Source organism: Dipteris shenzhenensis, chromosome 18, assembly GCF_047967505.1.
Source record: "Dipteris shenzhenensis isolate YYH24624 ecotype China chromosome 18, Dip_SZ_1.0, whole genome shotgun sequence".
NCBI classification, from domain to species: Eukaryota; Viridiplantae; Streptophyta; class Polypodiopsida; order Gleicheniales; family Dipteridaceae; genus Dipteris; species Dipteris shenzhenensis.
In genome coordinates, this window is record NC_141613.1 from 30,202,200 (window position 1) to 30,274,288 (window position 72,089).

General features: G+C 43.2%; 3 protein-coding genes and 2 pseudogenes across 3 annotated transcripts; 1 reads left to right on the forward strand and 4 right to left on the reverse strand.

The window, feature by feature from the left end:
- Window positions 1-7,042: 7,042 nt before the first annotated feature.
- LOC147891084 (G patch domain protein) lies at window positions 7,043-33,356 on the reverse strand. Its single transcript, XM_087389522.1, has 3 exons — window positions 33,100-33,356; window positions 32,506-32,857; window positions 7,043-7,600 (listed from the first exon to the last, which is right to left on the reverse strand). Exons 1-3 carry the CDS (start codon window positions 33,326-33,328, stop codon window positions 7,270-7,272), a joined length of 912 nt encoding a protein of 303 aa, XP_087245648.1. The 5' UTR covers window positions 33,329-33,356; the 3' UTR covers window positions 7,043-7,269.
- LOC147891085 (uncharacterized) lies at window positions 22,054-30,753 on the reverse strand (annotated as a pseudogene).
- A 9,813-nt stretch (window positions 33,357-43,169) lies between the features above and the next one.
- LOC147891086 (zinc finger AN1 and C2H2 domain-containing stress-associated protein 16-like) lies at window positions 43,170-44,586 on the reverse strand (annotated as a pseudogene).
- Window positions 44,587-45,979: 1,393 nt separating this feature from the next.
- LOC147891087 (putative F-box protein At4g22030) lies at window positions 45,980-47,128 on the reverse strand. Its single transcript, XM_087389146.1, has one exon. The coding sequence runs from the start codon at window positions 47,069-47,071 to the stop codon at window positions 45,980-45,982; it is 1,092 nt and encodes a 363-aa protein (XP_087245272.1). The 5' UTR covers window positions 47,072-47,128.
- Window positions 47,129-67,192: 20,064 nt separating this feature from the next.
- On the forward strand, window positions 67,193-68,560 carry LOC147891088 (putative F-box protein At4g22030). Its single transcript, XM_087389147.1, has one exon. It carries the CDS (start codon window positions 67,193-67,195, stop codon window positions 68,558-68,560), a length of 1,368 nt encoding a protein of 455 aa, XP_087245273.1.
- Window positions 68,561-72,089: the final 3,529 nt, after the last annotated feature.

A 72,089-nucleotide genomic window follows, 5' to 3' on the forward strand; every position in this document is an offset into this window, starting at 1 on the left:
GTAGCCATTCACCTTGAAAAGGCCCACCAAACAAGTTTGTCCTCTCTCCCCTCTTCTATGTGTAGTGGAAGAAGATGCACAGGGTGGCTTATCCAAGGTATACATTTAGGTTAATGAGACCCAAGTGTTCTACCAGTAGTGATGACACTAACCTTACTTCCCACATCGGTGGATCCATTCTTAACCATTAAGACAAGATTTAATCTAAACACTATATTGGAGAATTTGGGAATCTGCCAAGTCCCACTTTCAAGTAAGGGGTCAAGATTTGACCATGTGGCCAAAACATGAAAGTTGGACCTTAGAAGAATTCTCTAATATGGTGTTTAGGATGGATTCCACTTTCAAGTAATGGGTTTAGATTTGACCATATGGCCAAATCTTGACCATATTAGGAATTCCCAAACTATTTGAAAATTCCCAGACTCCCTAATATAGTGTTTCTAGCAAAATCATATGGTTCCAAAGACCTGGTTCCCAAGAGGATGAGGGAGCATGGGTGCAAGGAGATCATAGAATGGGTTTCCTTTTGACTCCTTAGAACCAGTCCTATAGGTTTCCATTGTTGTATGAAAGATAAATGCCAAAATGGGCACTTCAAATTCCGAAATGCTACTTAATTAATAGGAATCTTATACCAAAAAATTTGGCTTTTGTATGACGCTCATGTGAGAGTGTCACAAGTAGAGACATTATTATTATCTCTATCACTTTATTGAGCAAATTGCATGAAATTATTTGGAAAAGCACACTAAATGCATAACCCCAAATGATATCCTTTGGAAAAACACACTTGAGAGAAATAAAAGTTGTGCATTGCCTTGCAGTTGCATGATGAGATGAAGACTAGGGATCCACTGGCTTGCTGGCCTTTCATATGAAGACTAGGGATCCGTTGGCTTGCTACAAAATAGCAAGAATCACTAGACTGAGTTTCCAAGGTACATTTTCTAAATGTATTTTACTAGAAACTAATAGATTGTTTTATGGTGGACGTCTGTATAAGAGTTCTTGTTGGCGAAACAAGATATGCACCAATACCAAGCAGACTCCCCCGAACAAAATGCCATGAAAACTTACTATCACTTCAAGGGACAACTCACAAGACAAAGTTTCTCGAATCAATGAGCTCCAAGACTTCAATGTTTGAGTGAGTGCTTGAACTTCTGAGTTTTAACTTACGATGCACTATGTGAGTGACTCCCTAAGTTCTCTCCACGACCAATCCTTGACGAGGTTCTCTCTCGGTTTTCTAGTGCTCAAGTGTGTGCAAGACTCTCATTGCACGTGTCTCGTGCTACTCAACTTGTATTGATATACATAGAACGAGCTCTCTTCCTCACTGAACTCGAAGCAGTGCAACGGCTTTGCCATTCTTTGGTGTCACAATTCCCATAGAGGTCAAGAATATTTGCCCCTAGCTCACAATGAAAATTTATGAGCCTTCAAGGGCTCCTAACTCATCGCCATGCGCACCTATAGATTAACCTATCTCATGCATCCAATTTAGGACTCTTGCCTTCCAAAACGGCTTCTAGGATCCTATGTATCTACTCGAACTCTAATCAATAAATGCTTGATGGATGCATGGTTCATTCAAACCCTATTCGTCAAACACATTGAATCGATTATGTGGCAATTGTTGCCGATCAAAATTGATTCACATGTTCATTCTTTGTAATTCATCTTCCCTTGTACTTTGGCCGGCTTCCTCTAAAGACCGAATATGCTTGCCTCTTCATCCTTCTAATTTGGGGACTCACATGTGAGGCCATGATCTCTAACACCAACACTCTCTCTCCATGACTCAATGTAGGTCTACACGTGATACCCCCTCACAATGACTCAATGTAGGCCTACACCCAATCATCACATGAGATGCTAAACAGAGCCTTGGTGAGGATGTTCAAGGCATTTTTCTTTGTAGTAGATCAATTCTACAAGCCCGTTCCTGATCAGCTCCCTAATGTAGCAGTAACGCACCTCGATGTGTTTCACCCTGGCATAGAAAATTGGGTTCTCCGCAATCACTAATCTAATGTTGCGGGTCAAACGCAATTCGTGTTCATCCTTCGTAATGCACCTTCCCTCGAACTAGATCCGAACAGGTAGCTGTATTGATAGAGAATAAGTTTCATTTAAATTTTGTAATTTTAGCATATAACCACATGTTTTGTTTTTAGAGAATTAATTAGCACATATAGCAATTTGAATTTGGCACATAGCACTTTGCATTCAACACATAGGACTTTACGCTCTGCACATAGTACTTTGCATTTAGTACATGACCACACATTTATGTGGGGGGAGAGTTACCACACTTCCTCTCCAAAATTATAACACCAAGGAATGTCCTCTTCTTTGGGTTCATTTCACTTTGCGTTTGCCATAAAGCACTTTTAATTTTGCACACAGCATTTTGAATCTGCATATAGCACTTGCATTTGGCTAATAGTACTTTGAATTTAGCACATAACCACACATTTGTGTGGGGGGAGAGTTGGCACACTTCTTCTCCAAAAATTATAAGACTAAGAAACGTGCCCTTCCTTGGGTTCATATCGATTTAAATCTACCACATAGCAATTTGCATATAGCACATAGCAATTTGAGTTTAGCACATAGCGCTTTGCATTTGGTACATGGCACTTTGCACTTGTCAGATACTTTTCCAAAATTCATCTTCTTATTCGTTTCAATTTGCATTTGCCATAAAGCACTTTTAATTTTGCACATTGCATTTTGAATCTATCACATAGCACTTTGAATTTGGCTTATAGCACTTTGCATTTAGCCACACATTTGTGTGGGGGGAGAGTTGGCACACTTCCTCTCCAAAAATTATAAGACCAAGGAACATGGCCTTCCTTGGGTTCATATCAATTTGTATCTAGCACATAGCAATTTGCATATAGCACATAGCAATTTGAGTTTCGCACATAGCACTTTGCATTTGGTACATAACACTTTGCACTTGTCAGATACTTTTGTAGAATTTGTCTTCTTATTCATTTCAATTTTCATTTTCCACAAAGCACTTTTAATTAGATGCACATAGCACTTTGAATCTGGGATATAGCACTTTGTATTTGCACATAGCATTTGCATTTAGTGCATAGCACCTTGAATTCAATGCATCTTTGCAGTTGTCCTTTGCATTTGGCACATAACCACAAGTTTGCATGGGGGGAGAGATGGCACACTTCCTCTCTAAAAGGTATAATACCAAGGAAGGTGCCCTTCCTTGAGTTCGTTTCAATTTGCATAGAGAAATCTGAAATTTTCCCATTGTAATTTCAATTTAGCACACACCACTTTGCATTTTGTTTATAGTACCTTGCATTTAGCACATAACCACACATTTGTGTGGGGGGAGAGTTGGCACACTTCCTCTCCAAAAATTATAAGACCAAAGAACGTGCCCTTCCTTGGGTTTATATCAATTTGTATTTAGCACATAGCATTTGCATATAGCACATAGCACTTCCAATTTAGAACATAGCACTTTGCATTTGTCATATAACACTTTGGATTTAGCACATAGCAATGTAAAATTTCAAGATCAAGTAATTTGCTCTACATTGGATTCTTAGAGCCTTTGCATTTAGCACAAAGCGTTTTGGATTTTTCATATAGCAATTTGAATTCGGCACACATGACTTTGCATTTGGCTTATAGTACATTGCATTTAGCACATAACCACACATTTGTGTGGGGGGGAGAGTTGGCACACTTCCTCTCCAAAAATTATTTGACCAAGGAATGTGCCCTTCCTTGGGTTTATATTGATTTGCATTTAGCACATAGCAATTTGCATACAAGGATGTCCTTAATTAATGATTTCAATATTTTTTAACTTGGTTGTAGCAATGGAATCGATCTACGAAACTATATAGCACATAGCATTTTGAATTTGGCACATAGCATGTCCTAACCAACGGACCAAAAGGCCACCTCAATGTTGATAGGAGAGCGTTGATATTGCACCATTGCTTGTGGCTATTGAACCTTGAAGTGGAGTTGGTTTCTGTGTAAGCAATGAGGTAAATAAGGCTAGTTGAAATGATATGCAATGCAATGCTACTGAAAATCTTCACGTGTATATGTATGAGGCTCCAAATGCCTAAAGGATGGCGTTTCTCAGCAAGGGTGTCTTCTCCAATTGCACGATTCCTTTCCTTTACATAACCGTCTTCTCCAATTTGTTTTGAGCCTCGGTATCTCATCATTTCTGACCTTGTGGGGACAAGGACACATGTCATCCTTCCATGTTTTTGAATCCCTAAAAAAGGGAAACTCATTCTGGCTGCCAGGGTCTAGAGGCCATGGTCCAGGATGGGAAAAAAAGTGGCTACTCCCTTTCTAAATCCATCCTAGACCACTTGGTGTAGGATGGGAGTAATGATGACAAAGATATTCCCATCCTAAACCCATGCTAGCCCCATCCATGTGCTAAGGCCCTAAGAGGGTTGCTAGAAAAGTGTCTTTCTTGAGCACACTTCTAATGGGCAAAGCATGCACCTCTCGGCCTTGTGGCAACTTGACGAATTCCTGCAGAAAAGTGGCAATGGTCTGTCCATCCATCAAGTCCACGGCATCCTAGGAACGGTCCTGCCAGAACTGGGAGACCTGGATATGGAAGAAACATCTTTGGGTGGGTAGTTGAAGTCTTCTTCTTATACGATTCAATAGGGGTCTCTGAATGTGGCCATTCTCTTAGATCTCCATGCTTTGCCCACAACATTGCAATTGTCGTACATCAAGACTAAGAGGGTTGCTAGAAAAGTGTCTTTCTTGAGCACACTTCTAATGGGCAAAGCATGCACCTCTCAGCCTTGTGGCAACTTGACGAATTCCTACAGGAAAGTGGCAATGGTCCGTCCATCCATCAAGTCCATGACGTCCTGGGAACAGTCTCGCCAAAATTGGGAGACCTGGATCTGGAAGAAACAGCTTTGGGTGGGTAGTTGAAGTCTTCTTATACGATTCAATAGGGGTCTTTGAATGTGGCCATTCTCTGAGATCTTGAGAGAGATGTTTGTGCCGTTTCTGTGAACAAAGCTATGGGATTGTGAGAGCCCATCATCCAATGAAGCGAAGAGCGGGCTAGAGAGCAGCAAGCAAGTCGTTCAGGTGGCGTGAGTAGATTTCCCAGCATGCAAGTTTAGTGTAAACGAAGATGGTAGGACTTAATGCCCTAATCTCTTGATGTAGGGGGAGATAGAGAGGAAGGAGATATGGGTGGAGGCCAACATAGGGAGAGAGGGGGGGGAGGCGACTGGTTTGAAGGTAGAACAAGGAGAAGGAGAGGAAGAGGGAGACGAAACAAAGGGGAGGGCGGTTAAATAACCATGATGGTGGAAGGAGGTCAGACGCATTTGCTAAGGAGAGTGGCATATTAAAATATTAGGGTGGAGTATTCCATGTGGCTCAACGAGAGGCCATATTTTCATTTGATTCCACAATGCTACCTGCCTAAAGAGAGAATTGCCCCTTGTCTTTGCTCTTAAGACCAAATACAAATCATTGCTTGCCTCTTCATCCTCATTTGGGAACTCACATATGAGGCAGAGATCTTTTACATTTTTCAGTTGTTCAAACAATGAATAGTGGAAGCAATCTCATAACAAAGGCTTTCAACACCTACTTCAAGATTTTCTTGAAGGTTGGTAACGGGGACTTCGATAACTTCCAAGTTCTTAATCATTGAAGGTGATCAAGAGCCTAATCCAGATTGACCCAGTTGCATGATGCTAGGTCATGATATCCTGTCGAAGCATGTCAAGTGGAGGCTTGGGATCAGAAGGATCAGAGGAGGATGATCGTGCTCATGAAAGTCTGCAGTCGTTATGGCTGCAGGTCAGCAGTACAACAGACTTCCAGGTGGGCAACCTATGGGATCAGGTCAACTACACCTGATCAGCCAGGATCTAGAACATGCAGCCCTATAAGGCGCAAACTCGGGAGTACCACCTATCCAGGATTTTCAGTCTGCAGATCACCTTCTAGGGGGTGAAGAGCAGAGGCAGTTCCAGTGCAGCATTAGTCCTTCCAGGTGCGCATACCAGATCTATGGCAAAGTATAAAAGCCATAGAAGGTGCACAGACAGGAGCAAATTGTCTCATCCTTGAAGCCTACACGAAAGCGTGTAGCAGAGACCAGTCGTCTACAGCAGGAACAACATAATCAATACCTTACCACAGTGACAGTGTGCTGAAGGTGATGGTAAAGATATTTGTAGATTTTGTACTTGGTTCTTAGTAACAATACATATCGTCTTGGCTGTATTTCTGAGTGCTCTCTCTAGATCTGAAGTGTCTTTTCATACATGTTCCTGGAGTGGTGTGTGTGATCTCAATCTCTCTCTCCACTATGGGAGTTGGCTACAGCATGACAAATAGTATATGGCCTGATAACCCTGCAGCAATCCTTAAAGCATGCTTCCAAACTGTGGCCCAACTGCAGAGGAGTGCCAGACGGCTGGTCTGATGAGGACTCTTTACTGCTGTTTGAGTTACTCTTTACTATTCAAGTACAGCACTTCCAAGCAAGGAGCTTCTTAACAAGCATATCATATGGTGTGTGTGTGAGTCTCAGAATCTACCCAATGCATAGCACTTACTCCCATGTATAACAAGGATAGACCACTAAGTTTAGTAGATCTTGCAAGAACTTTATGGAATGTGCTTTGAGGAAGAATTCCAGACCCAGCAGTACTGTCTTGTTAATTCTCTCCAGTTTGTAGTAGCTTTGGTAAACAGACATGCAATCAACAATCTCGATCATGAACAAGATAGGAGGCTTCGTGTTTTCTTTTTCAGCTCTCCATAAATTTATTCATCCAATCACATAAGATGTGGCACTTGAAGATAAGATTGCCTTGTTCCTTGGTGAAACAATAACATGTGCTTACCCAGGAGGCTTAAAAAGCAGTTTTTCACTTTTACATATTGCAAAACAAGGAAAAAATCTCCCATAGAGCATTGCTCCAAGGATAACAGAAGATGACATATAAGATACCGTAATTCACTGGCAAAGGAATGCTCCATTCTCCTTTGAGAGTACGTGAATGAAAGTGAGAGCCATTTCAAAGGGTTACCATATATATGCATCGTATATACATATTTCAATTTCAAACTGCACACTTGATGGACGTCCTCTACAGATTGATTTCCAGCTCCAACCAATGCGGGAATGGCCTTGATACAAAGCACTTTTAAGGTACTTACGCCACAATTCCTTGGAAACCCCCATGACCAATCCCTAAACTATGTCGTCTTTCTGCTGTTCTTTCTGGAGAACTTGTGTGAGCTCCTGTGTTTCTTGCCTGTTTTCTTTTTATTCTGCTTCCTGTCCGACCCTGACCTCTCTTCCTTGTCCATGTCTTCAGTCTTGTGTCTTTTCTTCTTGTGCTTTTTAGACTCCAATAACTGCCCTTTTTCAATTGCTACTGAAGGCCCAGAAGCAGGACCCATCACACGATCCTCCCAGTCCTCTTTTAGGCGAATGTCTGGAAGATGCGGGCTAGCAGGCTGAGGTAGGGGGTATGGCCCAGGGTCATCCATCCGTGAGCCAATTGCCCCCCTTCCACGTTTTACTCTGCAAGTGAAAAAGAATACTCCAGTTATAACAGGCATTTATATAGCACCAGAATACCATTAAAGAAAATGACAGCGATGGAGTGAGAAAGACACAATAGCAAATCCCAAATCCATACTAAAACCAGAGAAACACATTCAAGCATACGGTTTAGGGAAAGAAAACATGCTCAAACATGCGTTTTTTATTTTCTTTTCCTATTTCCAGTTAGTTCAACTTGATCCCCTGATACATGAGGAAGAGCGGGCCACAGATAAAGACAGAAAAGAGAAAATGATTTGCTGCTTATTATGAACAAAAGAAAAACCTCCTGGAAGTGGCTAACTTGGCTTATATAGAAAGGGGTGAATCCATAAAGACAGCAGGATAATCTGTTAACTGCCCCAATACAAAGATCACCTGTGGCCAAAGACGCTGGCAAGGCCTCCCATGGCTGGGTCTTCATAGCCTCCCATGTGGCAGCCAGGTCCTTCCAGAGCTGCTGCCCTTTTGGCAGCCATTATTGCTGCGCACATGCAGCCAAACAATGCCTACACCCAGTAAGTCAAATAAACGCTCCATTCGCTCCTGCAGGAGAGCTCTCAGCAAGAGCTTGAAGGAATCCTTGGATGCCAGTCCCCGCACCTGCATCTCCTACTTCTCTAGGTACCGATCTGTGAAGTCCTCAAACCCATAGGGCCAAAATACATCACAAGCATCACAGTATAATGCCCATTGGATGTGGCATTGCCAAACAAAGTCAAGAAGAGCACAAGGGAACAAATCGTATTCCCAAGAGTGTGTGTTACAGTGGGAGACCGAAATGAGGATATATATCCTCTATGTGGTACCCTAACCATATGGGAGAAACCAGGTTCACACCATACTGCTCATAATCTAACAGTTACTTCCCCCTCTTAAGTTGTAGTTGGTTTTACAGGGTACCAAGTTGGGAGTAGCTAAGGAATTGGATCAATCTCATCACTAAGAACTTTCTCAATGATGAAGTGACAATGCACTTCAATATGCTTTGTTCTAGCATGAAAAGTCCTTTGCAATTGAATAATGCTCATGTGTTGGATAGAGAGTAGTAGAATCAACTAATAAAATCCCAAGTTCAAAGAGTAACATTCTGAGCCAAACTACTTCAGAAGCACCACTGGTAGATCCTTGTACTTCGCTTCAATAGATGTTAAGGCTACTTTTAACAAGCTTTTGCCATGACAAGGCTTGAGCTAAAACTGAAGACAAAGTACTTGCACACCTTTGTCATCCACACCACTTGCTACATCAGTAAAACCATAGAGTTCTAAGTCTATGGATCTATTAAATCGGAGTCCATACTACGCTCATAGTTCCCACAAGTTTCGGAGTTTCAGTCACTAGAAGAAACGATGGAAACGGAGTTTCGGTTTTTAAGGTTAATAAAATATATATTATATATATAATTATTATTAATACATATGTCATATAACAAGACTTGAGAGGACAACAAGGAGGAGAGGAGAGGGCAAGGGCTGAGGCGAGCAAGGAGAAGAGGGCAAGGGCTGAGGAGAGCAATGAGGAGAGAAGAGGGCAAGGGCTGAGGAGAGCAAGAGGAGAGGCTAGAGAGGGAGAGCAAAAACTGCCCTACCCACCAATGGGGTTCTTACTCGGTGGTTGAGGCTGGTGTGTGTGTGTGTGTGTTGGTATTTTTGCTTCTATAACTGAGCATTGGTATCTACAAGCTCTTACATTGCTGCTCTATATACATTTCCCTGGCTAGGCTCGAGAGGCACTGCCAAAAAAAAAAAACCCTGCCTGAAACGCCGTTTCTGGTTTCGGAAATGGCTCCGAAACGGCAAACCGTTTCTGGGCACTATGATTACGATGGACCACAGAGAACCTGAGAGCTCTTCTAGAGTTGGAAATATTAAGGCAATAGGTATGTAACAACGTTAGGGGAACCTTTTCCCTCATAGAGGTTTTTTTCCCCTAACCACAATCAGTGATTGAGTTAGCTCATTGAATCAATTGTTTGTAAGGGTCTTAATCCTAGTTACAGTTACATGATACATCCTAGAGCTTTTAGGGTTTTAAACCTCTATTCTCAATACAGCAGCAGTTCAATGAGTTATTTCTCCTCTACTATTGTGCACTTCGCTTCTATTTCTCACAAATTGGTATCAAAAGAAGCTGCCCCTCACTCCATCACAGCTCCCTGCCCTCGGGAAGCACTTTTGTCGCAAAAAAATGTACTTTTGTCATGAAGAACCTCGCTCTCAGGCCTTGTTTCAGTCAGCCATCAACAGATCTACATTGCTCTTTTTGAATACTATTGGAGCTCCTACAATGCTGGACCACCGATTTTCGAGGGAGTTTTCTCACATTTTGAGATTGTTGTACCTGTTTTTTAACAGGCTGCACCTGTTTTTGGTTTTTCAAGCTTCTGGAGCTGCTCTAGATCTGTGATTTCAAGCTGTTGCAGCTGATTTAATCAAAATGACCTGCTCTGGAGTGATCAACTTGCTTGCTCAACCTTGCATCATTTTATTGCACTTGGTGTATTGTTTGCCCTTAAAATTCTCAAGCTATTAGTCTCCATCGGTTGCGTTTGTTGGCCCTCGTGCAGGTACAAGTTAGATTTCAGCCAGATTTGTACAAGTTAGCATTGGCTTGTAAAGCAGTGAATTTTGTTTGTGCAGTTTAATTCACAGCAAGTAAATTTTTCAAAGGTCGTACTTTTGTGCATTTATCTGAGATGGCACAAAATCTCAATGATGCATGGGGAGTCCTCGCTCAAGAGGATAAGTTGATGTAGCATGCAACGATTATCTGATCGTGTAATTCACAGCAAGACCTTCTTTAAACCTTTAGCGAGGAATGAGCGTTGTTTACCATAGAGAGAGAAAAGAGATGAGGGTAGAGAGAGAGTAGAGTCGACAACCGATTGGGTCCCTGTACCCACTGAGGGCCCCCTCCCCCAATCAGGGGAGAATTTGCTTTATACTTGGAGAACTGAGAAATACAAAGAACACTCTTCGAGAGAGCACGGAACGCGCTTCTGAAGAGCTCACTATGCACACATATAGCAGACCCAAGGACCTGAGAGGCAACGCCAACCAATACCGAGACCTTGATGCTGTCCACACTGCCGATGTAGGACGCTTCTGCAAGGCAAGGAAGAGGCTTGTGCTGTCTACCAGAATGCAGGGTTACTGCGTGAGTGAGAGAGTGAAACTAGAAGTGATAGATCCTATGAGAGAACTGAGAGATGACTGAAATATAGAGCTGAGAGTGAGCTGTGTAAAGTTTAAACTGTAAAAGAGAGCTGAGAAAGCTGAGGAAACAGTGTCCCAAACCTCTCTCCGTTTGTTGGTCCAAACCTCCTACTGTTGTGCTGCGTGGTCACCTTCAGATCAGGCTGAACTGATGGCCAAGGGACTGAAGCTAGAGCAGGGCCAGATCTGAGGATCTCAGGGGCTGCACAAGAGGCTGAAGTGGAGCTGTAGGAGAACTGAAGGCAGGAGCAAACTGAATGAGAAAACAGGGCAGCCAAGGGGCCCTTTTATAGGGCTGGACTGAGCCAACCCAGTCTGTAAACAGACCGACTCAGTCTGTTTTACAGACTGGTTGGCCTACAACCAGCCTATAAAAAGCCCTCCCTGGCTCATTTGCCAGGGGAGTTTTTGGGCAGCCTGCAACCTGTCCAACCTTTGGGGACGACCCTAAAGGGACTCCTTACCTAGGCTAAGACCTAAACTATAAGATGGAAACACTTAACCTACTGTTCTCCAGTGGGTACTAGTGAACAAGAACTGACTACTGACTTGACCTAAGGCCGAGAGACTGACCTACGTAGCTTGTGCCTGACTGTCCCTGGAAAAGGGCTCACAAAGGGGTCACAGCATACGACAAAATCTCCTATCTGGGAACTATAATGCACTTGTCGATATAGCCTTATGATTAAAAATATTTCAGTTTCAAAACGACTATGGGACTTTGTTGACAGGTGATGATGCCCATCCTGGAACTATAGCTCTTGACACTCTCCGCAACAGGGAGCTGGTTGAGTTGCTGGTCGTGGAGGGCAGCAAGCCTAGGGCCAAGCATCTGCTCAAGCAACACGCAATCAAAGAACATGGGATGCCCAAGATGCACAAGATTTGGTGGATTTCCCTATTGGTAAAAGGGGAATAGGCACAAAGAGGGTATACAAGTTAAAAGACAAACTTGGTGGTACAATTGATAGTGCGTGATTGCAATGGTTGCACATTTTGGTTGGCAAGCGCATCATTTGGACATAAAAGCAGCCTTTGTGAATGGCAACCTCCTAGAAGAAGTGTATGTGAAGCAGCCCTTAAGGCTTTGTGATGCTTGGTCAAGAGCACATCCAGAAGGATGGCAGGGATTTACTGAGCATTACTTTGTATGTGAATTATATGCTGCTCGCGGGTACCAATGCAGGTTTCAAAACTAAAATGCAGTTGGCATTTGAACTGTCAGATTTGGGGATTTTGCATTACTACTTGGGGATTCACTTTATGCAAAATGTTTTTGGATTGTTATGACACATGAAGGTACGAAACGAAGAGAGAGAGAGAGTGCAAGTACAAGACGAGTCGATAGAGCAATCACGTCAAATCTAAGATAAAATGAAGAAACACAAGTACAAAGTACTTGTACCTAGACCTAGGACTAAGTGTCCTAGGTGTCACATAGAACTAAGTGTCCTATGTGGCCTAAAAGGCACTAACACTATAAGTGCCTACACTTATGCCTACAAGACACATACCATGGCCTATAGGGCATCACTAGAACCACCAGAAGATGGCCTACAAACCCCCCTCCATGGGATGGGCTGAAGTACTCTGGAAACGTCTCAGAATACCTGGTAGTTTCTAGTCATGGTGGCACATGTTCATCCAAAAGGATATAGCCACCTATGAATGTACAAGGAATGTCAGATCATGTAACAAAGGGAACCAAGTGTAAAGCCTGTCGGAAGACTTCGAACTTGGGACGAGGAAGTGCCTTTGTAAACATATCTGCGATGTTGTCCTCTGTGGGAAGATAGGACAACTCTATGTCTCCTGTTGACAACCGCTCCCGAACATAATGATAGTGAACTTCAATATGCTTGGTACACGCATGAAACACTAGGTTACGCGCAATGGCGAAAGCACTCTGGCTGTCAGTGTAGACAATAATGGAGGATGTCTGGCAAATACCAAGATCTGTAAGTAACTGTCGAAGCCAAACACACTCTACTGTAGCGGTGAAAGCTGCCCTATACTCAGCCTCACAGCTAGACGTGGCAACTGTCGGTTGCTTCTTGCTGAGCCAAGAAAGACATGAATTGCCAAGCAAAAAACAATTGCCAGTATGTGACACTCTGGTGTCGGAACATCCTGCCCAGTCACTATCCGTGTAAGCATGCATGGTAAGTGAACCCTGATCACCGTAGAAGAGGGCTAAATACTGAGTGCCTCTGAGATATCTGAAGACTCTCTTCACTCCCTGCCAATGCTGTGAACTGGGCATGTGCATGAATCTGCTGAGCTGAGATACTGCATACTGCAAGTCAGGTCTGGTATGACAAATATAAATAAGGCATCCAACAGCCTGCTGATAAAGAGTGATATCACATGGTGGGCTCCCATCATGAGCTGAGAATTTGAAGCCAGGGTCCACTGGAGTAGAGATTGGCTTGCAATCCTCAAACTGAAAACGATCAAGGAGCTGTCCAATATACTTGGACTGAGACATCATGATACCCCCCTCAACATGAGCAAACTGAATGCCCAAATAATAATGGAGCCATCCCATGTCTGACATGTCAAAAATCTGCTGCAAATCAGCCTTGAAGGCTGCAATTTGCTGAGTATCTGGGCCCGTGATAAGCATATCATCCACATATAAAATCAGCACTAAAAAATCAGATCCACTCCCACGGAAATAAAGAGTGGGTTCTGTGGGACTATTCTGAAAACCAAGGGATAGTAAGTGTGCATGAATTTTGGCATACCATGCCCTGGGTGCCTGCTTCAAACCATAAAGGGCTTTTCTAAGCCGGCATACCTTATTTTCAGAATTAACAACCTCAAAGCCAGGAGGTTGTGTGACATAAACTTCTTCCTGCAGATCGCCATGAAGAAAGGCGGTCTTGATGTCAAGTTGGTGCACTTGCCAATGATGATGGGCTGCAATGGCAATGACACATCGAATGGTAGTAATCCTGGATGTGGGAGCAAATGTCTCCTCAAAGTCAATGCCTTGTTGTTGGGCATACCCTTTTGCAACAAGACGGGCTTTGTATCGATCTATGCTGCCATCAGATTTCCTTTTTAATTTGTAGACCCACCGCGTTCCAATGGCATGCTTGCCAGGTGGGAGATCTACTAATTCCCATGTGTCATTTTTGGCAATAGATTGTAACTCAGATTTCATTGCATCCATCCACTCTTTGCTGTCAAAAGCATCTTTATGGCACAAAGGCTCTTCATTGCAAGCTGTAGCAAGGAGTGCAAACTCAAGAAAGTGACCATGTTGTCTATTCCCTGATCTTGTCCGGGCAGCAAAAGGCTGATCTTGTTTGCTGTCCCTCAATGTATCCGGAAGCCATCTGGGAACTTGCCTTTGCTGTCTATTGACAGCTCTTTCTTCAATGACTGCATCATGAGTAATGGAATCATTCTGTGCCGAAAGAGTAACCTGCAAATCAGCATGAGGTTGTGGCTGATTATTGCTTAGTGGAGGGCCTACAGGAGGCTCATGTTGCTGCTAAAAATCCTCTTCTGTTGATGGCAGAGGTAACCAAGATTCAAAGGCATCAAACATGTCAATATCTAGCTTTGCTTTGCAGTCCACAAGAGGAGAAGCTAAATGTTCAGCAAAGATCACATCTCTACTGGCAATAATCTTCTCAGTATTGCTTATGTCTCAGCTGAGATGGTACATGAACATATGCAAGAGACCCAAAAACTTTCATGTGTGAAAGTGAAGGCTTCCTGCCTTTCCATGCTTCATAAGGTGTGTGAGTCTTTAATGCCCATGTAGGTGATCTATTCAGCACATAGTTGGCACACATTACAGCATCAAGCCAAAATTTATTGGGCAAAGACTTGGCCTTAAGCATGCATCTCGCCATCTCCATTGTGGACCTGTTTTTTCTTTCAGAAACAGGATTCTGCTGAGGAGTGTAAGTAGTGCATGAGTGAATAATGCCCCGTGAGGATAGAAATGCATCAAACTCCTTTGACATATACTCACCCCCCCTATCTGTGTTGAGGGTGACAAGCTTGCATCCTGATTCATTCTCAACCATATTCAGCCATCTCTGAAAGCATAAGAAAACTTCAGATTTGGCCTTTAAAGGATATACCCAGCAATACCTTGTGAAATCATCAATGAGAGTCATGAAATACTTGTATCCTCCAATGGCATTTGTCCTCATTGGGCCACAGACATCACTGTGTACTAGCTGCAATTTCCTTTGTGAGAGTTTTGGATAATTCTTTTGAAAAGGAAATCGATGCATCTTACCCAAAAGACAAACCTTACACACATGTTTGGAAACTGTGTGAGTCTAAGGTACATCATTTGCCATCTGCTGTGAATGTAGCTTTGCAAGAGCTCTATAGTTGAGATGGCCCATTCTCTCATGCCAAAGATGAGTTAGAGCAAGATGTGAATCTGAAATAGCCAATGCTTCAATAGAAAGTGCAGCTGAATGATGATCAAGGTGATAAAGCCCTTTTTGCAAAGTGCCAGTGAGAACTATGGCATTGTCATCACGAAGATCATATACTAGGCATCTGTAGCCATCAAAAATTACTCTGAAACCTGAAGTAGCAATTGCTGAAATTGAAATCAAGTTGACTTCAATGCCAGGCACAAAAAGAACATTTGTCAGAGTGACAGGATGGCTGGGAATGGATGTGAGCTGCACATCTCCAATTCCTTTTACAGCATATGAAGCATTATTAGCACATGTAACAATCCCCCCTCAAGGTGCATCAGCTAGAGAACGAAACAACTGTCTGCAAGATGTGACATGCTTGGAAGCACCACTATCAAAGTACCAGGACTGAGCATCATTAGCAGTAAAGAGTGCATCAGCTTTGGAGGGATCAAATGAGCAATGGACAGCCCATGACCAATCATCCTGAAGAGCATGTGCATGTGAAGCATCTGCTGGCTCATGGGATTCAATGGCATGTGAGGCATTAACTGTCAATCCTGCTTTCTTTTTCTCCGAAGCAAAGCGCTTCCTGCATTCTGAAATGACATGTCCAGGCTTGCGACAATAGTTGCATCTTTTCTTCTTTCCCTTATCTGCTGTATTTTTAGATGCATGGGAGGAATTGCAGCTGCTATGCGTAGAGGAATTGCAGCTGCTATGCGCAGATTTGGGCTTGCCCAGGCTTGGAAGCCTTGCCTCTTCCTGTCTGCTGTGAAGCAAATGCATGATCAGGAATAATGGCTTGTCTGTTAGCTCTACTTTGCTCTTCCTGCAAAAGCAAAGTAACTAGCTGGTCAAAAGAATAGTGCTCTGGATTACCCATGGCCACTAATCAAAGGGTTGTAGCAAACCCTTGATATGTATCTGGCAGTCCATTCAATGTGGTACTGACAAGCTGTGAATTTGGCACCACCTCATCAATGTTGGCAAGCTGTTCCATGAGGTCTTTGTGTTGGAGATAAGTGCACACTAAGTGTACTATTTCCTAGTCTACATTTGTCTAAGTCTAGTCTAGTCTTTGTGTCTTGAGTGTGTGCCATGTGGCACCTCTACAATTATCCCATAAGCACTCTTGCTTTATGTCTTGTACTTTGGCCCATATATTCATGGGTCACATCATTGCAATCTATCAGTCTAGCTTGTGTCTTGTCTACACTCTTCTCAAGGTATTTCTTGTCTTTCAATCTTGTTATTTCATTTCTAGTTTCTAGTTCTTGCTTCCATATTCCAACATGGTATCAGAGCTAGGTTGATCCCTCTTCTCTCCCCTCAGTCTGCCTCTTCTCAGATTTCTCCCCCACTGTAGATCTGCCCCTCTTTTCAGATTTCTCCGCTGCAGATCTGCCCCTCTTCTCAGATTTCTCCCCCGCTGCAGATCTGCCCGCCTTTTTCTGCCCCGCCATCACAGCACGCCATTGCACGCCAGATCTGTGCATTTCCGCGCCAGATCTGCGCAGTTCAGCTACAGATCTGCGCCCATCAGCTCCCGCTCCTGCTGTCGCTCCTGCACCTGCATCAACGTACGAGAGTGTCCATACAGTCCGTACAACTGTACGGAATCTGTACACAGGCCGCACTTCTCCAGCTGCTGTTCGAGATCTGCGCTATCTTCACGGAGATCTGCGCCATCTGTTCAACCTCCTGGACTGCGCCCCCTTTTTGCACCTCTGCCTCTGCCTGGGATTAAGGTACTGTGCTTTGCCTCTTTCAGCTTGCTGAGCATTCTCTCCTTTTTGCTGGTTCCTCCCGCTTCGATGGGCTGTCATATGCTATGGCCTTGACAAAGTGGTGAGAGAACCGGCTTCTTGGATCTCTCCTTTCATTTATTTCTGCAATATTGTAAGGGAATAGACACTGCCCTTGCATCCTAGCAAGAGGAAAGACCTTCCCACATGGCATCTTCCTCTCATTCTCTCATATCTATCGATAAATTCAATGGGTCCAACTTTCATACTTGGCAAATCAAAATCAAGTGCCATCTTATGAAAGAAGGTCTTTGGGACATTGTTCACCGTGCTGCTCCCGAAGGTCCCGACACTGAGCAAGTTGTCACTGCCAAGAACGACAAAGCCTATGCTATCATCTTGCTCGGCCTTGGAGATGATTACATTCATCACATCTCCGACATACAGTCTGCTCCTCAAGCATGGATCACTTTGGATACCCTTTTTGGACCCCGATCTAAAAACTCTAAGATTGCACTTATGATCTCATTCTTTGATCTACATATGCAGGAAGGAGCTACTATAGCCTCTCATGTCAATTATCTTCGCAGTCTTATGGTTCAGCTTGCGTCAATCAAGTCTCCCATCTCCGAAGATATTGCTATTGCTGTGCTTCTCAAAAGCTTACCTGACACCTATGCTACTCTTGTCACTACCTTCAAGTATCACAATAATCCTTCTCTTGAGGGTATCATCAATGCTCTCCAAGAGGAAGAAAGAACTCAACAACGAAAGGTAACTGACACTGCATTTTTAGCAAAGAAAGGAAGTTCTAAGGTAAGAAAGCCTTGCACCCATTGTGGCAAAACTAATCATATGGAGAAGGATTGTTTCAAGGCTCATCCATGCACCATTTGTGGCCATGATAATCACCGGGAGAGGGACTGCTACTCCAAACCCTCTACATCAGCCCCTACATCTACCTTAGCCCATGTTGCTGCAGCATCTCCATCAACAGATCCTGCTGTTCCTTCCTCATATGATGAGAAGTGGGCTTTCTGATTACTTCTATTTCTTGTCTACCACCTTGACCACCGATGATGTAGGTCAAGGGGTTCTAGTGTCTTGGTTTTTCTGTTTGACTACAGTCAGTCTTCTGTCTATCTAGTCTTGTCTGTCTGTCTATTTGTCTATCAATCTGACTATGTTTTGTTTTAGATCCATCTTGTCCCTACCCTTGTGGACCCATATGAGGATATCACTTGAGGAGGGGTGTCTCACGATCTTTGTCTGTCATGTCTTCTATCTTGTCTCTAAGTCTATCGGTCTTTATGTTTGTCTTCTAGTCTTGTCTTTCTGTCTTACTCTTAGTGTCCACTTAAGGAGGGTGTTGGAGATAAGTGCACACTAAGTGTACTATTTCCTAGTCTACATTTGTCTAAGTCTAGTCTAGTCTTTGTGTCTTGAGTGTGTGCCATGTGGCACCTCTACAATTATCCCATAAGCACTCTTGCTTTATGTCTTGTACTTTGGCCCATATATTCATGGGTCACATCATTGCAATCTATCAATCTAGCTTGTGTCTTGTCTACACTCTTCTCAAGGTATTTCTTGTCTTTCAATCTTGTTATTTCATTTCTAGTTTCTAGTTCTTGCTTCCATATTCCAACACTTTGACCTTTGTCAAATATGCATCCATTGACTCACCTTCATTCATATTCACTTCCTGTAATTGCCTTCTCAAATATGCAACACGAGCTTCCTTGCGTATCTGATAGAGAGAAGCCAATTTATCCCAAGCATCCTTTGCTGTCCTACAAGACCGGATGTGTGGAATAATGATTCTCTTGCATGATAAAGCAATGCATGAATGTACATTTGCATCTCTTGCATCCCATCTTGACTGTTCTTGAGTTGGAAGAGCAGCAGCAAGAGTGCTAGAGGAAGAGGCATCAGGAGGAGTACCACCTGCAGAAGGACCAGCAGTAGAAACAACCACTATAGCATTGGCTGGCCTCAGATCAGCCCCAGAAACAATATTCCACAAATGCTTTGCAACAAGAATATGTTTCATGAGATAAGACCACATCGAATAGTTGGTGCCATCCAACTTATCATCTTCACGAAGAACTCCGAATAAATCTTGATTGTTCCCAGCCATAGCAACTGTGATAACCTGTAAAAGACCTGAAAAACCAAGTACGGAGCAGAGCCGTACGGTTGTACGGAGCAGAGTACGTACGGTTGTACGACGTAGGTACAAGTGACGACGTACAGTACGGAGCAAAGCCGTACGGTTGTACGGCGTAGGTGCGACGAGCAAAAAGGTACGGATGTACGGAGCAGGTGCGGCAGAATTCAAAATCTGTACGAAAGTCCGTACAATCGTACGGATTGTACGGATGGAGCGCAGATTGTTGAAATCTGTGCGTGATGCAGAGGCAGGGGAACAGATCCAATAGCGCTTTGATACCACTGAAGGTACGAAACGAAGAGAGAGAGAGAGTGCAGGTACAAGACGAGTCGATAGAGCAGTCACGTCAAATCTTAGATAAAATGAAGAAACACAAGTACAAAGTACTTGTACCTAGACCTAGGACTAAGTGTCCTAGGTGTCACATAAGACTAAGTGTCCTATGTGGCCTAGAAGGCACTAACACTATAAGTGCCTACACTTATGCCTACAAGGCACATACCATGGCCTATAGGGCATCACTAGAACCACCAAAAGATGGCCTACAACAGTCAATTCTATACGGAGACAATAGTGGTTCAGCTTTCAGGACTGCAAGCCCATTTCTACTCCCATGGAACCGGGGATGAGGTTATCCATGCATGATGGCTTGATGACATTATCTACAGTCAAGCTGTTGGATGCCTCATCTACTTATACAATCACAGACCAGATACTCAGTTTGCAATGTAACAATAAGCATTTATGCAGAGCCGAAGGACACTACATCAGCAGGCTGTCAAGTGTGTTTTCCGCTATTTGCAAGATACACGTCATTTGATTGTTTCCTAGGGATGTGACTTGCAATTGCATGCTTACAGCGACTAAAATTGGGCTAGTGATTATGACACTACGCAGTTAACCAGCGAAAACTGTTCCTTTTTTACATTCATGTATTTCCTGGTTGATTAAGACACAATAAACGGTTGACTACCTCTTGTCAAGCTGAGTACAAGGCAGCTTTCACAACAATGATTAATGTGTTTAGTTGTGACGATTTGAAACCTCAACCGGACTTCAAACTCAGCTTTTACATACAACTCGCAGCCTTCTGATCAATTCACACTTTGGAAAACACACCCACAAGCAGCTGGAAATCAATTCGCAGCTTCTTCGAATGAATCGCCCTTTCAGGAATACTTCGTCTGGTGGCTGGAAATCGCCAACAGCAAAGAGAAACTTAACGACACGATTCGGTGTAGATAGAGAGTGTGGAAGTGACACGACCCGAGCACTCCTGACACTCTCACCTGCAAGCAAACACAACACACCAAACGTGAGGAATCTGAGCAGGCTGCTCACCACCCAACCATGACACCTACGGGATACGATCCCGAATCAAGAGATGTCCCCTCCAAGCCACAAGCTGAGCTACTGGCAAGAACTCCCAACCAAATCCTAGCCAACCTAGTTTCCCATACCACCAAGTGGCACCTAGAGGCCTTGGATCTGCTGCTAGGCCTTGGCCTACACTAAGATGCAGGCGTGCGTCCGTGACTCAATCCAAGATCAGACCTAGCACTAGGGAACAAGACTTGCTCCCATCGGCTCTCTGCAGACTGAACCTCTAGGCCTCTTTTATAGGCTTGGGCACAATGCGCCAAAAATAACGAAGACCTCTATCTGGTTTGTATCCTTGCCACTTGAAGGATCGAATAGGAGAGAAAGAGTGCAGGTAGCTAAAGAAGCGATGAGTTAGCCGTCACGTCAAATCTTGGATAAAGGAGTACAAGGTACAAGTACCTAGACCTAGGACTAAGTGTCCTAGGTGTCACATAGGACTAAGTGTCCTACGTGGCCTAAAAGACACTAACACTATAAGTGTCTTTGGCACATACCATGGCCTATAGGGCATCACTAGAATCACCAGAGGATGGCCTACAACGCCCCCTCCATGGGATGGGCTGAAGTACTCTGGAAACGTCTCAGAATACCTGGTATTTTCTAGTCATGGTGGCACATGTTCATCCAAAAGGATATAGCCACCTATGAATGTACAAGGGATGTCAGATCATGTAACAAAGGGAACCAAGTGTAAAGCCTGTCGAAAGACTTCGAACTTGGGACGAGGAAGTGCTTTTGTAAACATATATGCTATGTTGTCCTCTGTGGGAAGATAGGAATTTCCATCCAATCCGAATATCGTGGGTTTTAAACCACTCTCTTCCGATTAACAAGTCCACATGTTCCAAGTGCATGACATAGCACGTAAGAGTAATTGTGTAGTCTTGAATCCAGATAGAAAGTTTGTCAATCTTACAATCCCAAAACTGCTTCCCATTTGGAAGCTGCACCTCGTAGGTGTGATCGCTAGGTGTCGTGGACAGTCCCATCCCACGACACAGCCCCATCCTCTGCACAAGTTTGTAGTTCACAAAATTGGGAGAGCTGCCTAAGTTAAAGAGAATGTGAATTCTTTGGTCCCTTGCTTCTCCATAAGCTCGAAAAAGGTCATGGGGGCCAAATAACGAACTATTAAAAGTGCAATTACAAGAAAGTGGGCAAGTAATGACATTTACAGAAATACTTGTCATCAATGCTTGGTTAGCTCCCTTAGCTTTGGTTCCTTGTCCCGCATGGAGCTTTGGTCCAGGCGCTTGCATCTAGTTCTTGCGTTTAGGACAATCATTCCGAGTGTGGGCCCGCTCCTCACAAATAAAACAACGTCCTTTTCTTTAGCTTACGGGTGCGTAGAAAACGGGCTCGATCATTCTTGGTCTGAGTCGAATTCTTCTTGGAGGCGTTGTCAGCAGACTTCGACTCCCCGGTACCAGTTGTTGACTGGAAGAACTTCCTCTTATTCTTCCCACTCGTGTCGGCAATAGTGGTTCCCTTTGAAGTGGCCATAGTATCATCATAGATGCGCACATAGTTCATGGCCTCTTGCAAAGTGGTAGACTTGCTTATACGAGTCAAGTAAACCATCCACATGGAAGCCCAATAAGGTGACGGGGTCCATCTTTGTAGCTCTGATCTGCAAATCACGAAACTTATGAAGATAAACTTCAAAAGTCAAATTCAGATTGGACATATCGAGGGCCTTGAGCTTGCCTACGATATCATAACCCTCCTCCTTCTACAAGTACTCTTTCTTGAAGAACTCTTCAAATTCGATCCATGTGGAAGGCTTTGGTCGAAGTTCCTTCCACCACAATAAAGCCTTCCCTGATAAATACCCTGCGGCAAGTTGCATCTTCTTCTCATCAAGGTAAGGGTGAAACTGGAAGTGTACTTGCCACTTGTGCAACCAAGAGTCAACCACTTCCTCGGTCCTGGATTTCTGATCTCCGGGACAAGGATCTGGTGTAATATTCCGACCCAACACTGAAGCCAAAGCATCAACATGTGTGAGCGTTTGAACAGTGCTGGTCAAAAGCATGATAGAAGCTTGAATCCCTTGGAGTTGCTGTGTCAACCCCGTTTGATTCGAATTAACCAACTCAAACTTCGCATCCACAGCTGCGGTGAACTCACTAAAGGCAGTCTTTGTAATCAAATCATCGTAGAGACCCCAGTCGTCCCCTCCGTGGTATACCTTTGTAAGACTAGAATAAGTCCAATCATACAAATTTAGAATTTTTGTTGTTCTAAAGATCAAAAATCTACAAAGAAAATAAAAGAGAAAATGAAAGAGAAGGAAAAAGAGGTAAACAAAAACTTTTATGAAAAACAAAAGGAAGACATACTTAGCAAGCAAAGCAACACTTATGTCGTCATCAGTGCCCAAGCATAAGCAGCTATACTGGGTTTCTAAAGACCCGCGGAGTCTCTTGGGCAAACCCAGTGCTTACTAAAATACATCAAATAAACAAAAGAGAATGAAAACAAGAAATAAAGAAGAAACGAAGCACGTGACTTAAGCAAAAATAAACAAGCAAGTCAAGAAACAAAAACTTCCAAAAAACTAGAAACTCTCTCTCTCTCTCTCTCTCTCTCTCTCTCTCTCTCTCTCTCATTTAAAACATAAAAAGCTAAATGGCCCTTTACACTTATGTCTCGTTTCTGCAAAGAGGCAAAAATACATTTCTAACTTAGAAAGCACAAGTATACTCAAACAAACTCTCTTTTGCTAAAAGAAAAACGGGCTATTCAGCTCCCCGCTTTTTGTTTTCAGCTTATGTTCAATTATTCTAAACAAACCTAAGGCCGAAACACCATAGATAAAAAACTTCATATCTAGGAATGTGCGAACTTTTTCCATTATTTTCCTTGGATTATACCTCTTGTGTAATAGTAAAGTGATCAAATTACTACATTGAGTGATAAAAGACTCCTTAGTTGTACAAAGGCGGGAAAATCTATGGAATTGGGAAGAAATGACTCCATATTTTGCCAAATCAGAAATGTTTGAGTCAATGTGAGGCATTTTTATAATGTGTAAACCACTATATCCAGGTTGTTCACGTTTATCGTATATATCAACCTCTAATCCTATGGTAGATTGAGAAAGTCTAAGATCTAAGAAAACACAAGAATCCCCTCTTGAAGTGCAATTCAGTTCACAAGAGTCACGAGGATAGATTCCTTCTCCAAAAGCTCTAGCATCTTTGTACATAAAGTCTTGAAAGCTAGGAACATCTGGTACAAATAAATCATCTATAAAACGTCTAACTTGACTAAGCTTATGTAAGAAATAAGACCTTGCATAAACTCAAATTCATAAGTGAAAAGATAAAAGTTTGCTATAAAGACGGCACAATTAGTGCCCATGGGGATTCCTATAACTTGTTGAAACAAAGAATCACCTATTGTGATGTAAAGATTATCTAAAAGAAAATCTATCCAAGAGCAAACATCTTCTACACTTACTACCTTTGTGTATCTTTTATTTTTAGAACCTATGTCATGATCTTTATTTTTTAGCCACAAAAAGTCAAAGCATAAGGTTGTTTTCTCAACTTTTAGCACTTTGCATCTATCTTTGTCAAATCTCAGCTTGAAAACGTCAGCCACTAGCTTTTTAATTCTAAACTTCAGGTCTTCCATTTCAATCTTTGTGTAAAGCGTCGTAAAATCATAGGTTTGAAGGAGAATAGGAGACTCTTTTTCCTGAATGCTTCGAGAGGAATTAAAAAATTTTACAACAGGAATCACTCCTACAGAGTCATTTAAAATCCAGCTTGAGTTCAAGGGGACATCTGCCTCTTTTAATAAGCCCCTCCAAAGTTCATGGACACTAGGCAACATGGCTTTGAAGCAGTAGCTTAGCCATTTAGAGACAATCGTCAAAGTAGTCTCACAAGCAGCTGCAATAAATCTTGGCTTTTTTGGAGTTTTGTGAAACTTCCAAGCAACACAAAGAAAAGGTATGCTTGGATTGCAAACAAACCCAGAAGATCTTGATCACCCTCTGAAAGCCTAGGTTCTGCTGAATCAGCCATAACTAGAACTGATTTCAGTGAAGAGAGTAGTCTAGGGAAGAGGAGCAATAGGCGGATTCAAAGCTAGGAGTATGGAGTGAAGTAGAGGCTTGCCACGAGGATGAGAGAAGGCTAAGAAACAGCAAGGCTAGCTGAAAAGGAAGAAGGCGGCTGATCCCGAGCTGGCGAACAGCAACCCTCCCTCCCCTCCCTCCCCCCCCTAATCCTAGCTGGCAGAGTTCGGTGGAGATGGCAGCTGGTCTGTACGGTCTTTTGCAGCAGTCCGCTCTAGCTGACAGGATCCGAGAGGGTAGGCGTGGAGAGGTGTAGCTTGAGCGCAGCCCACGGGCTGGTGAAGAGAAGCAATCCGCCAAGCTATAAACTCGATGGCCTTGGCTTTTAGAAAGCCCAGCTTTCTAGAAAAGCCCATCCTCCTAACTTTGAAGGGATGGCGCTTTTTTTAGCTTCCAAGCCCACCGACTTCAGCTCAGCCCCAATGCTCTCCTTCCTCACGCCAACCCGGATTCCACACAGCCAATCAGGTGCTCGGGGTCCCTTGGATTCTGCCACAACCTTGCGCTCCTCCTTGCACTCTTCTCGCACGTATCCTCTTGCCATAAGATCCTCACCACTCCACCCTAACTACACCATCTCTCTCTCTCTCCTAGACCCTCAGCAACTAACAGCAAATTCACCTCTTCTCTCTCTCGCCTTCCTTCTATCCCACTCCCGGTAACTAACAACCCTAACTGACGAACCAACAAGCACTCACAGGGTACCACCTGAAATTTCGAATTTGATTCATACTTGGAGGAAATCACGTCCTATCTCTCTTGCAACAGAGATTCATATCTCCGGAGTTGGATCTGATACTAACTTACATGACCCAAGCACTCCTGAAACCTATGACCTGCAAGCAAGCACAAGAACACACCAAACGTGAGGAATCTGAGTAGGCTGCTCCCCACCCAACCATGACACCTACTGGATACAATCCCGAATCAGGAGATGTCCCCTCCGAGCCACGAGCTGAGCTATTGGCACTAACTCCAAACCAAATCCTCACCAGCCTGGTGTCCCATACCAACAGGTGGCGCCTAGAGGCCTTGGATCTGCTGCTTGGCCTTGGGCTACCCTAAGATGCAAGTGCGCGTCTGCGACTCAATTCAAGATCAGGCCTAGCACAAGGGAGCTAGACTTGCTCCCATCGGCTCTCTGAAGACTGAACCTCTGGGCCTCTTGTATAGGCTCAGGCCCAATGCGCCAAAAATAGCAAAGACCTCTATCCGGTTCATACCCTTGCCACTCAACCAGAGAATCAAGCCTGCCTCGCCCTAAGCCTCCCCAGGCTACCTAAGCTAGTCTTGTGTACAGCCAGCTAGAAAGCATGTGCTTTCTAAAAGCTAAGCCTGCTTCTCTTGTCAAGAGTGGCAGCGGAAGATGTAAGCAAACTGAAGCTACAGAATCACACAGAGAATACTAGAGACAACAAGATGTGCCACAAACAGATCTGCTGTAACTTAGCCCATAAACCAGGGCAGCAACTCTAATATAAGGAGTCCTGAACAGGATGAGAAACAGGAGCTGCTGAAGGGGCTGAACTGGAGCACAGGATCTGGGCACAAGGAGGCTGGAGCCTGAGAGCACGGAGGCTGGAGGGGCCTGCAACGAGGAGGCAGGAGGAGCCTGGAGCAAGAATGCTGGAGGGGCCTGCAACGAGGAGGCAGGAGGAGCCTGGAGCAAGAAGGCTGGAGGGGCCTGCAACGAGGAGGCAGGAGGAGCCTGGAGCGAGGAGGCTGGAGGAGCTGCTAGAAGAAGTGATGAGATGAGGAAGGGGGAAGACCCTTTTTATAGGGAAGGCCAGGAGGGTCGGCCAGATGGCCTAGACCGACCAGCCTGGTCGGTCAGCCAACTGGGCCGACCAACTGGCCGGCCAGAGCTAGGTTGGCCAGGGGCTGGTCGGCCAGCCTACCCCCTCTGGCCCCCCTGCTGCGTGGGAGCTGGTCGGCCAGCCTCGGCCCTGTCTCGTGGGTGCCCCCTCTGAGTGTAGGAATAGCCTCCGACCAATGGAAAATAGTGTCAGATACAAGTGCAGAACCGGAAATGAAAGAACCTTACGAGGGGCGGGCACACCCACAAAGAAGCCCTCACTCAGAGCAGTGTGCACACAAGTACACTGTAGACAGGAGATGCATATAATGCTAACACCCCCTCTCGGCTCCTGTCGAAGAAGCAGGGAGCTGGGTGAGTCCGCAAGAAGCTGGTACTGTCGATAACGAGCCAGATTGTTGAAGGATGGTGAACGGGAGAGTCCCCCTCGAGAGTATGTTCCCGGTTGGGGCCATGTAAAGAAACAATCCAAGACTCGGAGTGTAGTGCAAATGAGGAAGGTTTGTCGGTGAAGAGAATCCGGTAGATGGGAACCTGTACGAGAGAGTAAATGGAGAAGAGGATGTCTGTCCCCCTCTGAAACTGCGGCGATGTTATCCTTCCAGGTGTCATAGTTAGTACCATCAAACTTCTGAGTTTCGGAGAAGTGGGGAAGGATTGGGATCTGTATCTGGGTGTGGAGATCCGTACCTTTTAGATAGGACTTATGATTTCTTGAGTGGCTGAGGTCCCCCATGTGTTTCAATACCAAACAGAGAACTATCGAACCCAAAAATCAAGAGCCAATAAATTCTGCCAGGAACCCCTTAATAAAGTCGTACGGGTGAAGACGGGAGCCGACCCGATGCGCGATGAAGGAAGGGGGGGAGAGGCTCTTGATGAAGCAGTAGGCTGCTATTGATAGTCCGGGGTACGGGTGCAAATTTTCAAAATATAAATTCACAAAACCGATTTTCAAGATGCCGACTGGTGCCTCGGAGTAGGAGAAACAAAGGCTGCTGACCAGCAAGAAGGAGAAGGCAAAGAGCTGATCACAAAGGCAGGAGGAACATTGGCTGCCGACCAGCAAGAGAGATGCAGAGAAGAACTCACCCAGGTGTTGGTGGATGCTTCAGTAACCAAGAGGATGGGGAGCACCTAGTGCTCTGATACCATGTCAAGAGTGGCAGCGGAAGATGTAAGCAAACTGAAGCTACAGAATCACACAGAGAATACTAGAGACAACAAGATGTGCCACAAACAGATCTGCTGTAACTTAGCCCATAAACCAGGGCAGCAACTGTAATACAAGGAGTCCTGAACAGGATGAGAAACAGGAGCTGCTGAAGGGGCTGAACTCGAGCAGAGGATCTGGGCACAAGGAGGCTGGAGCCTGAGAGCACGGAGGCTGGATCCTAGGAACGAGGAGGCTGAAGGAGCCTGGAGCGAGGAGGCTGAAGGAGCGTGGAGCACGGAGGCTGGATGAGCCTGCAGTGAGGAGGCTGAAGGAGCGTGGAGCACGGAGGCTGGATGAGCCTGCAGCGAGGAGGCAGGAGGAGCCTGGAGCGAGAAGGCTAGAGGGGCCTGCAACGAGGAGGCAGGAGGAGCCTGGAGCAAGAAGGCTGGAGGGGCCTGCAACGAGGAGGCAGGAGGAGCCTGGAGCAAGAAGGCTGGAGGGGCCTGCAACGAGGAGGCAGGAGGAGCCTGGAGCAAGAAGGCTGGAGGGGCCTGCAACGAGGAGGCAGGAGGAGCCTGGAGCGAGGAGGCTGGAGGAGCTGCTAGAAGAAGTGATGAGATGAGGAAGGGGGAAGACCCTTTTTATAGGGAAGGTCAGGAGGGTCGGCCAGATGGCCTAGACCGACCAGCCTGGTCGGTCAGCCAACTGGGCCGACCAGCTGGTCGGCCAGAGCCAGGTTGGCCAAGGGCTGGTCGGCCAGCCTACCCCCTCTGGCCCCCCTGCTGCGTGGGAGCTGGTCGGCCAGCCTCGGCCCTGTCTCGTGGGTGCCCCCTCTAAGTGTAGGAATAGCCTCCGACCAATGGAAAATAGTGTCAGATACAAGTGCAGAACCGGAAATGAAAGAACCTTACGAGGGGCGGGCACACCCACAAAGAAGCCCTCACTCAGAGCAGTGTGCACACAAGTACACTGTAGACAGGAGATGCATATAATGCTAACATCTCTTGCCTAAAATAGGCGCTTCTCTCTAGAAAGTCGAGCTTTCTCCAAAATCTTGGGCTTTCCCCAGAAACAGGTGCTTTCCTCCATAGAGTAAGGCGCCCTTCTTTAATTGGAACACCACTTGTCTTGTGCTTTTCCCCTTAAAAAGTAGGGGAATATAGCACTCTCCAAAGTCTTGTACCTTGCACAAATAATATAATACAATTTAACCCATTAGAGGGTAGCCAAATGCATGCATTCTAGTTCATAGTCCCTTGTGAGCGTCTGTCATGGGCATCCACAAGCCCGCGGCCATGCTAGCTGGTGCCAGTGCAGGCAAAACCAGGTCCACTGCCATGCGAGCATCCGTCATCCCTGCAGAAAGCCCTATGCAGTCAGTAATCAGCACACAGTCAACAGACAATCAACGCTCGCATCGAAGGTCAAAAAACACAGAGTTGGATGCGTTGACTTTTTTGTCGCCGTTGACTTTTTGACCGACCAAGGTCAGCGGTTGGCATTGACCAAGTCGGCCAGGCTGACCTAACAGCCTATAAAGGGCAGCCTTTGGCCCTCATTCTTCATCCACTCCTCAGGCCTTCAAGCCTTCAGAGCAGCAGAGCCCAGGCCTCCCCGCAGCAGACCAGCAAGGTAGCCTCAACCTCATCAAGGATCTAGTGAGGATTCACCTCCAAAGACCTTTTGTATGCAAGTGCTGTCACCCTTGTTCTCAGAAGAGCATCTGAGCAACCATTCTTGTCGTCTCGTGTCCCTTTGGCTGATCCGAGCTCTTTATGTCAGACAAGAGCAATTCTTCTTGTTGGGCTTGCCATTGCTAGGCTTGCCCTTTTCTATGCCCTACAGATCCTTAGTAGTACAAACAACTTACCAGAAGTTCGCTTTATTTGAGCACTACCAGACTAGACATTTCTTGTTCCAATTCAACATATGCAGAATCCCAAAAGGCTTATCTAGATGTAGCTGGATGTGAGAAATGGAATTGAAGTGCACAATGGTGGAGGAGAAACAACTCGTTGAACTGTTGTGTTGAGAATTAGAGATTGAAATGAAGTACGAATGTATAAAACCCTAGGGTCTAACCTTAATTGAGGTCAAGACCTTACAAACAACTCAGCAACTAAATGTGGTTAAGGGGGGAAAACCTTAATGAGAAAATAGTGCCCCTAACCTTATTCCTAACCTAAAGCTAACCACTGCCTTAATATTTTCAATGCTCCCTTGCCATGTTGTGATTTCAATCATCAAATGGAAACAAGTTTAAATCTTTGTGGAAAGCATCAGCTTTTCTTGAGATAGTGCAATGGTGAACAACCGGCCACATTCTTATATGTTAGGCAAGAGATGAGACAGAACTCCCTTGCATGTAATGGCTCTCTCACATAATGATAGTGAAGTTTAATGTGTTTCGTGCGGGCATGAGGTATAGGATTCCGTGCTCTAAGATAGCACTCTGCTTGTCAGTGAGAATTGGAGTTGGAGACTCCAATTATGACTTTTGTCAAGGGCAGTGATAATTGCTTCAAATAGCATGACTTGCTGAGATGGACGAGTTCTAGAGGCTTCTTCAAGGCACAGTTGCAGGATACTGGAAGCATAACTGAGAGAAAAGGATAGCTTGCCACGGCAAACCCTTATACACAGAATAAAGAAAGTCTTCAGATCTCACAATTGAAAATTTTAAATTCCAACTCATTCCATGTGCTTCTAAAAAGAACACTTACAAGAAGTAGATAACTTTGATCCCTCTGCTCAGCCTGAAAAGTGACCTGCAGGTAGGAACTCCTGGACTACAAGGACCCCTGCAATGGGCCCTATTTATAGAGCTGGATGGTCCCAAAAACAGGGCAGACAGGCTGACCAGCCTTCTACTTATCCCAACCTGACCTACTGCCCGCCAGACTGGTCTCTGTCGACCAGTCTGTTACTGCTTTGCAGACCTATAAAGCCTGCACATTGCAGCCCTTGTTTTTGGCCCTGCTGCCCACCTGACAGCCATTGTACCTGCTGCAATACGCCCTTCTGTACCTGCTGTACCAGCCCAGGTACCCGCTGCTGCTGAGCAGCACATCTGCGGCTGCTGTACAGTCCTTGTACTAGATCTGGCAACCAGGTAATCTCTCTTCTGCAGCCCTTCTACTATCCCCATCTGGCTTCCCTTTGCTCCAGCCTATGTGCCCTCACCAAGGGTCTGTTGCCAGCCTTTGCTGCTGGCCAGGTGGACCTTGAAGCTACCCTAAAATAACATCAAAGAGGATTTCAGTCAGCTGTCCATGTGACAGCCATCTTGCTGCTCACATGGCAGCCTCATCCTATCCCCCTGGTGACCCATCTACCCCTATACATCCTGAGATATCAAGCCCCTGAGCTCTCCTCATTTGGGAAGGTGCCAAGAGGAGGTAGAAGATAGTCTTGAGGTTCTAGGAGTCCACATCTAGGATAGAATAATTGTTGAGAAATTTCAGAGTGTAGATTATTTACACAATTGGAGGAAGGAATTGGTACCCTTGGAGGAAGTAGGAGGTGAGGGCACATAGGTTATCCTTCACAACAGCCCAGATTCTGCAAAGCACCTTCACCTCAAGGGTCTACTCCAACCTGTCTTCAAACTGGCACCATCCGTGTCTTGCTCCTTGATTCCCCGCACAGTGATATCCTTGTGGCTGCTTCGCATAGATCCCCACTGGAAGGAATCCCTCACACTGTCTCTCGAATGATGCAGTCACCCTCCACTCTTCCATGGGCACGACCATCCACTCTTGGACTTCATCTCCACCTGAAAGGTTTCCGCAAGGTCACTATCTGGTCTTTCAAGAGTCATGCAACTGGCCCACAGCTGTGGAGAACAAGGAAACCAATTGGGCGTATCTGCTGTTACTAGTAAGTCCAATCAGAGGGAGGAAGTGGCAACATTATCCTGAGATGGCTGCTGTAGTATACCCAGAAAACTGCTTTGCAAAAGAGTCTACCTCTGGAAAACAATGTGGCGGACCTGGGAGGTTCTGAAGAAGGATCTAAGGTGAAAAGCTGTGGAAAGGGTATATTCACATTCTTTGAAGAGGCATATCGACAGGCATTAGAGCTGAAAATCTAAGTCTCACAGGGACCGTAAAAGAGATGCAAATCTAGGAAGGACCTTCCTCGTCACCTTCTCAACTTCTGAACTGTTGAAATAACATTCTGGAATAGGATCAAGGCAGGGTGGGGTGGGACTTCCCCTTCAATTATGCCAACATTCAGCAGGGGGGCGATGTGATTCAATTTAGTGGGGGATAAAATATGTCCAGAGGATACATGTTGTGGCATGGCTTGATGCATCATGACCCACCTGCGAAAGCAAAGGCAGGCTTCAGATTACCACCTGAAAATTATAATCCAAGTTTCCGCTGCTGACAGGGCTGCTGGACAACTAGTCCCCTACGCCCTTTGCGACTTTGGCGTAAAGGAAGATGTTTCTATCTTATGAAGACTACAGTTTAGCCAATCTTACAAACTAAATAATAATTTTGTAAGGTGAAGATTCTTAAGAAAACACACACACACACACACACGCATGTGGAAGAAAAGAATGGCAAGAAAGAGCGGGTAACTGAAAGAGGATACGAAGCAAAGCTGAGAAGAGAGATGAGCTAGATGAGCACAATGTTATCTGTCACCTTAAGTTGGTGACTGTCCTCCCTTCTGCAGGCCTTCAAACAAGCCTACGCTACCATGTAGTTTAGAGAGTAAAAGGTCTGATCTCTTGCACGGCCTAGACCTACCGACATGTTAAAACGTTTGCTCAAGACGTCCTACTTCACGTCTGTGACACACAGAGAAGGAAGTAGTAGAAACCGTAACAAACTTGGGCTGCAATAACTCAGACTGTTCCGTTGTGGTCTATCTTATCTACGAAGCATACCTGGAATGCAAAAATTGTTCGACTTCGTCATCTTTTAGACCTTCATCCCTCAGATCATCTACGATGCCACAAGAACGTTCGGAATCATCGTCTGAAATTTGATCAGTTGCATAGCTGACATGCAATCTTGGAGAAGAGCTCCTATAGTGTGAATCCTGATGTTTAGTCGTGTAACTGTCTCTGGATCTTCCCGCGGATATTTTCGAAGAACTCGTCAATCTGGCCGCTTCTTCGGTTTCGTTTGAGAGACTTGTGCCTGGTATTCGCCTGTGCCCTTTCTTGACCTTGCGCTCGAGCTCCAACTCCATTGCCCTGCGCCTCCACATCTCATTGATCTCAGCCGCACGATTTGCTGAAAAGACAAAATGCGATCTATTCAATCTAAGAAAAAGTAGCCAATTGGGCACCCCTTCAACACAAAACAGACAACGCCCTAGAAAACCCTACTGCCGATCCCGTGCAACTAATTGCTCTTCGCAACTCATTGATGTCAACTACAGAAAAGGGAAAAAAGAGTTATAAACATTGCGTAAAATTTCTCGAATCATGGGATTCCGTGAGATGTGCAAATCGGGAGATGGCGAGAATGAAAACCTTGTTCGACGCCGCGAACGGTGGCCTGGAGGAATTGAGGGTTAGGGCGTCCACGAGCTGTGGGCTTGGAGAGGTAAACATGGACACCATCTTTCTCAGCCTGCAATCTGAGTCGCGAGGCTTCCTCCAAGATCAAAGCAGCCAAGTGCTTCTCGGTCTCAGGATCCATGGCTCTGCTCTGCAAAACAAAAATGACAATGGAACTTTGCATTCTCACGCTTGATGTCATCCAGGGAATACCCCTGGCAATACCCCACTCTTGGTATCCCAGACCGGCCGGCCGGAATCTGGTGAGCCTCCACCGGCAGCTAGTCTCATTCTGAGCACTTTCTTGTCCGGCATGCCCCACATGGACGGTCGAAGCACGATAGGCAGCGCATGACTAGCACAACCATGCCGATGACATGGTGCAATCGCATGATCAATGTGTCGGATAGTCTCGCCACATGATGCACCACAATAAGCGAGTGGCAAATCGCATGGCAGGCGAGTCGGGCAACATTTCGACATTTATTACCAATTAGGGGCGCGATGCATTTAATACGAATGGGGGAGGTCTATTCTCGTTCTGAAGTGGCCAGATCGGACGGCACAGATGAAATCAAGTAGAGCTCGAACCTTTACGTATAGAGGATGGTTTGGGCAAAGTTCCCAGAAATCCGCTCAAAGCCACCAGCCGCCGTAAGCTAATTTCCAGGCACGATAAGTTTGATCGCCCCACGTGAAGGATGTGTGAACAAATATGAAGAGGAAGAGGAGACGAGTGGAGATGAGGAGAGAGGGCACAAGCTTATACAAACCTGTTTGGGGTTAGGGTTAGGGTTTCCAACCCTTGTGCCTTTTTAGCACTCTTTGTGTTAGTGATATGCACATTATGATCACATGGATGATGTTGAGATGAATCTTCGACACCTTCCCTCAAGATCAACATCATGGAATAGGCCTTCCCTCAAGATAATGATTATGTTGGAGTAGCACGAAGACAAGGTGATGAAAAGAGAGATCGTTTATTCATGAATAGAGGGCCATTATATAGGCACCATGTTATATCCAGTGTACATCATATGTGATGTCACAACAGAAGCCACCAAGATCCTATAATCAAGCCACCACCTCCATGAATCTCTCAATCACACACCACACACCTAGATTCACTCAATCACACCTATTGACACCTAACCAAGCACACCATGTATTCACACACTCACAACCATAGACCTTAGGACCCTAGGTATGCTCCCATTACATTAATTTGTCCTTCAGATTATGGCGAATGGAAGAAGGCTTGAACATTACATTCCACCACATTCCTTTAATGTTCCTCTAAGACCTTGTCGGTGTTTCTAAAAAAGCTCTTTCCCAAGTGATTTGGTAAAGATATTTGCCCCATTGTCTTTGGTGTCACAATGTTGCAATGTGATGTCACGAATTAACACTCTTTCTCTGATGATGTGCCCTCTGATATCAATGTGCTTTGTCCTGGAGTGATATACTAGATTCTTGGCCAATGGTTGAGCCAATTGATTACCACAGTATATTGTTGTGGGCTTAGACTCATCAAAGTAATCTATTTTTTATAATAGTATTTTGAGCCATATAGCCTCACATGCACATGTCGTGAGTGCCCTATATTTTGCTGCAATTGAAGACAAAGAAACTGTTGGTTGCTTATTTAACAACCATGATATAGCACCTTGACTAAGGTGTGTAGATCTCCTGGTCTCATGAACTCTAGCATAGTCACTATTACGGTATCCATGCAACCTTGGATGACTTCCTTTGAATTCTATTCCAAACTGTCTTGTACCTCTGCTGCACCTTAAGATTCTCTTGGCTGCGTTCCATTGAGATTTTGTTTTGGATTTGCCATAAACTGTACAAGTGAACTTATCGCATAACAAATCTCTAGCCTTATGATACTCACATATATAAGAGATCCAATGAGCTACAAATCGTACTTGTCATTGACTGTAGGCTTTTCTGGGTCTTTAGTAAGTTTCAAACTCTACTCCATGGGGGTCACTACAATCTTGCATCTGCCATATGAAACTTCTTTAACAGACTATACACATATTTTGCAGGCTCGTGAAGGTGCTGCTTGAGTCTCTCCAAAACCGAACACCAAGATAATAGTGCATAAGTCCAAAATCTTTCATGTCGAACTCTGCAGGTAAGTCTTGTTTCAACTTGTTTATGAAGCTCTCATTCACAGTCAGATTATCTACATACAAAAGTGCAATAGTAATGTCTTCTCCTTGAACTTTGTAATAGAGAGTATGATTTGCATTGGACTTGATATATCCCAGATTAGCAAAATACATGTCAATTCTGTTGTACCAACTTTTGGGTGCTTGCTTTAAGCCGTAAAAACTTTTCTTGAGATGCCAAACTTAATTCTCTTTTCCTTGTTCAACATGCCCTACTAGTCATTGCATGTAGACTTCCTCATCTAAGCAATCATTGAGAAAGCATTTTTCACATCTAGCTGGTACACATTTCTATTTGCTAAGTGATATCAAAAATCTTTGCTACTGGAGCATAAGTCTCATCATAATCTTGACCATATTGTTGTGCAAAACCTTTTGCAACTAGTTTGGCTTTGTATCTTTCAATGCTGCCATCTAGATTGTACTTTACTTTGTAAACCCATTTGTTTGCAATGGTCTTTTTTCTTGGTGGAAGGTCACATAAATCCCAAGTGTTGTTTTTGTACAAAGCATCCATCTCTTCATTCATAGCAGTTTGCCATTCTGGCTTATCAATTGCATCCTCAAAGTCCACTGGCTCTTCTATAGCCATGATGGTAGTCATAAGAGCACACTTGGTGGTTTCAATCTAAATTGCTTTCCTTCCTAAGCATATGTCAACCTTGTTGGCGGTCTGCTTTCTTTGGTAGACCGTTTGAGTTGTTGTACTTTTGGAAGTTCCTCTAGTAATTCTTGCTCTTCTTCATCAACCTTCTCTGTACGTGACTAAGTAATCAGTGTGATCATCTCCAGTGGATTTGATGTTTTCCATTTTGATTTTTCATCAAAAACTACATCTCTAGAGATTATGACCTTTCCGTTGATGGGATTGTAGAGCTGGTATGCTTTGCTCTCTTCACTGTAGCCAACCATGATGCATTTATGTGAGTTTCATCCAACATCAGCGACGACGATCATCATGAATGTGGGCATATTCTATGCAACCAAATATGCGAAGAAGCCCAATGTGTGGTTTGCATCCATGAATGCCTCATAAGGTGACAGTTATCATGCCCAAGGTAAATGCCAGGTACATCCCAACGGTTGGGCTGTTCGCCCATTAAAGCGGTCCCTTACCTTGAATTGGTTTAGTCAAAAGCTGATTAAGCAAGTAGTTTGCAGTGTGAATTGCTTCTGTCCAATACTGATCCAAAAAATGCTTCTCATCGAGCATTGCTCTAGCATTGTTTGCTAAGTCTCATTCTTCCTTTTAGCTATTGCATTCTACTGATGAGTATCTACACATGCGAATCGATTTTGAATGCCATTACTTTTGCAAAAGTTCATATGTTAAAAACTTGTATTCGCCTCCTTTATCTTATCTGGCAACTTTGATCTTTCTGCCTACCTGGTTCTCTACCATGGCTACTCCTACTTGTAATCTCACCCCGTTAGGGACAGAGCTCTAGCTACTATAAAGTTTCTTTTTTAAGACCCTTTGAAAGCATATCCAAATGCATATCATACATCAGTTATAGGGCTTTTGTCTCTCGGCTCATTTGAGCAAATTTGTAGCACCCCTTTCACAAGGGAAATTTTATAACAAACAAGGTTTGAGAGTTTTATCTCGCCTGTGTGCTTGTTAACATTCTTTTGTAATGCCAAAAAAAAAAAAAACATTAGTGGGGCAAAATAGGGCTTGCTGTGGCCCTGTTTTGCCCCACTAATGTTTTTTAAAGTTCTGTTAAGGGTCGCTATATACTGACCTTTACCAGAGTGGCTATATAGGGACGCTAAATAACGAACTTTGTGCCCCTTAAAAAAACTTTCAATGAAAAGAAAGGTCGGTATTTTCGTTGACAAACAGCCTGTGCCTTGTAGTGATAGTTGATGAGGTGGCCATTATAAGTACCGTTCATAGTCAGTGGATGTTTTTTCTCGAGCGATTTATGAAAACTTTGAAGGGATTTGTAAGGCAGAGAGCAAGACCGGAAGCAAGCATGACAGAGGGATGGCTTGTACAAGATTCATTAGTATATATCATGGAGTTTCTTGCATCCATGGATCCCGATATGCCGCAGGCTTAGCATAACAAGGATGATGATCGCATCGTTGGCGAGGTTCCCCAAGGAAAAGGGATTGAAAGAAAGATGAGCGAAGAGAAAATGGAGAAATTCAATAAGTTTTGTGTCCTCAATAGCAAGGAGATACAAAAGTGGATTGAGAGATATGAAGCGGCCAAAGCAGAAAGAATAAATGCACATGCACAAGCAAGCACAACCATATCCACAAGATCCCACCCTTCTCCCCACTCACATGTCACTTGATTGGCTACAAGTGGCTCTATGAAAAGCCCAACACGATGGAGAGACAATAAACGAGCACAAGCGAGAGTTATCATTTGGATGTATGATGCATGTAAGTTTCTTACCTCGACGTAATTAAGTTATTTGTGGCAATATATGCTATAAAATAGATGCATCCTCATTGTTTTAATGATGCTCTTTTGCAATACAAAAAGTACAATGCATTATGGTCATATGGATGACATTTTTGCATGGAACACATCGATTCAAAGAGAGTCACATATGATTGTGGAGTCATGGCTAACTTCACACAAGATAGCCGAGAAAGTGCTTCGAATACCAATCTTATCTCATTGCAATTGGATTATTGTGGGGCCATATGCAAAATCTATGAAATTGATTTCAGACGATTAAGTATTTTCATTCTTGATGTAAAATGGTTTAGAACTATTTACAACAGTTCGACCTTTTTTAAACCCGCCGTAAGCACCAATGATTACCACACCGCACGCGCTAAGTCGGCACTTAATCATCGGAACAAGGCATGTGTGTAGTAGTGATGGATTCTTCCAATGCATGCATGCAACAAATGCGGTATTTATATATTACCGCTGGTTATACTAACTCTACTACCGGTACTATATAGACTACCATGGGTAGAGTCACAATTCGGGGCAAGAATAGTGATAATACCACTGGTAGTAATACTACCGACAGTTATGCTAACAATACCGCTGGTAGTATTGAGAAATTACTACCGCCAGTATATCTCCGGTTTCTAGGTCAAGGCCACCTGATAGCATTTAGTCACTATTCTATAATTCAAATTTAAATGAAGCATTTTTAAAAGAAGATAGACATACTTCCATTTGATGTCCATTTCAGGCTAGGAAACATTCATCCATGGATGAAGGGATTTTTCGGAGGCATTATTAACAAAAATGCCTCCAATTACAATATCAATTGTGATATATGTGTCCAGTTGTACCCTCATAATGGTATTAGTATTTGAGGAAGGCTATGAGGAGGGAGGAGTAGGTAGCTGGGAGAGGACTGGGTGCATCTAGTGATATTGTGTGGTAGATTATACTATCAGATTATGACCTAGTAGTTGTAAATTAACAATGATGTTTCTTAATGAGGCAAGCTCTGACATCAGCTTCTTGCCCTTTCTAGGGACAATTGCTTCCCAACAAACTCATCTTATTCTTTGATTGTCACAGGCTTTCCCAAGGTCTTGATGCACCACAGGTCTAAGAAATAGTTCGTGTGTTTAATAGCCAATCTCTAGCAAATGAGGATACATTATTAAAGGATGCCTGCACATTAGATCGAGGCTATCTTATGATGTTTGATAAAGCTCTTAATATTATCAGTAGATCCATATTAGCACTTGGAGTGATGACAATCATAAAAGAGAGTGCTCAAAGTGAGGGAAAGAGGTCATTGCAAGAGAGCAAAAGAGAGGGCAAGAGTGCAAGAGATCAAGGGAGGGAAAAAATAACAAGGGGAAGAAAAATAAGGCAAGAAGCCCGAGGAAGTGACTTAAAAAATGCATCACTTCCAAGGAAAAACCCTATAACACAAGTGTCCTAGGGCCATTGTTTCATGATGCAATTTATGCAATGCTTTTATTGCTGCATTTTTACAATTTTAAGAATTGGTCACTAAGCATTGCTTATGTGTTTTTTGAAAAGCATCACTAGCATGCATCGTTTGGAGTGCAAGCTATAGTAGTGTTCATTAACTATGCTAGATTTATATCATTTGAGGGTCTCTCATAGGTAGACCTTTAGATAACTTGTCGAACTCAGATTTTGCATCGTTTAGTTTCAAAAGTGGCATATCTACGATGTGCATGTGTTGTTGTAGGTTAATTCGTTTTGAATGACTCCTTCTTTGTGATAAAAATAGGAGAGATGATCAATGAATTTCATTGTAATAACTTTATAAGAGGCTCCATAACTACGGCTCCCATGGTGATGAATGTATTTTGAACATTCTCTAACAACAACCACTTTTTATACACACCACATCATTAGCCTTTTGATAAGGCATCTTGAGTTTCTACCCACATTGAGAAGATGATACTGTCATGTGGTGCCATCTTGCATGCATTTTAGTTAGTGCTCAATACTTCTAATTTAGATATATGCTCCCTTTTATCTAGTCTATAACACTTGTTATTGAAGAAGATGATAAAGATGTCAACCCAAAGCATGGCATCTGTCTGCCATTGCACCCGGTTGGCAAGGTCATCATGACCTTCATACTGCAAACTGCTCTTATGGTCATGAAAAACCCCCCTCTTCATATTGTTGACTCCCGCTTGACTAGGCATGGTTGATTCCATCTCTCTCCTCCATGTTGCACACCTTAACAAAAAAGTCCTCTCAAATGCTTCTCACCACTCTTTTGCGCTCGCTCTTACTTATCTCTTCCCCTACTTTTCCCTTAGTGCTAGTGGTTCAAGCCATGCGTGCGAGTAGACCTTACTGTGTGTGCATAAAGATTGATCGCTTTGACACCAGTATTTGCCACACAATAGTGAGTAGGCATGCATGCATATGTGACAATAACTCCCACACTATGCATTCTTTATTTTTCTAATTACATGAAATGCAAAGGAATTGTCATGCACCAATCGAAAATTTTAAAGATTTCCTAAAAGCTAAGAACTTTCAATGCACAAAATATTCCTTCAATGCATGCAACAAATGCATGCACAAATATTGATTCCTTCAATGCATGCAGCAAATGCAATAATTTATATATTATTGTCGATAATACTAACTCTATCGGTGGAAGTATATAGATTACCACTAGTAGAGTCACAATTTGGGTCGGAATAGTGATAATACCACCGGTAATAATACTATCGGTAGTTTTGCTAACAATACCACTAGTAGTATTGAGAAATTACTATCGTCGGTATATATCCAGTTTCAAGCTCAAGGCCACGTGATAGTGCAAAGGCCTGATGATGCCCATGATCACATGAAATATGCCATTATGACATGTAATCACAAGAAAATTCACGTGATTATGTGAATATGCAACCCATGTTCTGTAAGAAAACAATACAACGTTTGTGCTCAACAGATAATAGGATCTCGTATGCAAGAGAGAAAAGCAGATAGTATGGAGAATCAAAAATGTGATTACTGTAGAACTGATACAATAGATGGCGCTGCCTCCTAGCCGTGCGCTCCTGTGAAAGAAGCTTTGATGGCGAGCTAGAAACAGTAGAGGACAGAGGCTGGATGCTAAGGAATCAGGGTTGTTGTAGCCAGTGATGAAATGGGATTCACGGGCTTGCTCTTATATAGCCGCCAGTTGTAGTTAGTTAGACCCAATTGGGTGACCGAGCCAGTCCGCCCAAAACGGCCGACTGGGGGTCGGTCCCGAAATAGGCCACCGACCACATGATAGAACCGTGGCACAAAATAGAGCCATCCGGGATCATCTGGGACTCTAAACGGGTCCTGCAACCCGAGAGTGGGCTGCCCCGCGAAATGCTCCATCTACCCTCAATGCGGTCAGTCATGGGATGCCTTCTCGCACTTGCATGTAGCCTAGTTGGTAGTGTGCCAACTCCGTCCAGCCATCACGCCACACATGGCTCCCATTTGGTGAGAGCACTCAGCAATGTATGCAGCAGAACTTCATGACTGTGATCCTGAATGTGTGAAACATCAATGTTGAGCTCCAAGTGGACAGCCTCAGAGCTGGCCAAAAGTTCTATTCTAATTGAGCACCAAAAGTGGAATATGGTCCAGCCCCTACGTAACATGTTTCCTCCCTTTTCCACGCGCCTCTAGAGAGCTTCAGTGGCTTGAGCCTCCATAATAGATGAAGTGAATGGGAGAAATCGGCCCCTTTGTAAGTGAGGAACCTTCCCATCCTGTATTTGGCCATCTGGTCCTCCAAACAGGGCCAACCAGGCCTCTAGCTGGGCCAACCTTTGTCCCCATATGCCAACCTACCTGCTCCCCCAGACCGACTTGGACATGGCCGACCCAAAGTGGCTCTTCTACAAGGGCTTCGATGCCCTACTTAAGCCCCATTTGGCCCTCGCATGCACACAGCCCCTTCCAAATAGGGGTACAATTGCTCCGTCTTTCCCCTTCTAGAATGAAAATCGTACCTTGTCGTCCTCATCAAGCAACTTTGTTGAGACTTTCTAGGGGAAGGACTGGTAATATATACTAAGATACACCAGAGCCTAGAGAGAAGGCTATCCATTATACATGGGTACACTTGGATGTCAACATACTGATTAGAGCCTGCATAGATGGAAGAGTGCCAGGGTCCAGGTGGGGTGGTAGTTCTTCTCTGCTCACACAACGTTGGCAGATATGCTTATGTGGCAGCCAGATCTATAACAGGTCTCCCTCCCCATGGCCGCCTATGGAGCTGCACATATGGCAAGCACCCGTGCATGTAGATCTGCCCATGTGGCAGCTTGATCTACTACGTGGCAGTCCATGTGCTTCCCAATTGGCAGCCCCAAACTCTTAGCTAGGATTTGCCAGGGATTGAGCCTCTTTGTCCTCCTAGTTTGGGGGCTCGCATGTGAGAGATTGACCCTTCTTTCCTCAGTTCAAACAACAGCTATGCAGCAAGGTCTTCACTTAAGTCAGTTTGGAGGGAGCAGCTTGCCCTTCAATAGAACTTTGGACAAAAGCTTTTAACTTCAGCATTTCACAACCAACCAAAGTCTCCAAATGTGGCCAATGTTGGGGTGAAAGCTAATGTCACTTTGATACACTATTAAGCTTTGATTGTTCGATTCAGTTCATTCTGGATTCTACAATCCTACTATACAAACATGCACAAGTGTCTAGAATCAAGCATAGTCTACATGCTTTTGAGATAAGTTGCATACAAGAGAAGTCATTGTTCATGAGCATGGGAAACAAATACTTGTTTAATAACGATGCTAATCAGATTCTCATCTACCAGCATCATTCATCCATAGATATATGCACACACAAGATTATCAAGCTCTGCCAAAGGCTCTTCAGTAGGCCAATGGGGCAAACTGAGCCTTCAAATCCTACGACCCATCTCCCTAAGTAGTATAGCATCCCCCCTTTGCCACCCAAAAGTATAATTTTAGCATAGTGTGCAGAACTATTCTTCTCTTTCCCCTTCTTGTTCATCCTTGAACAACACTTTTAGGAAAAGAATCAATATTATTGTGCTTCCTATGTATAAATATATCCAAATGATGACTTAAAGCTCAGATTCTTAAGAGAGATCACCCCCATGCGTGAACGCGTATAACCAAGTCAATCCTTAGCAAGTTGTTAATACGCATTTTTGATTACTCATGTAAATTGAATAATACGGCACAAATCCAATAAAAAAACAAGAACTTAAAATGCTGAGGAGTTATCCATAGCATTTTATCAGATACTTTAAAAGACCAGAGTGTCATTTAAGTTTAAAATTTCCTTTAAATAATAAATGAATTGGAATGCCCATACGTCAAACCTTTTCCTTTTTTTCTAGGTTTCCCCACTCACCCACATGCTTCCTACCCGACAGGGGTATCAATATCCCCAGCAGGACAAAGAGTTGAGATATTCAACCATGTAAAGGTTAAAAGTCATTGCTCCAAATGATCCATTGATGTGCCACCATGGTCTCTTTCAACGTGATCAACCAAGGAGATAGGATCTTGAAAACCCCTCCCACACTTTGGACATAAATCAACAATTTGTTGATTGATACCACTCTTGGCTGAGCTATGAGCACTTTCAACGTGTTGAATCAAAAGTGATACCATGGAAAATTGTGCCCCACACTGAGGACACACCTCTATGGATTTGGATATGAGTGGTCTAATTGCTTTGGATCCCTGTCCAGGTTTCTCTAATTGGCCTTTATTGGTCATCCCTCCCACTGCATTAGCATGCTAGTGGTGAGAGTATTAAATTTACTTACACCAGCCTCTACAGAAGATTGAATGGTTGAGGCTACTGATTGCAACCCTGTTCGGACAGCATCTATTGACGAAGTCGAACCTTGTCCAGGTATAATGGAAGCTCTTTCTCGAAAAGATTGTACAAAACGATCTGCAAAAGAAGGTCCTCTTTTCCCTGTTTCCTTGCAATCATGATCTGGACCAAATCGGTGTTTCAAACAGACCTCCTGCTTACAGTCTTTGCACACCATCTTATTAGAGAAAGTAAGACTTTCTCTGCAACCACGTACAGGACGTCGAGGTTTTTTATGTACTCGTGCATAATTGCTTGGATCACAATTCATTCTCACATGTTCCTCCCATGTAAGATTGGGATCTTCGTTTGGCACTAAGCGAACTGCCTTGGTGCAAATGGGGCAAACTAGAACAGTAACATCTTTGTCCATTGCCTTTGAACAATGGTGCTTACTATACAAGCGATGATCAAAACAAAAAACCTGCAAGACAGAGAGCGGTAAGAATGGATAAAAAATGTCTAACAGTCCTAGAGGTCAAAACATAACATTTTACGGAGATCTTCCCCACATAAATTGATACAGTTCTGATCTGGAGCTCGCCAAGGAAGATTAGCGTGCTGCATCAACCTTTTGGATTGAATGCCAAAGATACTTGGAAAGTACAAGGAAACTAAAGTGGAATCCGAAGTGACATCCTTTAAAAGGCTAAAAACTAACATTGAAGAAAGAGAGAGGCATTGTCAAACTCTACCAGAAAATAATATCATACTGGGTTGGGTGGCCGAGCAACACGAAAACTATGAAAAGTTAAGGTGCACACATAAAAAAGCCTTGGGCATGTTTTTATATTTACAAATACCGATTGATATAGGTGATCAAGAAGGCTAATTAGCAAAGCAAAACAAATCCTCGAATCCGTTAGGGTGCAAAATGATCTCCGGACATACCTAGTGGCAGACATCACATTTGAAGGGGAGGAAGTCAAGGAGGTTGCAGTCCTGGATGGAGCAGTGTTGACCCAAGTCGGGAAACTCAGGAGTACCCATGTTTGGCTCTACATCCAAGCTATCTGAGAAGCTAGACAAGAGAAGCAGTGTTGACCCAGGTCTATGGCAAATGCAAATTAAAATGAACAAGAAGATGAATTATGTTGAAGTATATGACAAGTGCAAAGTGCAATGTAACAGATGCAATGTGTTATGTATTAAACTCAAATTCCTATGTGCTAGATACAAATTGATCTGAACCTAAGGAAGGGCATGTTCCTTGGTCTTATAATTTTTAGAGAGGAAGCATGCCAACTCTCCCCTCACACAATGTGTGGTTATGTGCTAAATGCAAAGTACTATAAGCCAAATGCAAAGTGCTGTATGCCAGATTCAAAATGCTATGTGGAAAATTAAAAGTGCTTTGTGGGAAATGCAAATTAAAATGAATAAGAAGACAAGTTTTGCTAAAGTATAAAACAAGTGCAAAGTTCTATGTCCCAAATGCAAAGTACTATTTGTTAAACTCAAATTGCTATGTGCTAGATACAAATTCATATGAACCCAAGGAAGGGTACATTCCTTGGTCTTATAATTTTTGGATCGAAATGCTATATGCTACATTCAAATTACTATATGCTATATTCAAATTTGGTACCAACATAAACTAAAGATGTCATAAATTTTTCATGAAAAATATGAAGTGTTAACAACCTTGATATTTTGTTTGCAGATTATTCGAATTGGTGAAGTTCAAGTCACTTTTAACACTCTGATCTACAATAGGATAATAAAGTAGGTGCTTCTACTTTAACATATAATTTACTTTACAAATATGAAAAGGTCACTTATTGAAAGGAGAGAACGTGCTTCCTATGTTAGCATAAAAGACGATTACAACTAAGTTTCTCTTCATGGCTATTCATCGATAAATTTCTAAGAGAATGGAACCCAATTATTTCTCAATACATTTTGAAGATGCAATATTTTGTGTTTTGTGGTAGAATAGGATTTAACATAGGTTCTTTTACAAAGTTAAAATCAGTAATATCAATACTAGAATCAAGTATAACACCATATGACTTATCCAATACGTTCATAAGTTTGCATGTAGAAAATGGCCTAGGACATAGATAAAAAATGGCTTGTAAAGCATGCACAGATATCCATTCAAAAAGTTGTACTCGGTTCCCTATGATCCATACTATTTACAGAATGTATTAGGTGTAGATATATTTCAAATGCAAATGCTTTCTATAATCGATATATCCCTAAACGTTTTTAAAGTTATTACATCTTTAGCCCATCTTTTTGAAGAAAAATGTTAAACTCTCGACTGTTCCACCAATTCAAGATCTTCAAAATGATGCTAATAAAATCTTTAAAGAATAAAAGTGTGAGGTTTCTATACAATTCCTTGAGAGGCATTTCTATACAAGGGCGGCCAAGCAGATCAGAAGAGAGTTCCTGCGGCCTTGGCGCCTTGGGGCACGATGGGCAGCAGCCCACCTTCGCGACCCAACTCGTAAGCTACCCTTTGGCGGAACAGAACCCCATTTTCCCGTTCTTCTGGGGGAACCTGCAGGTTTTTGTCGATGGAGGCCTTAATTTCTCCATAGTAGCCCGCAGAATTCCTATAGAGCTCGAACACCATTCCTAGTTGCATGTCGTGCGAAAAGCTCCCAGCAAAGGCTGCAACAAGGCTGCAGATGGCTGCGTGCACGCCCAGGTTAGTGCTGCTGCTCCACGCGAAACCGTCTATAGCATTGAGCGCAGCCCCGGAGATGGCAAACAAGGGCGCCGCTATAGCCAGACACTTGTTGACCTTCTGGACATTGGTGGCCCAATTGGTGTAAGTTTGGATGTCGGAATCGTGAAGCAGGGTGGCTACGTCTCTTAAATCGCGAGCGATGGAGTCGTTCCACCCGTTGCTCTGGCAGGCCGGCTCTGATGGTACTGCGGAAGGAGGGTCGCTCAGAATCGGAGGAACGACTCGAGGCGGGAACTTGGGCAGCCCACCGGGCGTCAATGGCATAGGGTATGCCCTGTCCAGGGCTTGGAGCCTGCCCCTAGAATCTTTAAGCAGTGCTGCGGTGCGTTGCCTTAGATGAGGAGGGAGTTGCAGTGCGAATTGGATGTCATTGACGAGCTTCTTGAAGAGGCGAGAGGCAGTTCGCTGTTCTTCCGCCAACTGAGACGGTTGAAACTGGTTGACGACGGACATCATGAAAGCACACCCTGCATCCAAGAAGAAGGTGGGCAAGCTTAAGCTCAAGCTATGTTGCTGTCCATCCAGGCCCGCCAGGACGGTCGCAGCCATGGTGGCCGCGGTGAGGGTGTTCTGGAAGAGCTTGTTGCAATTGTCCCGCTGTTGGGCGAGGATGGAGTGCATCTCGGCTCGATCCGCTGCTAGGTTTGCTAACAAGTGCAATTCTGCTACCGCCATCGAATCTTCTTCCTCCTCCGAGTCGCGCCTGACTCCTGGGGCAATATTTCCTACAAGGCCATCATGGTTGTCCCAGAAAGCCAGATGGTCCGCCTTCATGGACGTGTAGATATTACCGGTGGGGGGGGATGTTGATGAAGTGGACGAGGGAGCATCCTCAAGACGTTGTGGAAGCTGGGCATTCCTGGCCGAAAATGACGCGCTGTGATGAGAGGCACAGCGGCCGTTGACTGTCTCCACCTTTGAATATATTGAAAAGAGGCTCAGTCGTGATTATAAGTTTGACCGTGCCCCTCGCATTGAAATTCGACGGGCACTCGCCTTTCTTGCCTTTCAACTTTCTTTTTGGTGGTTTTGTATTCTTCCAATTCAAAGCCATCCCAACGGGATTCACTCCCACTCCCCATGGTTGATTGGGAGGGTGCACTCAGAGCGTGCTCTTGGCAAGGCTTGGACTCCAACAGTGACACGCTGACCTATAGTCAAATCATTCGGACTGACCTACAATGAAGACTTCAAGGCGAAGAAGATCGAGCACCAAGCAAAGGTGACCAAAAGTCACACCAACCATTTTAGCAAGTATTCGTAATGCATTTGGCATGGAATACCTGCGAAGCATTAGAGGGAGGTAGTATACAAAAGAGAATGAGTGGCCATTTGTAAAGGGTCATCGTCCCATTTTTCTCGAATTTCTTGCTAGTCTACTAGTCTTGGTAGTTTTATGAATTCTCATGTGACTGCGAGAGCGATTGGTACTTGTGCACAAACTTTTGAGACATAGGCATTATACTTAGTAGGTGATGTGTGAGTAGTTGGTGTCACGGTGCAAGTAAAGACAAGGACTCAAGTATGCTAAGTAGGGTAATGACAATAATACCACCTTGCACACATGACTAAGCAATTCAAATGGAACAACGCTTTCGTCCAATCACTTTTAAAGCTTTTATTGTTTATAATTCACGTTTGCCTACTATTATACTCATGATAACTTATCCCACCATATTCCCTCACTAGCACACCTAACATCAACACTCCCTACTAAGATCGCCAAAATGTGAGCTAAGAAGCATTGTGCTAACATATTTTGCCTAACGAAAGCTCTCACCATTCCAAGGGTGAGTTTGGTGTGCATTACAAACCTTCACATAGAATACTTATTCATATGTGGAACAATCCTAGATTGACCTAGCTTTCTTGTCATCTTTCCTTTCTTACATGGAGTGCTCCACTTCCACATTTGTGAATACATGGCAATTTAAGGTGCAATTTCGAGCAACCCTTGGCCACTTTGGTCACCATCTTGCAAGACATTATCTACATCCTATGATCCACCTAGAATCACGAGACTTTGGGTTCTTGAGCGACCACCAAAAGGTGGGCATTGCAAGGCATGGCATGTAGGTCTCTTTGACATTTTCATAGCACGAGGGATTCCCTAGTTGTATAGCTCCAGCCCCCGCGGGTTGTTAGCCCCTATTCCAAAGATTACCTAGCTAGTGAGCTGGGTTCTCTACAACAAGCTAGTTCACTTTAGCAAGTTTTTGGTTCCTTTTCTCCCATACTCAACACCTTGGGATACTAGATTGTATGGTTGGTTTTTAAAAGCTTTATTAGAAGTTTAGTTTCTTTGGGGGGGGGAAAAGAGTAGATGCTCGTTAAAACTACAATTTATGGGTTTGTTTTTGAAATCATCACCTCTTTCAATTCACAACTTGGTGATGACTAAAAGCTTCTTCTTTTATGGACCTCCAGAAACTAACAACATCTAAAAATTGAATGTCAAATGGTCCTTCTCATACCTCAGAGGAAGGCTCGACACCCTAGGCAGCCTATCATATGGCTACGTGGAGAGATGAGCATGGATGAAGCAGCATAGTGACTTAAGCGGATATCTTCATTGAAGTAAGGAATTCAATAATTATTAACATTGACAACTTCAATAAGAAGTGCTATAGACTAGATACAAGCGAGTAGATATCTAAACTAGAAGTGTTGAGCACTCACTAAAATGCATGCAAGATGGCACCACATGACATTATCATCTTCTCAATGTAGGTAGAAACTCAAGATGCCTTCAAAGATTATAAAATCAAAAGGCTAATGATGTGGTGCATATAAAAAGTGGATGTTGTTAGAGAATGTTCAAAATACATTCGTCAAGATGGGAGCCATAGTTATGGAACCTTATATTCAAGTTATTCCAAGGAAATTCATTGAGCATCTCTTCTATTTTTGTCACAAAGAAGCAGTCGTTCAAAAAGGATTGATAAACATAACAACTCTACAACAATGCATGCACATCCTAGATATGCCACTTTTGAAAACTAGACGATGCAAAATCAAAGTCTGAGGACTTAGCTAAAGGACTATCTATGAGACGTCCTCAAATGATATAAATCTAGCATAGCTAATGAAGACTACTATAGCTTGCACTCTAAATGATGCATGCTAGTGATGCTTTAAAAAAAACACATAAGCATTGCTTAGTGACCGTTCTTTAAAATTGTTAAAATGCATCACTAAAAGCGTTGCATAAATTGCATCACAAAACGATGGCCCTAGGACATTTATATTATATGTTTTTTCCTTGGAAGTGATGCATTGCTTATGTCACTTCCTTGGCCTTGCTGCCTTTTTTTTCCTTCCCTGGTTATTTTTCCCTCTCTTCATCTCTTGCAATCTTGCCCTCCCTTTTGCTATCTTGCATGACCTCTTTCCCGCACTTTGCTCTATTGGACTACTAGTCCATTAAGACCTTGGGAAATCCTTGTGGCAATCAAATAATAGGATGAGTTTGTTGGGAGACACATGTCCCTAGAAAGGGCAAGAATCTGATGGAGGAGCTTGCCTCCTTAGGAAACATCATTGTTATTTTACAACTACTTAGTGGTCATACCCTGCATTATCACTAGATGCACCCAGTCCTCTCCCAACTGCCTACACCTCCATCCTCATAGCCTTCCTCAGATCCTAATCCCATGATGAGGGTACAAGTGGACACACATACCACAATTGAAGTTGCAATTGGAGGCATTGTTGTTAACAATGCCTCCAAAGAATATCTTCATCCATGGAAGAATGTTTACTAGCCTGATATTGACATCAAATGGAAGTAAGTATACCTTTTTTAACCAATGCTTCATTTAGATTTGAATTCTAGAATAGTGACAAATAGTTTACTAATTTATCTTAACTTTTATGTAGGAAGCAATGTGAAGAAAGCAAAAGTTTTCATTGTCAAGATAAAAAATGAGTCCAAAATAAGCTAGAGCCATTACACACTTCTCATGGAGATGTGGGAGCTCCTAAATAATATACATGACATGGTAGGTACATCACAACAGCCAAAGGGGGGAGAGAAGGAGATGAAATCTAGATTAAAGTATATTAGGGACCCAAGAACTTCCATCTTCATTTACTTTTAGAAGAATAATCATTTTCCCTTTTCATCTTTCTACACCATCATACACACACCATCCTTGAACCTTAACATCATCAGAAAGTCATGAAAGTCAGGCTAAACATTTTTAGGATAGTGACATTATCATCTTTGTCAATGTAGGTAGAAACTCAAGGTGCCTTCAAAGATTATAAAATCAAAAGGCTAATAGATGTGGTGCGTATAAAAAGTGGTTGTTGTTAGAGAATGTTCAAAATACATTCATCAACATGGGAGCCATAGTTATGAAACCTTATTTTCAAGTTATTACAATAAAAATCATTGATCATCTCTCCTATTTTTGTCACAAAGAAGCAGTCAATCAAAGAGGATTGAAAAACATAACAACTCTACAACAATGCATGCACATCCTAGATACGCCACTTTTGAAAACAAGATGATCCAAAATTGGAGTTATCTAAAGGACTATCTATGAGACATCCTCAAATGATATAAATCTAGCATAGCTAATGAACACTACTATAGCTAGCACTTTAAACAATGCATGCTAGTGATGCTTTTCAAAAAACATATGCATTGCTTAGTGACCATTCTTTAAAATTGCAAAAATGCATCACTAAAAGTGCTGCATAAATTGCATCACAAAATGATGGCCCTAGGACACTTATATTATATGTTTTTCCCTTGGAAGTGATGCATCGGTTCTGTCGCTTCCTTGGCCTTCCTACCTTTTTTTTTCCTCCCCTTGATATTTCCCCCTCCCTTGATCTCTTGCAATCTTTTCCTCTCTTTTGCTCTCTTGCATGACCTCTTTCCCACACTTTGCTCTCTTTGAGGATTATTAGCAATCCAAGTGCTAATTTGGATCTATGGATAATATTAAGAGATTAATTATCAAACAATGTAAGATTGTGTCTATCTAATGTGCATGCATCCTTCAATAATGTATACTCTTTGCTTAGAGATTGGCTATTAAACACACTAACTATTTCTTAGACCACTGGTCCATCAAGACCTTGGGAAATCCTTGTGACAATCAAAGGATAAGATGAGTTTGTTGGGAGACACGTGTCCCTAGAAAGGGAAAGAATCCGATGGAGGAACTTGCCTCCTTAGGAAAAATAATTGTTACTTTACAACTACTAGGTTATACCCCACAATATCACTAGATGCACCCGGTCCTCTCCCATTTGCCTACACCTCCCTCCTCATAGCCTCTCTCAGATCCTAATCCCATGATGAGGGTATAAGTGGGCACACATATCACAATTGATATTGCAATTGGAGGCATTGTTGTTAATAATGCCTTCCTCAGATCCTACTAGGTCCCTCCCAACTACTAGGTCACACTGCGCAATATCACTAGATGCACCCTGTCCTCTCCCAATTGCCTACACCTCCCTCCTCTTAGCCTTCCCATGATGAGGGTACAAGTGGACACACATATCACAATTGATGTTGCAATTGGAAACATGGTTTTTAATAATGCCTCCAAAAAATCTCTTCATGAATGTTTACTAGCCTGATATTGACATCAAATGGAAGTAAGTATACATTTTTTTAACAATGCTTCATTTAGATTTCATTTATAGAATAGTGACAAATAGTTTACTAATTTATCTTAAATTTTATTTGGGAAGCAATGTGAAGAAAGGAAATTTTTTTAATTGTCAAGTTAAAAATGAGTTCAAAATAAGCTAGAGCCATAGCGAGAGCCATTACATACTTCTCATGGAAAAGTGGGAGATCCTAAATAATATACATGACATGGTAGGTACATCTAGTTATACTTTGAATATAATTTACTGCATTTAGTCTATTTTTTAAGGAAATCCAAAAGGGTGAGAGAGGGAGATGAAATCTAATTGAGATTAAAGTCTATTAGCTACCCAAGAACTTCCATCTTCACTTACTTTTAGAAGATTAATCATTGTCCCTTTTCGTCTTCACATACCATCATACACACACCATCCCTGAACCTTGGCATCATAAGAAAGTAATGAAACAGTCATGAAATAGTCATGAAAGTCATGAAATCCATCCCAACGGGATTCTCTCCCAATCCCCATGGTTGATTGGGTGGGTGCACTGAGATAGGTTATGATAGCATTCCGTCAAGCAGATTCCTACTGGAGGCAATTGGATTTAGGGGCACATGTGAGCTGAAAGCTCATTGGACCCTATCGGAGTGATGGGCACATGTTAGGATTGAAATTTGGTAGGTGAGATAAGCATTCCTATTGGATATCCCCTCTTGTCAGACCTTGCCTGCCTGCGTAGTCTGATTGCATGAGTCTGGCATCCGATTGCCTTTAGGTAGGCTTTTGACTGCCTTCCTGCCTGAACCACCCCAAAAATGCTGCATGCGTCCAAGGTGGAGAGCCTCCCCATGCTCCTGGCAAGGCTCAGACTACAGCAGTGACATGTTGACGTACAGTGAAGTTATTTGGACTGACCTAGAGTGGTGGACTTCAAGGCGATGAAGATCAAGCACCAAGTAGGAAGTGACCAAAAGTCACACCAACCATTTAGCAAGTATTCGTAATGGTATTGTTAGCACAACTACCGATAGTATTATTATCAGTGGTATTATCACTATTCCCACTCGAATTGTGACTCTACACTGGTAATCTATATACTACCACTGGCAAAGTTAGTATTACCTACATTAATATATATATCACCGCATTTGTTGCATGCATGCATTCAAGGAATCTTTTGTGCATGCATTTGTTGCATGCATTGAAGGAATCTTTTGTGTATTGAAAGTTATTAGCTTTTAGGAAATCTTTAAACTTTTACATCGATGCATGATAATTCATTTGCATTTCATGTAATTAGAAAGATTTCATAGGGTGGGAGTTATTTTCACATGCATGCCTGTTCTCTATTGTGTGGCAAATACTGGTGTCAAGCGATCAAGTTTTATGCACACAGTATGGTATGCTCGCAACACTGACACTACTGTAGCTTGCACTCTAAACGATTCATGCTAGTGATGCTTTTCAAAAAGCACATAAGCATTTCTTAACGACCGATTTTTAAAATTGTAAAAATGCATTACTACAAGCGCTACATAAATTGCATAACAAAACAATGGCCCTAGGACACTTGTGTTAAAGGGTTTTTCCTTGGATGTGATGCATTGCTTCTATCACTTTCTTGGCCTTGCTACCTTAATTTTCCTCCCCTTGTTATTTTGTCCTCCCTTGATCTCTTGCACTCTTGCCCTCTCTCTTTTGCTCTCTTACACAACCTCTTTCCCTCACTTTGCTCTCTTTGAGGATTATCATCAATCCAAGTGCTAAGTTGGATCTATTGATAATCTTAAGAGCTTCAAACAAAATAAGATTGCCTCTATCTAATGTGCATGCATCCTTCAATAATGTATCTTGTTTTCCTAAATATTAGTTATATTAAACACACTAATTATTTTCTAGGCCAGTGGTCCATCAAGACCTTTTAATGTATGCTCCAGATCTCTCTTTTTATGTCAAGGTACTCAGCCTGGATAGTCCTCCAAAATGAATGAAATAAACTATTGTGTTTTGTGTGTTTTGTAAACACCTCTGGTCACCTTATGATGTAGGCCATGTGTATGTTTTGCTCCATGGTACCTCCTGCAGACATTGTGTGCATGTACATGCAGGGGAGATAACCATTGGAAGGTCTTTTTGTATCCCTTTTGTTTACCTTACACCCATGGGAACCCTTGCTAGCATGAGAACCTAGCCATAGATTTATCCTTGACCACCATGAGATGGCATGAGAAACTATGAGACTAGATGTATCCTTGACATAGCCTGAGGCATTCTCTTGAGGGGGGGTTTGTTGGGATATCTCAAGGTGTATGCCTCAGGCACACCTTATGTTTCTATGTGTGAGTGCTAGAGGCACAGTTAGGTGCCCACAAGCACAGTTAGGTGGTGGAAGAGCCACATAGTATGATTGAGAAAATCTAGGAGCAAATTGAGGAGATGATTGTGGAGCTGTGAAGTCATCAGTGATGTCAGTGAGCATGTATGAGGTGCCTACTTAAGGACCTCACTCTTCTTCATTCTACAAGCAAGTAATGCAAGTATTCTGAGTTTGTGTCCACTCTTTCCTTTCCTTTCAGTTTACCAACAATCATGGCCATGGACGTGATGATGACCGTGATACGAGAGAAGAGGATGATCATGAGATAGGAGATATAGATATTGAGGCCATTGCCTGTGAGAACGAGCCTACCATTGTGATGCTGATTTCGATGAGCACATGAGTAGCACAAGTAGTAGTGGGTTGAATGTATTTGTAGATCTAAACACTTGTTTGGATTTTGAAGTAGATAGTTTGGCAAGGTTTGATCTCATTGAGGATGATATTGAACTGTAGCCCATCATTGATATTGGCAAAACTATTTTACATATTGTCTCATTCTCCTCACCTCACTTAATTCTTGTATATGTGGGCTTGCAAAAAAGCATTGATGTTTTTGTTAAAATTATGTGCTTTGGTAATCATGGGCAATGTTTGGAAAGCAATGATGTACACCAAAATCTCACTTTCTGTATTCTCTGTTTTGCATCTAAATACAAGTCTAATTCTCAGTGTAAATGCACTAATAGATGCGCTAATACACGCGTAAATAGACGCGCTGATAAACGTAATGTTAGACGGGCCTGTATTTTCTCAGTGTAGATGCACAAATAGACATGTTAATACACATGCAAATACACGGAGGAGACGGTTGGGCTCCATAGGTACTTCGCACTTCGGTGCAGGTGGACGGTTGGCATTCGAGGCAACCATGGTAAGTCTAATTCTTCTCATTTAATGTATTGTTCTATTCATTTTACATATTTCATTTTACATATTTCATGCACTTTATCTAACTCTCGTAAATTGGATCCACATCAAGCTGCGATGGGTCGCCTTCCCACAAACACATAGATGAGACACGGGTTTTGCATAGGAACAAAGCTGTGGTTTATTAAGCAAGAGGTGTTGGGAGTGATGGTCGATTGGGTTGAGGTGGCTGCTCACACGGTATAATCTACTCCTACTTGTAATCTCACTTTTTAAACTGTTTTATTCTTTAAGTTTCAATCTAATTTCCAAATAATATGGTTTCACTCTTAGAATCAAAGCTCGAAGGTCCCATCAGCGGAGGTGAGTGGTGATGACAAGGGATTAGGCTTAGACGGCTTTAACGAGGACCAAGGATCAGGCGTAGCTCATGAGGGCTAAGGATCAGGTGCAGCTCATGAGGGTCAGGGATCAGGCCAACGCAACGAGGATGAGGACTACGATTCGGATGAGCAATTCGGATGAGCAACGCTATTAGACGCGCCATTAGAAGCGCCCGTAATTTCTCTATTTAAGCAATGCTTATAGACGCGCCCGCTATTTTGCATGTCTACCAAGCGTGTCTATAGTTGCTTTGTGTTGTTGTGATTACACTCAATCACATCTCAAAGTATGGAGAATGGGATGCGACTGTAAACATGGTAAGTGTTAAAGAGTTAAGGTTGATTGAGATCCCAATGCGTGTTCATATGTTTGAGTTATGATCCCATTTTAATTTGATACAAGATGCAGTGCCATACCCGCATATGTTGCCCTATGCTCGCCGCGAGGAGGCGAAGCATCGGCGATATGAGGTGGGATCTTCAAGAGGGACCATTACGGATGCATGTAGTGATGGTGCTATTTTGCATGTCTACCAAGCGTGTCTATAGTTGCTTTGTGTTGTTGTGATTACACTCAATCACATCTCAAAGTATGGAGAATGGGATGCGACTGTAAACATGGTAAGTGTTAAAGAGTTAAGGTTGATTGAGATCCCAATGCGTGTTCATATGTTTGAGTTATGATCCCATTTTAATTTGATACAAGATGCAGTGCCATACCCGCATATGTTGCCCTATGCTCGCCGCGAGGAGGCGAAGCATCGGCGATATGAGGTGGGATCTTCAAGAGGGACCATTACGGATGCATGTAGTGATGGTGATAGTAGCCCTCCACCATTACCTCATGAAGCCGTGGAGGAGGAGGTGTTTGATGATATGGTGCGAGATTTATATGTCCATCAAGGGAGGGATGATAGCATGGAGCAGGATGATCTTTTTACTGCAGCATCCACTCCACTGTTTGAGGGGTGCACATTCTCTGTTCTACGTGCCTCCCTTGAGTTACTAAACTTGCAAACCATCTATGGATGGAGCAATGCAAGTTTGAATGCATTACTCAAGTAAGCTTTAAAGTCTATTTTGCAAACATGGTGAATTATGCTAGTGGGTCAATTACTCGAATGCTTTTCCTCATTTATGGTCTTCACGTGCAAGCTATTGTGTAAAATGCTTCCAAGGGAGAATAAATTACCGACCTCAAGAGATATGGCAAGGCAAGATGTGACCTCTCTTGGAGGATTAGATTACAAGCGCATCCATGCATGTGTCAACGATTGCGTTTTGTTTCGTGGACTACATAAGGATGCAAGAGAGTGCCCTACTTGTGGAGAGGCAAGATATAGAGCAGATCTCAAAACTTTGTACGTGCCTCATAAGGTTCTGCGACATTTTCCCATAATCCCTCGCATCCAACATATGTTCAAGTGCAAATCCATTGCAGAGCTCATGTCATGGCATTCCTCCCATTGATCAACCGATGGAGAACTCCCGCAGACTCTCCTGCGTGGAAGCATATTGAAGACACATGGTCAAGCTTCAAGGAAGAACCTAGGAGCTTGAGACTTGGATTGGGTATGGACGGTGTGAACCAATTTGGTCCCAAAAGCACCTCTTACAGTGTATGGCCAGTGATATTGGTGAATTATAATCTTCCACCCTCTATGGCTATTAAGAAAGGACATGTTATGCTATCCCTTCTAATCCCAGGAAAACATAAAGTCAAAAATCCTGATGTTTATTTGAAGCCTTTGACTGAAGAGCTAGAGATACTTTGGTGAGGTATTGAGGTGCATGATGTGAGCAGGCCTCCCTCGTCACGAGACTTCAACTGCAAAGCAGTCTTGATGTGGATGATGCATGACTTCCCAGGCTATGGCGAGTGTTCAGGTAAGCATTGCACTTCTAATTATGAACAGGCAAAGGATGTGGCACCCTAAACCCACATTCAACTCTTAATTGCATCTATTGTTCAGGTCTCGCTACATCAGGTTACCATGCATGTCCTGTTTGTGGTCCTTCGCTAGTTGCGTCACGGGCAGACACATTGAATAAGGTCATCTATGAGAATCACCATCGATTTCTCCCCCCTGATCATCCTAGATATGTTGCCCCTTGGAATGAAGTCCTCCCACAATCACTCACCGTGGGAGATTGAATGAGAATTTGGGACAGTTCCACGACTCCTCCACCACTTAGCATGAGCTGGTAAGGGTTTGTAACTATTGTGTGCTATATTGGCTGGAAATAAAGATTGCCTGCTAACACTTTATTTTATTTAGATACTCCATCTTTAATCGTTTACCATATTGGTCCCACCTCAAGATCAATCACTTGCTTGATCCCATGCATATCTTCAAGAATTTGGCATCTACCATTTGGGAGCATTTGAATGGGACATGAGATTCCATAGGCATAAGGGAGGATCTATGTACCACAGGGAGGACGCGTGAAGCTTGGCCACAAGAGAGACCAAATGGGCGTGTTTTTTTACCTCGTGCACCATGGAGGTTATCAAAGCTAGAGATGGCGGCAGTGAAGCGCGCTATTACTATAATTTGTACTCCCACTGGATGCGAGAGGTGTTTGAAGGGAGCCTTTACAAAGAGCAAGAAAAGAGGTGTAGAGAAATTATATGGCTTGAAATCTCATGATTGGCACAAGATGCTCCAAGTAAGTATTTTATGTGCATAATATCTTTTTCCTTTCAAATTTGTGAGTGAATAATTATAAGCAACTAATCAACCACCTCCTCGTGGGTTCATTTCATACTACCTACTAGCATTTCACGTAGTGCATCGAAGGACGCAAAAGATTGTATTTACAAGATGGGTGAGCTTGTGAGGTACTTTACATGATACAAAATATGATGCGTATCAATGCTCCATGCAAGGTGTTCATATTGCTAATATGGTGTACTTTTTCATTTCTAGGTATGTGAGCTCAAAGGAAATAGATCCCACCACGCTTGAGAATGCTGGAGTTATGTCAATGGAGGTGGTTTGTTTAGTGGAGGAGACATTTTCACGTTCTATTCTCACAAGCCTACATCTTATAGTGCATTTGGTGGATGAGATTGCTATATGCGGTACTATACATGCACGATGGTTGTTCTTCCTCGAGCGCTTCATGAAGACCTTGAAGGGCTTTGTGAGACAAAATGCAAGCCCGAAGGTAGCATGGCCTAGCAAGACCCAAAGATATGCCAAGGGATGCATGAGCAAGGTCGGTATATAGAATGTTATGCATAAGTTAGGAGCTTTCAATAATTTAGATTGCTTATTTAATTGATTTTTTCTTGGTGTAGTGCACTATGTTTAATGCTATATGGTATGAGGGCAAGCATTTTCGAACACAACAGATTCATGATAAGAGAAACACACAAGATTGCGGCGTCATTGCTAGCTTTGAGGGAGCCAATGGAGCCATGGATGATTATTGTAGCATAATCCAAGATATTATTAAGCTTGACTTTCGATGCTTCTTTGTGTATGTTTTGGATGTAAAGTGGTTTAAGGATGAGGTGGAAAGAGGCCCTAATGCAACAATCAAACGCCATGCAAGTGGCTTTGTATCTATTGACTCCACAAAGTTTTGGCAAAGTAGGAAGGACACACTAGTACTACCGCAACAATGTGAACAGGTACTATGCACACATATAAAAATACTCGCTTTTAAATATTTGATGCAAGGAAAATAACATGATTGTATTTGTGTTTGAATTAGGTTGTCTATCAACCAATGGTGGATAATAATAGATGGTGGCATGTCATACCTATTATGCAAAGTTCCAAAGTGATGTATAGTACATTTACTAATATGGAGCGTATGGAGAATGATCATGGCCATGGACATGATGATGACCGTGATATGAGAGAGGAGGATGATCATGAGATAGGAGATACAGATATTGAGGCCATTACCCATGAGGACGAGCCTACCATTGGTGATGCTGCCTTTGATGAGCACATGAGTAGCACAAGTAGTAGTGGGTTGAATGTATTTGTAGATCTAAACACTTGTTTGGATTTTGAAGTAGATAGTTTGGCAAGGGTTGATCTCATTGAGGATGAGATTGAACTGTAGCCCATCATTGATATTAGCAAAACTATTTTACATATTGTCTCATTCTCCTCACCTCACTTAATTCTTATATATGTGGGCTTGCAAAAAAGCATTGATGTTTTTGTTAAAATTATGTGCTTTGGTAATCATGGGCAATGTTTGGAAAGCAATGATGTACACCAAAATCTCACTTTCTGTATTCTCTGTTTTGCATCTAAATACGCATCTAATTCCCAGTGTAAACACGCTAATAGATGCGCTAATAAACGCGCAAATAGACGTGCTGATAAACACAATCTTAGACGGGGCCATATTTTCTCAATGTAGATGCGCAAATAGACGTGTTAATACACGCGCAAATAGACGAGCTGTTAGATGCACTATTAGACGTGCCCATAATTTCTCTATTCAAGCAACGCCTATAGATGCGCCTGCTATTTTGTGCATCTACCAAGCGTGTCTATAGTTGCTTTGTGTTGTTCGCATAAGCCACTTTATGCTCCCGGGCATTGGTGCATCATCAGACGAGCTTCCACTCATCCCTTCCATCTGCACTTATAAAATCACAACATAAGTTGCAAGGAAATTTATTAACAGTTGTAAAATAGCATCTATGAGCTTCTTTTTTAACTTTAAACATAAAGTGTCCTGAAGCATCGCTATATAGCGACGTTTTGACGTGTTCCGTCACTATATATCGACGATTTGCTCTGTTCCGTCGCTATATAGCGATGCTTTTAAATAACAGCGTCACTATATAGCGACGGACTAGCGTCGCTATATAGCGATGCTATGGGTTAAAACCCGAACCTTGCGATGCGTGGCGCTTTCTTTAGCAATCTCTACTCCCTATTGTAAGCAAAGAAATCTCTCCTCCCACTTATTTCTGATGACCTCCCACTCTATTCTCCACTCCTCGCCACTACTCACCCCTCTTCTAACACTTGTGCTCCCTCTCCACTCTTCTCCCTCTTTGGTTTCTTGAAAGGAAGTTTTTCAAGAAGGTGAGTCTCTTTGAACAATGTAGGTTCGTTTTTTGTGAGATTTCGTTTTGTGAGTGTTGAAGCATGTTTCTCCTTGTATTGTTAAGGCTGTGAACTAGTTTTCATGCTTGATTTCAAAGGATTGAAGACAAAAAACGAGATTTCAAGAAAGAAATAAGACTCACCTCTTCTAGTCTTTTTTGTATTTCTCTTCCTTCTCTTTCTCCTTGTCTCCTCGATCCAATCTCTTTGAGAAATTGGTTCTTTAATCTCCTCCTTTCTCTAACTAGTTATTTGAAAAATGGTATGTTTCCTCTGTTTTGTAGGGCCAGTCCACAAAACACCAAGCGGGACGTACTATTCCAGGTAAGTGCTTCCTCTTTTTTCCATTTGTTATTTTTGTTATTTGCATTGGTGTGCAGCTAGCACCTTAAGCGCTAGCTGCTGTGATGGGCATAGGAACCTCTCTTCCCCTCTCTTCCCTCTTCTTTCCCTCTTCTCTCCTCTTCCGTCTCTTCTTTTTCCCCTCTTTCAATCTCTTTTCACCTCTTCTTTCCCTCTTCTTCCTCTTCTTTCCCTCTTTCCTTTCCCTTTTCTTCTCTCTTTCCCCTCTTCCAATCTCTTTTCTTCTTTTCCTCTTCTTCGTCTTTTCATCTTCTTCCTCTTCTTTCCCTCTTCTTCTCTCTTCTTTCCCTCTTTCCTTTCCCTCTTTCCCCTCTTCCAATCTCTTTTCCTCTTTTTCTCTTCTTTCTCTTTTCCTCTTCTTCCTCTTCTTTCCCTCTTCTTCTCTCTTCTTTCCCCTCTTTCATGCTCATTCTCTTATGCTCATGCATAAGCATAAGCATAAGCATGAGCATATGTCTCTTTCTCTTATGCTCATGCATAAGCATAAGCATGAGCATATGTCTCCTTCTCTTATGCTTATGCTTATGCTTATGCATGAGCATATGAGCATATGTCTCCTTCTCTTATGCATGAGCATAAGAGGAGACATATGCTCATGCATAAGCATAAGCATAAGCTCTCTTGCACCAAAGTGTGAAGTACCTATGGTGTCCAACCATCTCTTCGCAGCCCTCCTCTGACCCTCGAACATTTCGGGATGGTCCCTATTCTGCTTCTTGGAGAACTTCCAATCAGCTTTGTCTGCCCAGCTGGGTTTAGCCATCCCATTTGTGATGGAAGTACGCAAGGTTGATCTACGATTCTTCAAGACCAAACCCATGCGCTCTCGCATATAATTCTCATTAAACTCCCAATTTGGCAGGTTAGGGTACTTTTGTTTTAATTCATCGATGACCACTTGCTTCTCTTGGTCATCTTGATACCGCCAATTGGTAGCAATGTTGCTCTTGAAGTGATGGCTCATTAACTGCCTCATGGTGGCCATCACTGCTTTGCCCTTTCTATCTTCTATTATCTCTCCAGTAGCCGTGATTTGATAGGAGAGGTCCTCGACTGAGTAAGGAGGTCTGATGGTAGTGGCAGAGTGAGAAGAAGTGGAAGCTATGCGAGCGCTTTTGGAGCGACGAGTAGCAGTGGGAGTAGGAGAGGGCAAGGGACCTGACTGATACTATGTCTCGGGACTAAGTGGAGACCTGTAGGGATGTGAGTGTGCTAACTCGTCTACATCTCCCGAGTTAGCACAACATAAGCGGCCCCTCCTACTCTCCCTTCCCTTATGAGAGGCACGTGCAGGTGATGACCCCTCGATCGAAGGGGCATGAGGGGACGGCTGGGCAGTAGGTCGAGCCGTTGGTGTAGGGGAGGGAATTGCTGAGGTCCTCTAAGATAGCAGAGAGAAGAATCTCGCTGCCTCCTCATTGGTCATCTGCACTACAAACTCGTCGAGACTCTCGACAAAGTCATGTGCTGCTAGCAAAGGAGTTCCACGAGGGGTAGTCGTAGTGCTACGTCCAAGAGGAGTCAGACCAGGGGTAGTCGCAATGCTAGGTCCGAGAGGTGTCGGACCAAGGGTAGTCGCAATGCTACGTCCAAGAGGAGTCAGACCAGGGGTAGTCCCCTCAGGTGTCGCCTGAGAGGAAGCAAAGTCCTCTGGAGCATACAGATCATGATGTCTCCTCCTGCGAGGCTGTCCATACTTGTCGGACGTGCAACGTGATCCCATGTCTAACATAGACACAAACACAAAAACCAAAAACAAAAAACAAACATAAGCATAGGCATAGGCATAGGCATAGGCAAAGGAAAAGAGGAAGAAGAGGGAAAGGAAAAGAGATTCGAAAAGGGGAAAGAGAGAAGAAGAGGGAAAGGAAAGAGGAAGAAGAGGAAAAGAGGAAGAAGAGGGAAAGGAAAAGAGATTGGAAGAGGGGAAAGAGAGAAGAAGAAGAAAAGAGGAAGAAGAGGGAAAGAAGAGGGAAAGAAGAGGAAGAAGAGGAAGAAGAGGGAAAGGAAAAGAGATTGGAAGAGGGGAAAGAGAGAAGAAGAGGGAAAGGAAAGAGGGAAAGAAGAGAGAAAAAGAGGGAAAGAAGAGGGAAAGAGAGGAAGAAGAGGAAAAGAAGAAGAAGAGGGAAAGGAAAAGAGATTGGAAGAGGGAAAAGAGAGAAGAAGAGGGAAAGGAAACAGGGAAAGAAGAGAGAAGAAGAGGGAAAGAAAAGGGAAAGAAGAGGAGAAGAGGGAAAAGAGGAAGAAGAGGAAACGAGGAAGAAGAGGGAAAGGAAAAGAGATTGGAAGAGGGAAAACACAGAAGAAGAGAGAAAGGAAAGAGGGAAAGAAGAGAGAAGAAGAGGGAAAGAAGAGGAAGAAGAGGGAAAAGAGGAAGAAGAGGAAAAGAGGAAGAAGAGGAAAAGAGAAGGGAAAGGAAAGAGAGAAAAAGAGACATATGCTCATGCATAAGCATAAGCATAAGCATGAGCGTATGTCTCCTTCTCTTATGCTTATGCTTATGCTTATGCATGAGCATATGTATCCTCTTATGCATAAGCATAAGAGAAGGAGACATATGCTCATGCTTATGCTTATGCATGAGCATAAGAGAAAGAGACATATGCTCATGCTTATGCTTATGCTTATGCATGAGCATAAGAGCATGAGCATGAAAGAGGGGAAAGAGGGGGGAAAAGAGGAAGAAGAGGGAAAGGAAAAGAGATTGGAAGAGGGGAAAGAGAGAAGAAGAGGGAAAGGAAAGAGAGAAAAAGAGACGTATGCTCATGCTTATGCTTATGCTTATGCATGAGCATAAGAGCATGAGTATGAAAGAGGGGAAAGAGGGAGGAAAAGAGGGAGGAAAAGAGGAAGAAGAGGGAAAGGAAAAGAGATTGGAAGAGGGGAAAGAGAGAAGAAGAGGGAAAGCATTTTTTGAAGCCATTATTAATAACAATGCCTCCAATTGCAATATCAATTGTGATATGTGTGCCCACTTGTACAATCATCATGGGATTAGGATCCGAGAAAGGCTATATTGAGGAGGGAGGTGTAGGTGAATGGGAGAGGACCGGGTGTATCTAGTGATATTGCAGGGTATGTCCTAGTAGTTGTAAAGTAACAATGATTTTTCCTAAGGACGCAAGCTCCTCCATCGGATTCCTCCCCTTTCTAGGGACATGTGTCTCCCAACAAACTCATCTTATCCCAAGGTCTTGATGGACCAGCGGTCTAAGAAGCTGTTAGTGTGTTTAATAGCCAATCTCTAAGCAAAGAGTATACGTCATTGAAATCTCATAGAGGCAATCTTATGTTGTTTGATAATTAATCTCTTAATATTATCCATAGATCCAAATTAGCACTTGAATTGCTGATAATCCTCAAAGAGAGCAAAATGGGGGAAAGAGGTCATGCAAGAGAGCAAAAGAGAGGGCAAGATTGCAAGAGATCAAGGGAGAGCAAAATATCAAGGGAAGGAAAAAAAAAGGCAGCAAGGCCAAGGAAGCGGCAGAACCAATGCATCACTTCTAAGGCAAAAACATATCATATAAGTGTCATAGCGACATCGTTTTGTGATTCAATTTATGCAGTGCTTTTACTGATGCATTTCAACAATTTTAAAGAATGGTCGCTAAGCAATGCTTATGTGTTTTTTGAAAAGCATCACTAGCATGCATCATTTAGAGTGCAACCTATAGTAGTCTTCATTAGCTATGCCAGATTTATATCATTTGAGGATGTCTCATAGATAGTCCTTTAGCTAGGTCCTCAAACTCTGATTTTGCATAGTCTAGTTTTCAAAAGTGGCATATCTAGGATGTGCATGTGTAGAGTTGTTATGTTTATCAATTCTTTTTGAACAATTGCTTCTTTGTGACAAAAATAGAAGAGATGTTCAATGAATTTCCTTGTAATAACTTGAAAATAAGGCTCCATAACTATGGCTCCCATCTTGATGAATGTATTTTGAACATTCTCTAACAACATCCACTTTTTATATGCACCACATCATTAGCCTTTTGATTTTAAAATCTTTGAAGGCATCTTGAGTTTCTACCTACATTGAGAAGATGATAATGTCATGTGGTGCCATCTTGCATGCATTTGAGTGAGTGCTCAACACTTCTAGTTTAGATATCTACTCGTTTGTATCTAGTCTATTGCACTTCTTATTGAAGTTGTCAATGTTAATAATTATTGAATCCCTTACTACAATGAAGATACCCCCTTAAGTCACTATGCTGCTTCATCCATGCTCATCTCTCCACATAGCCATATGATAGGCTGCCTACGGTGACGAGCCTTCCTCTGAGGTATGAGAAGGACCATTTAACATTCAATTTTTAGATGTTGTTAGTTTGTGCAGGTCCATAAAAGAAGAAGCTTTTCGTCATCACCAAGTTGTGGATTGAAAGAGGTGATGATTTAAAAAACAAACCGATAAATTGTAGTTTTAACAAGCATCTACTCCTTTTTTCCCCCAAAGAAACTTAACTTCTAATAAAGCTTTTAAAAACCAACCATACGATCCAGCATCCCAAGGTGCTGAGTATGGGAGAAAAGGCACCAAAAACTTGCTAAAAGTGAACTAGCTTGTTGTAGAGAACCCAGCTCACTAGTTAGGTAATCTTTGGAACAGGGGCTAACAACCCGCGAGGGGAGCTATACAACTAGGGAATCCCTCGTGCTATGAAAATGTCAAAGAGACCTACATGCCATGCCTTGCAATGCCCACCTTTTGGTGGTCACTCAACAACCCAAAGTCTCGTGATTCTAGGTGGATCGTAGGATGTAGATAATGTCTTGCAAGATGGTGACCAAAAGGCCAAGGGTTGCTCAACCATCATAAGGCTGCAACGTGCAACCCATATGTTCCATTCTGTAACTGGCTAATACCTCCCACATGCTGTCCTCTCACAAGGACGGAGAATCTAGCCGAGCAAAAATTTTCTCCTTCAATCGTTAGGGTGTTTTTCAACCCAGAGATATCGATTATAAGTGGTGTTATCAAGATGTTATGTGATTCAAATTGCACCTTAAATTGCATGTATTCACAAATGTGGAAGTGGAGCACTCCATATAAGAAAGGAAAGATGACAAGAAAGCTAGGTCAATGCAGGATTGTTCAACATATGAATAAGCATTCTATGTGAAGGTTTGTAATGCACACCAAACTGAAATGGTGAGAGCTTCCGTTAGGCAAAATATGTTAGCACAAAGCTTCTTAGCTCACATTTTGGCGATCTTAGTAGGGAGTGTCGATGTTAGGTGTGCTAGTGAGGGAATATGGTGGGATAAGTTATCATGAGTATAATAGTAGGCAAACTTGAATTATAAACAATAAAAGCTTTGAAAGTGATTGGACGAAAGCGTTGTTCCATTTGAATTGCCTCGTCATCTGTGCAAGGTGGTATTATCATCGTTACCCTACTTAGCATACTTGAGTCCTTGTCTTTACTTGTACCGTGACACCAACTATTCACATATCACCTGCTAAGTATCATGCCTATGTCTCAAAAGTTTGTGCACAAGTACCAATCGCTCTCCCAGTCACATGAGAATTCATAGAACTACCAAAACTAGTAGACTAGCAAGAAATTCGAGAAAAATGGGACGACGACCCTTTACAAATGGCCACTCATTCTCTTTTGTATACTACCTCCCTCTAATGCTTCGCAGATATTCCGTGCCAAATGCATTACGAATACTTGCTAAAATGGTTGGTGTGACTTTTGGTCACCTTTGCTTGGTGCTCGATCTTCTTCGCCTTGAAGTCTTCATTGTAGGTCAGTCCAAATGATTTGACTGTAGGTCAGCCAGCGTGTCACTGCTGGAGTCGAAGCCTTGCCAAGAGCGCTCTCTCACTGCAGCCTCCCAATCAACCATGGGGACTGGGAGTGGATCCCGTTGGATGGCTTTGAATTGGAAGAATACAAAACCACCAAAAAGAAAGTTGAAAGGCAAGAAAGGCGAGTGCCCGTCGAATTTCAATGCGAGGGGCACGGTCAAACTTATAATCACGACTGAGCCTCTTTTTCAATATATTCAAAGTTGAAGACAGTCAACGGCCGCTTGCAAGGTGTCGCCTATAAATAAGAGCGATACCGGAGGCAGTGAGAACAGAAGAGCCCTCAACCCAACATTCAAAGCATTTCGATTTTCGAAACCCTCGCAGCTCCTCATCTTCAACGCCCACCTTCTTCTTCTTCTTCTTCTTCGCATGGCCCTGCGTTTGCCTGCAGTCGCGCAAACCATAATCTATCCGGTCAGCTCCTCCGACCTACGCATCGATCAAGTTCGCCTAAGAGCAGGCGCAGCCCAGCTCCAAAGCAGCTCCCCAACAGCAGCAATATTTGGCTGCACAGCAATTAGTTCCCGCGCCTCTCATCACAGCGCGTCATTTTCGGCCAGGAATGCCCAGCTTCCACAACGTCTTGAGGATGCTCCCTCGTCCACTTCATCAACATCCCCCCCCACCGGTAATATCTACACGTCCATGAAGGCGGACCATCTGGCTTTCTGGGACAACCATGATGGCCTTGTAGGAAATATTGCCCCAGGAGTCAGGCGCGACTTGGAGGAGGAGGAAGATTCGATGGCGGTAGCAGAATTGCGCTTGTTAGCAAACCTAGCAGCGGATCGAGCCGAGATGCACTCCATCCTCGCCCAACAGCGGGACAATTGGAACAAGCTCTTCCAGAACACCCTCACCGCGGCCACCATGACTGCGACCGTCCTGGCGGGCCTGGATGGACAGCAACATAGCTTGAGCTTAAGCTTGCCCGCCTTCTTCTTGGATGCAGGGTGTGCTTTCATGATGTCCGTCGTCAACCAGTTTCAACCGTCTCAGTTGGCGGAAGAACAGCGAACTGCCTCTCGCCTCTTCAAGAAGCTCGTCAATGACATCCAATTCGCACTGCAACTCCCTCCTCATCTAAGGCAACGCACCGCAGCACTGCTTAAAGATTCTAGGGGCAGGCTCCAAGCCCTGGACAGGGCATACCCTATGCCATTGACGCCCGGTGGGCTGCCCAAGTTCCCGCCTCAAGTCGTTCCTCCGATTCTGAGCGACCCTCCTTCCGCAGTACCGTCAGAGCCGGCCTGCCAGAGCAACGGGTGGAACGACTCCATCGCTCGCGATTTAAGAGACGTAGCCACCCTGCTTCACGATTCCGACATCCAAACTTACACCAATTGGGCCACCAATGTCCAGAAGGTCAACAAGTGTCTGGCTATAGCGGCGCCCTTGTTTGCCATCTCCGGGGCTGCGCTCAATGCTATAGACGGTTTCGCGTGGAGCAGCAGCACTAACCTGGGCGTGCACGCAGCCATCTGCAGCCTTGTTGCAGCCTTTGTTGGGAGCTTTTCGCACGACATGCAACTAGGAATGGTGTTCGAGCTCTATAGGAATTCTGCAGGCTACTATGGAGAAATTAAGGCCTCCATCGACAAAAACCTGCAGGTTCCCGCAGAAGAACGGGAAAATGGGGTTCTGTTCCGCCAAAGGGTAGCTTACGAGTTGGGTCGCGAAGATGGGCCGCTGCCCATCGTGCCCCCAGGCGCCAAGGCCGCAGGAACTCTTTTCTGATCTGATTGGCCGCCCTTGTATAAACATGCCTCTCAAGGAATTGTAAAGAAACCTCACACTTTTATTCTTTAAAGATTTTATTAGCATCATTTTGAAGATCTTGAATTGGTGGAACAGTCGAGAGTTTAACCCCAACATTTTTCTTCTCAAAGAGAGCTGATATCCGTGCACACTTTCAGAAGATTTGCTTTTGGTTTGCATTACCTTAATTTCAATATAATATCATAAGAATAACTCTTTTTCGATCACTAGGTTCAAGATGACCCCTATAATCTCATTGAGTTCACTAGAGTTCATATCACTAGGTTCAAGATGACCCCTATAATCTCATTGAGTGCACGAGAGTTCATATCACGAGTAGGATAGATGCCATCACTAGGCTCCATATGAGCCACCATCCCCAAGCTCCATATGACCATCTAATTATGTCGATCATGTGAGTGGGTAACTATGTTGCATAACCACACCAACCTAAACATGATCACATCCATTTCATCACCATGCTTCATAAAGACACCATCCCCAAGTTCTATATCACCACCAAGCTGCATATTCGTGTCAGTGGGTTGCATATAACCCATGTTGCCTATGCATACCAAAACCTACATGATCAGCAAGAATCTTATGCATAAGAGGAGACATATGCATAAGCATATGCATAAGAGACAGAGACATATGCTCATGCTTATGCTTATGCATGAGCATAAGAGAAGGGGGAAAGGAAAGAGAGATTGGAAAAGGGGAAAGAGGGAAAGAAAGAGAGAAGAAGAGGGAAAGGAAAGAGGGAAAAAGAGACATATGCTCATGCTTATGCATGAGCATATGTCTACTTCTCTTATGCTCATACTTATGCATAAGAGGAGTCTTATGCATAAGCATAAGCATAAGAGACGGAGAAGATGAAAAAAGTGGAAGAGAAGAGGAACAAGAGGGAAAGGAAAGAGGGAAAGAAGAGGAAGAAGAGGGAGAGAAGAGGGAAAAGAGAAAGTGGAGGAGGAGGAAGAAGAGGGAAAGGAAAGAGGTAAAGAAAATGAAGAAGAGGGAGAGAAGAGGAAGAAGAGAGAAAGAAGAGGAAGAAGAAAAGAGGCAGAAGAGGAAAAGAGGAGGGAAAAGAGGAGAAGAAAAGGGAAAAGAGGAGGGAATTAAAAGAGGAGAAGAGGGGGAAAAGAGGAGGGAAAAGAGGGGGAAAAAGAGGAGAAAAGAGAAGAAGAGGGAAAGGAAAGAGAGATTGGAAAAGGGGAAAGAGATTGAAAGAGGGAAGGAGAAGGAGAAGGAGACGGAAAGGAGGGAAAGAAGAGGGGAGAGAGAGAAGAAGATGGGGAAGAGGGAGGAAAAGGGGAAAGAGGGAAAAAGAGACATATGCTCATGCTTATGCATGAGCATATGTCTACTTCTCTTATGCTCATGCTTAAGCATAAGCATGAGCATATGTCTTCTTATCTTATGCTCATCCTTATGTTTATGCATAAGAGGATTCTTATGCGTAGGCATAAGCATAAGCATAAGAGACGTAGACATATGCTCATGCTTATGCTTTTGCATGAGCATAAGAACATGAGCATGAAAGAGGGAAAATGGGGGGGGAAAGAGGAGAAGAGAGAAGAAGAAGGAAAGGAGAAAGAGGGAAAAAAGAGAGAAGAAGAGGAAAAGTAAAGAGGAAAAAAGAGACATATGCTCATGCTTATGCATGAGCATATGTCTACTTCTCTTATGCCCATGCATAAGCATAATCATGAGCATATGTCTTCTTCTCTTATGCTCATGCTTATGCATAAGAGAAGTCTTATGCATAAGCATAAGCATAAGAGACAGAGACATATGCTCATGCTTATGCTTATGCATGAGCATAAAAACATGAGCATGAAAGAGGGAAAAGAGAGGGAAAAGAGGAGAAGACAGAAGAAGAGGGAAAGGAAAGAGAGATTGGAAAAGAGGAAAGAGGGAAAAAAAGAGAGAAGAAGAGGGAAAGTAAAGAGGAAAAAAGAGACATATGCTCATGCTTATGTCTACTTCTCTTATGCTCATGCATAAGCATAAGCATGAGCATATTTCTCCTTCTCTTATGCTCATGCTTATGCTTATGCATAAGAGGAGTCTTATGCACAAGCATAAGCATAAGCATAAGAGACGGAGACATATGCTCATGCTTATGCTTATGCATGAGCATGAAAGAGGGAAAAGAGGGGGAAAAGAGGAGAAGAGAGAAGAAGAGGGAAAGGAAAGAGAGATTGGAAAAGAGGAAAGGGGAAAAGAAAGAGAGAAGAAGAGGGAAAGTAAAGAGGAAAAAAGAGACATATTCTCGTGCTTATATGTCTACTTCTCTTATGCTCATGCATGATCATAAGCATGGAGTCTTATGCATAAGCATAAGAGATGGAGACATATGCTCATGCTTATGCTCATGCATGAGCATAAGAACATGAGCATGAAAGAGGGAAAAGAGGGGGAAAAGAGGAGAAGAGAGAAGAAGAGGGAAAGGAAAGAGAGATTGGAAAAGAGGAAAGAGGGAAAGAAAGAGAGAAGAAGAGGGAAAGTAAAGAGGAAAAAAGAGACATATGCTCATGCTTATGCATGAGCATATGTCTACTTCTCTTATGCTCATGCATAAGCATAAGCATGAGCATATGTCTCCTTCTCTTATGCTCATGCTTATGCTTATGCATAATCTCTTATGCTTATGCTTATGCATAAGCATAAGCATGAGCATAAGAGAAGGACACATATGCTCATGCTTATTCTTATGCATGAGCATAAGAGAAGGGGGAAAGAGAGAAGAAGAGGGAAAGGAAAGAGGGAAAGAGAGAAGAAGAGGGAAAGGAAAGAGGGAAAAAGAGGGGGAAAGAGATTGAAAGATTGAAGGAGAGAAGAAGGAAAGGAGGGAAAGGAGGAGAGAAGAGGGAAAGAAGAGGAAAGAGAGGGGAAGAGAGGGTCCCTAAACCTTGCGATGCGTGGCGCTTTCTTTAGCAATCTCTACTCCCTATTGTAAGCAAAGAAATCTCTCCTCCCACTTATTTCTGATGACCTCCCACTCTATTCTCCACTCCTCGCCACTACTCACCCCTCTTCTAACACTTGTGCTCCCTCTCCACTCTTCTCCCTCTTTGGTTTCTTGAAAGGAAGTTTTTCAAGAAGGTGAGTCTCTTTGAACAATGTAGGTTCGTTTTTTGTGAGATTTCGTTTTGTGAGTGTTGAAGCATGTTTCTCCTTGTATTGTTAAGGCTGTGAACTAGTTTTCATGCTTGATTTCAAAGGATTGAAGACAAAAAACGAGATTTCAAGAAAGAAATAAGACTCACCTCTTCTAGTCTTTTTTGTATTTCTCTTCCTTCTCTTTCTCCTTGTCTCCTCGATCCAATCTCTTATGCATAAGCATGAGCATATTTCTCCTTCTCTTATGCTCATGCTTATGCTTATGCATAAGAGGAGTCTTATGCACAAGCATAAGCATAAGCATAAGAGACAGAGACATATGCTCATGCTTATGCTTATGCATGAGCATGAAAGAGGGAAAAGAGGGGGAAAAGAGGAG

Excerpts from the sequence above, each read along its gene's own strand:
- LOC147891084 (XM_087389522.1), bottom strand. The coding sequence starts at position 33,328 with ATGACATCAAGCGTGAGAATGCAAAGTTCCATTGTCATTTTTGTTTTG. Across the intron at positions 32,858-33,099 it reads CGTTCGCGGCGTCGAACAAG|CAAATCGTGCGGCTGAGATC; the intron begins GTTTTCATTCTC and ends TTGTCTTTTCAG. Across the intron at positions 7,601-32,505 it reads GAACAATTTTTGCATTCCAG|AGTAAAACGTGGAAGGGGGG; the intron begins GTATGCTTCGTA and ends TTTCACTTGCAG.
- LOC147891087 (XM_087389146.1), bottom strand. The coding sequence starts at position 47,071 with ATGAAGGCGGACCATCTGGCTTTCTGGGACAACCATGATGGCCTTGTA.
- LOC147891088 (XM_087389147.1), top strand. The coding sequence starts at position 67,193 with ATGGCCCTGCGTTTGCCTGCAGTCGCGCAAACCATAATCTATCCGGTC.